The sequence below is a fragment of the Cyprinus carpio genome, chromosome B6 (genome assembly GCF_018340385.1).
Source record: "Cyprinus carpio isolate SPL01 chromosome B6, ASM1834038v1, whole genome shotgun sequence".
In the NCBI taxonomy this organism is placed as follows: domain Eukaryota; kingdom Metazoa; phylum Chordata; class Actinopteri; order Cypriniformes; family Cyprinidae; genus Cyprinus; species Cyprinus carpio.
Genome location: NC_056602.1, coordinates 28,461,398 through 28,533,486, shown reverse-complemented (window position 1 = coordinate 28,533,486; position 72,089 = coordinate 28,461,398). Strand labels below are relative to the sequence as shown.

General features: G+C 35.3%; 3 protein-coding genes across 7 annotated transcripts; 1 reads left to right on the top strand and 2 right to left on the bottom strand.

Annotated features, from left to right (window-relative positions):
• Positions 1-17,882: 17,882 nt before the first annotated feature.
• Positions 17,883-27,527, bottom strand: LOC109092391 (transcription factor AP-2 gamma-like). Its single transcript, XM_019106171.2, is given in 8 exon segments — positions 17,883-19,362; positions 19,563-19,704; positions 20,794-20,912; positions 22,576-22,614; positions 22,616-22,796; positions 25,288-25,339; positions 25,423-25,881; positions 27,207-27,527. Coding segments are annotated over 8 exon segments (1,335 nt in total). The 5' UTR covers positions 27,255-27,527; the 3' UTR covers positions 17,883-19,067.
• Positions 27,528-31,164: 3,637 nt separating this feature from the next.
• Positions 31,165-61,265, bottom strand: rtf2 (replication termination factor 2). 4 transcript variants are annotated; one of them, XM_042726661.1, is made up of 9 exons: positions 61,087-61,264; positions 60,199-60,293; positions 59,522-59,615; positions 57,267-57,406; positions 55,840-55,918; positions 42,559-42,672; positions 42,267-42,354; positions 33,913-33,987; positions 31,165-31,849 (listed from the first exon to the last, which is right to left on the bottom strand). In XM_042726661.1, exons 1-9 carry the CDS (start codon positions 61,153-61,155, stop codon positions 31,650-31,652), a joined length of 954 nt encoding a protein of 317 aa, XP_042582595.1. In that variant the 5' UTR covers positions 61,156-61,264; the 3' UTR covers positions 31,165-31,649. The 4 variants fall into 4 exon arrangements, with proteins under 4 accessions (XP_042582595.1, XP_042582596.1, XP_042582597.1 ...); XM_042726662.1 differs by having other exon boundaries at positions 42,267-42,318; positions 61,087-61,262; XM_042726663.1 differs by lacking the exon at positions 33,913-33,987 and having other exon boundaries at positions 61,087-61,265.
• On the top strand, positions 45,362-52,782 carry gcnt7 (glucosaminyl (N-acetyl) transferase family member 7). 2 transcript variants are annotated; one of them, XM_019106177.2, is made up of 4 exons: positions 45,362-45,791; positions 50,292-51,272; positions 51,438-51,530; positions 52,282-52,782. In XM_019106177.2, exons 2-4 carry the CDS (start codon positions 50,327-50,329, stop codon positions 52,527-52,529), a joined length of 1,287 nt encoding a protein of 428 aa, XP_018961722.1. In that variant the 5' UTR covers positions 45,362-45,791; positions 50,292-50,326; the 3' UTR covers positions 52,530-52,782. The 2 variants fall into 2 exon arrangements, with proteins under 2 accessions (XP_018961722.1, XP_018961720.1); XM_019106175.2 differs by having other exon boundaries at positions 45,367-45,791; positions 51,435-51,530.
• Positions 61,266-72,089: the final 10,824 nt, after the last annotated feature.

The following is a 72,089-nucleotide window of genomic DNA, read 5'->3' as shown; positions in this document are numbered from 1 at the left end:
CGCCTCCTCTTGCCCTCTCAGATTGGTTTACAACCACAGACGTTTGCCAAAGGCGTCACTTTGTTTCAAAAAATTGTGTGGGAGAACGAGTGTAAATTAATATGCAACATAATAATTACAAAAGGTAATTTTTTAATTTAATTTTACTTTTACTTCTATTTTATGGCCTTTGCCACAATATCAGACATGCAGCTTAATGTGTGCACAATTATTTTACAATATTGTAATGTTATGTGATGAACTGATCCTGAAATGAATTTTTTGAAACAATTTAAATGCTTTAAAATTAGTTTAGATGACTGCAAAACATGGTAGTATAAAATATTTACATATACAATAATAAAAAATAAAAAACATAATTTAAATTGGATATTTGGAATATATACACTACCAAAAGTTTGGCGTCAGTAAGATCAGTTCAGTTCAGTTTCAGTTTATTGTCCCCTAAGGGAAACTTGTCAGAAGATTTTTTTTTTTTTTAAGATTTTTCTTTCTTTTTTTAAAGAAATGAACACTTATTATTAATTTTATTCATCACTGATAAAATAAATGCTGTTCTTCTGAAGTTCTATTTGTCTTAAATCCAGAAAAAGAAAAAAAAATGGTTTCTTTTTTTTCAAAAAAAAAAAAAAATGAAGCATCAAAACAGCTTTCTACAGTACATTGATAATAATCAGAAATGTTTCTTGAGCAGCAAATCAGCATATTAGAATGATTTCTGAAGATCATGTGACACTGAAGACTAGAGTAATGATGCTGAAAATTCAGCTTTGATCACAGCAATAAATAACATTTTACAATATATAATCAAATAGAGAACAGTTATTTGAATCCATAATGATATTTCATAATATTACTGTTTTTTCTGTATTTTTGATCAAAGTAATGCAGCCTTGGTGAGCACAAGAGACTTCTTTCAAAAACATTTAAAAATAATCTTCAAATTTTTAATGATTAAGTTTATTTTGAACCGGGTTATGTTTGAAACAAAAATATGCCAATGCCACAAGACAAAACACTTTTCCCCCCAAATGTTGTGGTGACAAAGTGGTGGAGACAAAATCGTCCATGTTCCCACTGTAAATGACGTCTCTGCCCTTTACTCATCACTGTACTCTCTTTCTGTCCGTCTCCTCTCCGCCCTTCGTCCCTCCAGATTTTCTGAGAAAATAGCTGAGGGCCAGATGAAGGCTTTGGCTGCCTCTCTGCGTTACCAGCTAAGACAAATATTTCCCAGGACGAGTCCCTGCTGCCCGCAGGATGTTTACACGCAGCTCCCCTCCCACCCTTGGCCTAGCTTTGCCTCTTTCATCCACTTCCTTTGCTTCAGCCCCCCAGACACACACAGACAAACACAAACAGCGAGTATCGGCAGATCACCTTCACACGCTTTCCGTTCAACTGCCTCTGACCTCCTTGTCTTGCCCCAGATTTGCGTGACCTCACCCTGTAGGCCAAGTACACAAAACAGGCTCTGTCAGTTAGCATAGCGTACGGTCTATCCTAACATAACACGCAAAAATCTTTGAGAAGAGCATTTGTGCCAAACCGAGAGCAAAAGACAAACACAAAGATACTGTAGACTGGAGAATGTCTAAAATAAACACCAGCAGAATGAAATGGAAATAAAAGTAGCAGGTATTTGATCAATTTTTAAGCTAATTTTTAATTTTTAAGCCAATCATCTGGAATGCATCTTTTTTTTTTTTTTGTGCAAACATAAACACTAAAAAAAAAAAAAATAGCTGAAAAAAAAACAAAACAAAAAAAACAAGTTTAATTTGATGTATTCTGTGGAAATAGCATTGTATTCCTAATTTTATAGCTGGCATTTTACGCATCCTAAATCCTCTCAGTTAAATACTATTTTTACACTTAAATGGCATCAGTTGACTGGAAATGATGCACAATAATGCAATTCTGTTCACCAGGGATATTTACTTTTTGTATTTGTCTTTTGTTTTCCTCCCACATCACATGTCTCATATTTCATCTCAAGCTCTTCGCTGGCACTGACGTCTCCTTGGTAAACAAGTACACTCACATAAACCATTACTTGGGGCACAATCGTTGGTTGTGGAGACAGTGACGCCACAACAGAGGGACAGGCTAAATGTGAATAGAAAATATTTATAGAAATCTTCAATTTAATGCAAGAAATATTGAAATAGTTTATGGTTACTTCACTCACATTTGGAAATAAATAAATAAATAAATAAATAGTCATTTATTATTTTAATAACACTTTTTAAATAACATTATCTAATATATTTTTGTGTGTATATATATATATATATATATATATATATATATATATATATATATATATATATATATATATATATATATATATATAATTATTATTAAATAAATTAAGATTGATTGGGAATCTGAGACAAATGCTCTTTGTGTATTTTGGTGTTATTATTATAGCTTTATTCTTGTTCGAGATCCACACCTTCAATTTTAAAATCTGTAAATCCACCACAAAATTATGAGTTATATTATTATATGATTAATATTGTTGTTGTTATTTGTCCCAGATCCACACTTTTAAACTTTCAAACCTGAAATTTTAATTCATTTTTTGAATAGTATTGCTTTTTATTAATAATTGTCTAAACAGGAGTGAAACATAAATTTTATTTCATTATTTTTTATTTGTAAAATTTATGATTTCACCAAATAGAAAAATAAATGATGAAAGGGTATTTTGAGATCTTAATCAAAAAGGAAAAAAAAACTAAAAGTTGAAATCCACTTTCATAAAATTCAACCTCTGAAACAGAAAAGTGTGCAAAGTTGTGAAGACATGGTTTTGTTGCATATCTTGACAGAGGGCCAACACTGAGAGGTCAGTGAGTGCACTTAGATTTATGAAGTGCACCTTTACTTACCAACTAACCATGAATAAATACAACAGACCATGACGGGATGAAAAAAAAAAGAGAAGGAAAGAAAGAACAAGGGGGAAAAACATAGAAGTGGCCGTTTTAATTTCAGAGGACAGAAAGCCTGTCCTTGATTAACATCTCACCTAACGTCACGTATTTAGGAAACATCCGGTAACATTTGTATTCTCTGGTTCTGTAAATCCTTTCGGTCGATTGAGAGGAATTAAGGGCTTTGCTTCTCTCATTCTGCCTGTAAAGGGTTACACATCTCACCTTATTAAACGTACTGTGCAAATTCAGCAAAACATGTCACAGCTTGACATGTTCAGACCTGAACTCTCTCACGGACCGCATACTTCTGCTGCTATTGAGGACGCTACGTGACACGCCGGCTGGGTTTAAATACTGAGTATAATCATGTGAGAACTAGATTATATTTTCTGATGAAAACGTGAGCGGTATTTGCAAACCACCCACCCACCAGTGCGGTGTTAGGGTGTTGTGGGCGGCTGCCAGGGCGTTGCAGTGCGGTTACCACCTGCTTTATCATCCACCAGAACAAAAAAAATCATCTGACTTCTTAGAAAAATGCACACATATTCATAAAAGTCATGAGATTTGAGGTCTCATTCATGTCTGAACCACAAATCATGCAGCTAACAAGCTACCAGTGTTATTTTAGGATCATATAGAGATATTATTGTAGTTTTTTTTTTTACTTTTTAAATATTTAATAAAAGTATTTTTATATATATTTCTCCTTAATTTTCATTTTAGTTAAATGTGTAGTTTTTTTTGTCATTTTTATTCGTTTTTTGTAATACGTGTCTACATATAGTTTTTATTTTAGTGATTTTAGAACATCAAGTTAAACAAAAAAAAATAAAATAAATTATTGAAATAATATAAAAATGAAATAAACTAATTTTAGGGTTTTTTATATATTTTAATTTATTTCACTTAAATAATATATAAGTATTCAATTGGAATATACATTTTTTTAATTATTTAAAAAGTTACAATTAAAATAATTGATTTCAGTTATTTTATTTCAAGTAACAAAAATGTTTAACTTATGTTTATAGTGAAGCTTGACTGTAATATTTTAAAAAAAAAAAAAAAAATATATATATATATATATATATATATATATATATATATATATATATATATATATATATATATATATATGCACCAAGTTTTTAACACTATGTATTTGTAATGTTTATAGTGAAGCTTGACTGTAATATTTTTAATATATTTTGGGTTAAACCATTTTTTCCCAATATATTTAAGTACTTAATGAATTATATTTCTAATAAATATATATTTATATTCAAAAATAAATTGCTTGCTTCTTACAATATCTTTAATATATATTTTCAAAATAAGCATTTTTTTTTTTTTTTAATTGCAACCTCATCACAATGCTTTACAAAATTGCCTTTTCCATAAATTGGCTTAACATTTTATGAAAACTGATTTCTTTTTTTTTTTTTTAGGAGGAATGATAATTAAGCTGTCCACATTTCTGGAACAGCCTCTGGAGGACACTTTAATTTAACATAAACCAAGACACAATGTCTTCTTGTTTTGCTTCACAGGTAGATATAATTTTTATTTAATCGTATTGGAAAACAAAGACAAAAATACTGAATAAGAAAATCATTTTTTGCAATGCAACTTGGAAGAAACTACAATTTCTCATAACTTATAGCGGAATCTCTGCAACTGTTCACTGGAAATCATAAACAATAATGTCTTTCCTCACAGTGTTTGTCAGCACCACCCAGAAATGCGATTTCCCAATAGCTGATCTGCAACTTGCTCTGAAACATCTGCCAAAAACCAGCACACCTTGTTCTTCTGTGTGCTTCCCTGCCCATGATGCCTCTGAATGAGTGAGTCATTGCATCTGAACAGTTGGATTTGTTTCTCACACCCAAGACAATGACAAACCAACACAACATGAAAGGAGTCAAGTTCTAAATTATCTGCGATAAAGAGAAAACACACACACACACACACACACATACCTGTGAAAGATGCATTTGGAGGGACTCCACACTTTTGCAAACCGGATTTTCTGGTCTTCTTGCCTCTCTTCACAGCAGTAGCTGTTATATTCATAGTAACTCTCTTAAAGATCAACTGAGCTGCTGTGACAGGGACACACAAAAGGAGAGAATGATTTGTCTGACAACTGATGTGTGCTTACATTGCTCAATGAAGAGAAGCAGAAATGTTTTCAACACATTTGCTTTGAAAGACGTGATAATTCGCTGAAAAAATGACAGTTTGGGCATCATTTACTCACCCCGTCGAGCCAGGCCTTCTTTTTCTGTGAAAGGAGAAATCTGAACATCTGAGCTTCTATTTATCATTCAACAAAAGTAGAATGTGATTTATACAGTCAAGCTCAGCATTCGGGAGACTTCCAGGAGATTTCGATTAATGTTTCATTGAAGGAGACCTACATACTTTGTCTCCGAATAGATGAGTCAGACCAGCCTGTTTTTAGAATTGTTGTCATACGCAAGCTACAAAGCAACAACTAAAACATGAACTAGGAATCATTACCTAAAGATATTTTTTTTTAAAAATGATTAAGCGTGATTAAAGCCACATATTTAGTTTTGCTGTAATAAAAGACATTTTAAAAATTCCAAAATATATTAATAAAAATAACAAAAATATGTAACTACCTGAACTAACTAGTGCACTTTTTATTTATTTATTTTATTTCTTCATTTATTACTATTATTAGTGATGTTTTCTTTGTTACTACTATTTATATTCAAGACGCATAACATTTTTTACTTAAAATATTTCAAAAAATATTATCAGAATCAGAAACAGCTTTATTGCCAAGTATGCTTGCGCATACAAGGAATTTGTTTTAGTGACATAAGCTTCCAGTACACAGAGACAACAACACACAGTCAAAAATAAAAATAAATAAATATTTAAAAACCTTTGCAAATAAATAAGTGTATAAACAATAGTGCTGTAAATGATAATGGAATAGGATTGAGTAAGATGCAGGGATCTACTAGGATGGAAGGGTAACAAATAAATATAAGGATATTGCACATTTTTATTGCATAAGTGGGGATTATTGATTATTATTTAGCAAGGTCAAGTCCAGTTTAACAGATTGTAAAACTTATGTGGCGAAAATATGACTAAAAAGACACCACTGAATTATTAAATCACATCTAATGAACTGTATTTGAGCAATTCTCTAATTTGTGAACTAAAAAAACAAAAACAAATTTGGCCCTGATACAGTAATAATGTGGATCGCAGCTCATATCATTTAATCTTGGGAGATTGGGAGGAATGTTTGAGTTTTGTATATTGTCTAATTTGAGAACAGTTGGAGACATTTCCAAGATAACTGATTTACTTGGTTTAGATTTTCTTTACAATCTGCTCATCTCTTTCTCACTTGTCTGTGTATCTGTTTTTTTCCATGTGTTTGTTTTGTTCGTCAGATACAGCCGTATCTATCTGCAGAAGTGTTTGTGTCAGCAGATGTTGTGTGCAACAGTCATGCTTGTTTAGCTGTGTGAAGTGAGATCGGACAGGTGCATGCTGGTTGAAGAACAAATAAGTGAGAAGAAACCTGCGTCCGGCGTGCCAGTTATCTCTACTGTAACATTCACTGTACAGCTACTCGATTTTGCTTTCTCTTCTCCCCGTTACATTCCAGCATATTTTATAGGGAGTTGAATTTCAAAACATTGAAAATGTCAGTGAACCACAAATATTGGCTTCCCAGATGTTTAGTCTATTCACTCAGGCTATTTGTTTTAAAGTACTAGTTCACCCAAGAATGAAAATTCAGTCATCATTTACTCACCCTCATGTCATCGCTTTGTATTTTTCTTTTTAATGAGAAAAAAAGGTGGAATATTATACGATGCTAATGACTTGGAATATAGTGCACAAACTACATGGACTATTATATATATTATTATTATTATTATTTTTATTATTATTATTATTTTGTTGTATAGAAAATGGCCTTTTAGAGATTCTTCAAAATATGTTTCTTTGTGTTTTATGCTAAAAACCATGCATTTGAATTTATTTATTTATTTATTCATTCATTCATTCATTCATCATTATTACTAACTCTTACTTTCTAGAAAACAGGAGTTTACAGATCCTTCAAAATATCTTAATTTGTGTTTCATGCTACAAAGAAAGTCATGCGGGTTTGGAATGACGTGATGATGACAGGATTTTCATTCTGGGTGAAATATTCCTTTAAAAATGAAACCGCAGTCTCGCCCTCATCCACACACACAGGACGGAGTATCATTCTGATAGATCTGATAAAGGATGTGCTCTTTCCCTTCATTCTCATTGTTATTTAAAGACGGGAACTTTCTGACAAGGTGGCACAGACAGATTTCAACAGCATGCAGCACCTTCTGCCAGAAATCTTTACCCTGGAATGTGGCCTGATACAATGTCAAACAGCTCCTAAACAAAGACAAACAAAGCCAGAGTAAACACGGTACATCTATGGTATAGTTCATCTCCAGCAAACACATTTATAGGCATCATCTTGTCATGCCGAATGTATTTATGGGTTATTTTCCACCGCCTATAAATATACTTTGCATTTACTTGTTTTACATTGTGGTTTGAAAAAGATGGGCTTGGTACTCCACAAGACTGGCGCTGTCTATCTTCACTACCATTGACCTACGGGGACTGTTCAGCATGTAATCAAGCTCTGAATCGGAACGAAAATGTCAATTACATTTCTGAAAATCATTCTAGCCTATCCTGCTTGGCGGTGGATCACATTTGTATTACAGTTCGCCCAAAAACAAAACTGTCACTTTGTAATCAAATGAGATACTTTTGTGATACATTTGATGATTTTTGGAACATTACAGCCCATAAAACATGAACATTCCGCTAAACACTAAACACATGATGTAACTGATCACGGAATTTCCATTTTGGTGTTGGTTTCGATTTAAATTTTCAAATCGAACATTCTCTTAAAAAAAAAACAAAAAAAAAATGTGATACTGCAGCTATAGTCATCCTCCCTCTTTCCATCCAGTTTTGCGCTAAAAACAAGCCCGGACAGCTAACACACCCCCCACATAAACACATACAGGAAATGAGTGTGGTTGAGCCATGATTCACCCTAGACTGGAAACACTTAATGTCTGTGAGATTCATTCCAGGTTTTAGACAAAGTGTGGCATGTTTACTGCACCAGATGACATTTTTTAGTGGTTATTTGTTGTTTTTGTTTATTGTGAGAGCTTGAAGGAAAGAGACCTACTTTTAAGTCACTGCTAATTTTGGTATTCACATGAGTGCATTTAAACTGTGTGGTTCTTGGAGGAAACTTCAACACTTCCCATTAGAAAGTGGAGAAATGAATGGATTTTACTTAATAGAAGTTCTGCTCTGAAGTCAATGAATGAGAATTGTGGGAAAATTGGAGACACAACACAGAATGACAAAATAATCTCAACTGCATCTAGACACAAACTAAGACTTCATAATCCTGTGTTTCAGACAAGAAAATTTTCAGAAAAATTCAGAAATCAAATAAAAATTAATTATAAAAAATTAAATTTAAAATTAAAAAACAAAAAAAAAAACTGAAAATATAAAAAAAAATAAAACACAAACTTTTTATCCATACTTTACTACTAAAAAACAATAACATTTTACAGTTTGTAAAAATTTTTTTACAGTGGGATAGACATACTTTTTATCCATACTTTACTACTAAAAAACAATAACAACAACAAAAAGAAAAAAGAAAGAAATAGCAAGTAACACATTGAATAAAAAAAAAAGAAAGAAATAGCAAGTAACAAAATTAATAAAAAAAAAAAAAAAAAGTAAAAAAAATGGACAGCATTTTTTTACAGCGGAGAAACATCTCATTTATACAAAACAATACCTAAAAAAAAAAAAAAAAAAAAAAACAGTGAGCTATGACATAAAAACAATAAAAGCTATAAAATCTTCATCTGGAAACCTTTATCAGTAAACCTGAATTCGTTCACATCAAGGCGTTTAGATCTATCTGTAAGCAATTCCTCACATGCTAATTTAAGTCTATTCTGCTTTGCATCACTGTCTTTTTTCACCTAACTAGTTCTAAATTTGCATGTTATCAGTATGAAGGCGGAAGGCCTTGAGACCTTTTTTTAGCCAAGTTAGACAGATGGTTGAAGATGGCAGAACGAGTAATGAGTTTTACCTTTCGCTGAACCATAAAAACTGGTCTACGCCTTTAGGCGCTGTGCCTCCTTCTTTTTGTCTTTCTTAATCTCTCTCTTTCTCTCTCTCATAGTTTCCAATACAGCCTTCCACACGGTGCTTACCGCAGGATCTCGTTCCTTGTACCTGGCTTAGTGAGTTAGCTCAGTAATCTCCAGGTCAACTTGACATACATCTGGATTTTCAACTGTTTCATGAAAGCTAAATGTCTGGTTTATACATCTATAACTCACAACGCCAGACCTGCTCATCATCAGACATTTCAAAAGCTGCTTCTTAATGTTTAAACATAAATCTTAAAATTACAGATACAATCATCTAAAGGAATAGCTCAATCGAAAATGAAAACGTCCTTGCCCTCAGGCCATCAAAGATATAGATGAGTTTGTTTCTTCATCAGATTTGGAGAAATGTAGCATTCCATCACTTGTTCACCAACGGATCCTCTGCAGTGAATGGGTGTCGTCAGAATGAGAGTCCAAACAGCTGATAAAAACATCACAATCTTCCACAAGTAATCCACACCACTCCAGTCCATCAGTTAACGTTTTTATGTAACCAAAAGAGACACTGTAAGAAATAAATGGATTAAGAGACATTTTTATCTACAAACTGTTGCTTTCAGCTAAAATATGAGTCCATAATCCATAATGCTTCCTCCAATGAAAAACTCATCTGGTCTGAATCAGGAGAGAAATCTGTACAGATCAAGCACCATTTACAAGCCAAATCAGTTCAAAACAATTCTAAACAAATATGTGGGTGGATTTTGATGTGAGAGACAACAGGAGATGGTCTTTTTCACTGGAGGAATTATTATTATGGATTATGGACTCTTACTTTAGCCAAAAGCAATGGTTCGACATTAGAATGTCTTAGTTTCTTACAAACACGCAGCTTTTGTCTTCTCAAGACATTAATAGCTGGACTGGAGTGGATTACTTTGGATGTTTTTAATCAGCTGTTAGGACTCTCATTCTGACGGCACCCATTCACTGTAGAGGATCCATTGCTGAGCAAGTGATGTAATGCTAAATTTTTCCAAATCTGTTCTGATGAAGAAACAAACTCATCTTTGAATGGCCTGAGGGTGAGTACATTATCATTAATTTTTCATTTTAGGATGAACCATTCCTTTAATGGTTATAATCAATTAACTGAAGATCTGATGCATATTGCACACTGAGAATAATTTCCTTAACTTTAGAGTTTAATCAGCATAAAAATGCATGGCACACAAAAATACTGGCTGATTAATTGTAACTTTTGAGTTACAAAAACTTGAGAAAAGAAAACTTTTTAAAAAAAAAATATGTCAATGTTTCTTCATCTTGCACGAATTGGATTTTAGAAGACAGCAAAATGTTGCTGCCTACATTTTGAACCATCTTTCATCTTGGATACAGTACATGCCAGTAAGAGTCATTGTGTTTCAGTTAATAATCTTCAAAGTATAAATAAAAGCCAAACGTTGCAGATGTCACCGTTTTGCATGAAAACAGAGCTTTGCCAGTTTTAATCCAAGCCAAGTAACTCCCTTAAATATGGGAATTTCCATGTTAGGGCACATTTAGCCAGGATTATTCATTAGCGTTTCATTATTCATAACGATCAAAATGAAGACACTTTTAGCAGTTACTGTTATTGTAAATAAACCACAAAGTGTTTTTCCAGCACAACCTGAACCACCTTACACCTGTATCTCGACTGGGAGCTTTGCCATGTGTTTGCTGCCAAGACGGAGAGTTCTGGTGAAATGCAAAGCAAGATTTAACCGAACTAGACACATGAAGATGGACTCATTTTACATTTGTTGCAAGAGTTTTAGAGTCAAATGTTCATGTATCTTATTAACAGTTTGACTTTGGTTTCTGCTTTTAGAAAGTGTGCGATCAAAATGACCCACAGAAAGGGTTTTAATTTCTCAATCAGATGTAATATTGACTCAATAACATCTAAACTGAGCCTCATAATGTCTTCTGAGCTTTAAAAGAGCAACCTGAGAAATCCAATCTGAATCAGTCCTCCATGAATACATGGCACAAAGACTCATCTAACAACGCCAAAGTTTTCTAGCATGTGCAACTCTGATTGATGATGCTGGAAAATAATGTTGATAGTGGTGTAATTATGGTCTTTAACTACCCGTTTTGTTTGGTTCCTCGAAGCTTCTTCAAACTCGTGTGGAAAATGAGATTGGTTTTAGAGATGGTGAGATAATGAGAGGTGTCATGTTATCTGAGTCACAGCGGGTCAAATCAAGAAGGAGAAATACTGCGGCCCATGCTGGGATGAGCAGGGTGTGTTCGGGAGGGTTTGGGAGGCTCTGGACGTCCTATTTAAAACCTGATTCCACCCACAGGAAGTCAAAACAAAAGCTTTGAGGGAGGGGCTTAAAACACATATGTGGCCCTGGAGCACAAAAGCAGTCTTAAGTCGCTGGGGTATATTTGTAGCAATAGCCAAAAATACACTGTATGGGTCAAAATTTCTTTTATGCTTTTTAATGCCAAAAAATCATTAGGATATTAAGTAAAGATCATGTTCCATGAAGATATTTTGTAAATTTCATATGGTAAAAAAAAAAAAAAAATTAAAAAAAAAACTGTATATATATATATATATATATATATATATATATATATATATATATATATATATATATATATATATATATATATATATATATATATATATATATAATTTTAGATTAGTAATATGCATTGTTAAGCAGTCATTTGGACAACTTTAAAGGTGATTTTAATAGTTGCATCTCAGCCAAATATTGTCCTATTATAACAAACCAAACATTAATTCAGCTTTCAGATTATGTATAAATCACAATTTCCAAAAATTGACCCTTATGACTGGTTTTGTGGTCCAAGGTCACATATATAATGAACAGTTATAATTGCACACATTAGATATGGAACATTGTAATAGCATTTTTAAACAACATTCCAGTAAAGAAAGCAGTTGGAGAACAAATCAGAGAACTCTTTGTTACTTGTCACAACATAGACAATCCTGATGTGTTTGCTGGAAGAGGAAACCAAATTATCAGCTACAGACACTTCCTTTTGGATCACTTATGTAAAAAAGTGGGAGGGGATATATATATATATATATATATATATATATATATATATATATATAATTTAATTTTAAATATAAATTATATTATATATATATATAAATAATTTTTAAATAAATATGTGTGTAATATGGTTTAAAAAATATATTTAAAAATAAAAGAATAATATGAAGTAAAATTATGCGATATTCATAGATTTGCTGGAAGGCATATGCAAATAGCTGCTAACTGTAGACCTGTTTTGCATAAAGCTATATATATATATATATATATATATATATATATATATATATATATAGATTGCAAAAGACTATAATAATATAATATAATATAATATAATATAATATAATATAATATAATATAATACAATATAAACATATTGTGTATACTACTGTAATAAATGTTTGGGGTTAGCAGGAGTAGTAATCTCATGCTCACCAAGACTACATTTACTTGCCTGAAAATACAATAAAAACAGAAATATTGTGAAATATTTTTACAATTTAAAATAACTGCTTTCTTTTTGAATATATTTTAAAATAAAATTTATTCCAATGACGCAAAGCTAAATTTTCGGCATCATTACTCCAGTCTTCAGGGTCACATGATCCTTCAGAAATCATTCTAATATGCTGAAAACATGAAAACAGTTCACAGCTTCACATTTTTGTGGAAACCATGATACATTTTAATTTTGGGGATTCTTTGATGAATAGAAAGTTCAAAATAACAGCACTTATTTGAAACAGAAATCGTAAATATCTTTACTCCCACTTTTGATCAACTTAACATGTCCTTGCTGAAAAAAGAATAATAATTTCTTTAAAAAAATCTTTTGAACTGTAAAATAAATGTAAATAACTGAACACAATGAATCATTATTCATAAAGGACATGTACATTTTCTAAAAGGGAGTCAAAGTGATCATCAAAATAAAGGATCAACATGCGTCATCAATGACAGGTGGTTTACTAACAGTCATTCACATCGTCCTGTCCAATACATCATAAGCATCCCGGCTTAAATAAGCATCCTGGGACCATGAGAATCAACCATATGGTGGAGCTAACAATGCTGGATTAACATCAACCGTCCAATCAATACAATCTGACTGCTTTGCAGCAAGACTTGATGTGAATAGTTCAATAAAACATAGCTTGTAAAAACTAGACTGTATATACTATTGAACAGGCTTACTGTACATGCACCCTAATGGCCTTGTTTTTGTGCATCAAATTTAAAACAATTAGAGACAATTCCTTACAACAAGAGAGGGTTTTTGTAGGAAAGAATGAACAAAGTACTCTTAGAAAACAGAAATCCCTTGCATCTGATAATGGCTTCAAGGCTGGCCAGGGAATTCAGCCAGGTTGTTTTGATTAGCACTGTTTAGTGCATTATAGGAGAATAAACAGGACTAGCTGTGTATTGTTAGGCAGGACAGATGCTTTTAATTAAGCTGGATATGTCTTGTGAGCCGTGGAGTAATTTCTTGCGCAGGAAAGTAGGTAATGGCCGTTTCTGAGAAAGCGAGAGCCATCTTGCCGTCTCCGTTGGTGTGACGGAGCGGACGCTTCCCGCAGAAACACGGACATCTGCTGTCTGCCGTGGAGGGGTGAGGAGGCCGCGGCTTCGTTAGCGATAGCGCAGGCTAATTGGCGGTACGTGTTGTGATGGAGGGAGGGGATGTCGCAGGCAGACCATCGCATTCCCACAGAACGGACGAAGAAAGAAGGAGAAGGAGGGTCAGTTCATGATTGCTTACACGATCCATAATTCCCCCATAATACCCAGCATGGGTCATTGTGCAGTATTTTTCACCTTTATTACTTACACATGAAAAAAAAAATGTAAAATTCCAAAAAGATTATTAATTAAAAAAAAAATGGTTTAAAAAATATTTCAATTTATTAAATTATGCTTCATGCAAAAAAAAAAATGGTTTAAAAAATATTTCAATTTATTAAATTAAATTGTATTAAATTTAAAATGCTTCATGCATTAACATTATCTAATTTTCTATTTTTGTTTTGTCTTTAAATAAACACACACTACACAAGTAAAACCACCATAAACTACACCATTATCATCAACAAATAACAAAAACCAATAAAAACAACAACAAAAATCTTTGCACCCCCCCCCCCACAACCCCACAACCCAAGATTAACAACAAAAATCTTTGCATTCCCCCCTGGATTATATATTTAAAACAATGAATTAATTAATTACTTGCGTATTGCATATATATATATATATATATATATATTTCCATTTTAAAAATGTAAAATTACAAAAATAAATTATTTAAAAAATAAATATTTTCATTAAAAATATATATATTTTCAACCCTTCGTGAATTTCCACACACACTAAAAGAGTGACGGTACCAGAATTGATTTATTTACTAGGAAACAATAAAGCATTGTGTATGGTACAGCTATGATTTATTACCAAATAACTTTGGGGGGGGGGGGGGGGGTATTTTTATAACATTTTAAAATACTTAAAAATGTTATTTTAAAAGTCTTTATTTTAATGAACAATTCTAAATAATTTTCTGTTTGATCATTATGTTTGTTATTTTTTGTTTGTTTTTTTCCGAAAATAAATAAATAAATAAACATTTATCAAATGACACTATCATAAAGAATTTTCTCCGTTATCTGTTCAAGTTTTGCTTTAGCATTCAACCTAGGGGTTAATAATGATAAAGAGTTATCCGTAGTTCCCGTTAGTCTTCCATTGGTCACCAAACAGAGATTCCCTTCCAAAACACAAATACAAAAGTTTAAAGAAAGTAAAATCTGGCGTGACTGGGACTGTTCTTTGAGAGCGACCCCCATCAGTGTCTGTATTTCCTCCCTAGAAGCTCCTGCTTCACCCAAACATGCAGAAGAATTCCTCCTCGTCTGTAATTTAAATTTATTCCCAGCATTTTCTGCAGGAATTCTTTGTTGTTCCTGCCCCCCGTTAAACGCACACACATCCCTCCCTCCTACGACTTTTATGTTCCCATTATTTGGCTTCCTCATACCAGCAAGAAACCACTTGGCTTGGCTCTCGCAAACCATCTGTACGACGACATCCAAGTCAAGCATGTGCTGCTAATGTTCTGAACACAAGAGCTTATTCGGAAACATTTTTCTGAATGAGCACGCAAAAACATCCAGGCGCTGGAAATACAAACCCCATTTAAAGTGAGCATCTTAAAGAGCGGTTGCAAAGGTTTGGCATTTCTATTTCCATCAGTGTCACTGCTAATGGCTGCTAACGCAAAGCAGACTGAGACACGTCTTAAGATGCATGTCTTTTTGCATAAATGCAAAAACGGAAATGTGTTACAAAACTAAGTAGGTTACTATTAGAAGAGATTCTCCAAAATATATTAATAGCCTCAGGATTCAAGAAATAAAAGCATGACAGCAAACAGCAGTGCCAATTTAAACATAAAAATACAATGCTATGAGCTTATTCATGCACAGACAACAAATGTAGCATTAGCAAGTCAACATTTATGTGTTTGAGCTTTAGTTTAAGAAAAGATTTGTTTTCTTTATATGCAAAAAGAAAGAAAGAAAGAAAAAACAACTCTGCTGTCATCTGTTAGCATAGGTCATCTAATCAAGGGTTACAAGAAACCTAGATTTGGCCTTAAACAAATAAGCTTTGCACATCTTAAGGATATTTGCATATATTAAGAGTAATTTATGCAAAACCAGAGCACAAGAGATGTTGCTAATGTTAGCTTAGCATAGCAACAGGGCTTCTTAGAGAGTTCCAATGCCTTTGGCTATTTGGCTAATTAAATTTCATGCATATACGCTGCTTTATTCAGGTATCGATTTGATAAACAATATGAAATAGTAGGGTTAAGGGATTATTAGTAACTAAATCCACTGAAGTAAATTCTGGAAATTGTAATCTTTTACTCACCCTCATGTTGTTCCAAAAATGACAAAAATGATCTTCTTCCAAACACTAAACAAGAAAGAAGAAAATTAACTCCTACGTTTCAAACGTTCTACAAAATATCTTCTTTTGAGATCAACAGCTGATAGAAATGAATACAGGTTTGGAACATCTTGAGGTGAACTGTTCCTTTAAGAGTAAGGACTGATTTAATTGTTTATATGTTTATGTAAATTTTACATTAAAACAAAACCCTGAAATTTTGAAGAATATTTTAACTGTTTTTGTTCATGCACTGAAAGTCATTGGAACAAAACAACATTGGACCCCAATGACGTTCAATGTATGGGGGGGGGGGTCTGATGCATTTTTAAACAAGAAATTCAAAGAAGTTTGGAACAACACAAAGGTAAGTCAATTATGAAAAACTTAGTGGTTAGTGCTTTGAACAAATCCTTAACCTGAAGTAATGAACTTATGAAAGGGTTTTTGACTTGTCCCAGTAAGCAATGGTTTAGAGCAAGCATTGTTGCGCCAAATTTTGCATTGGACAAAATGTAACAATCTGTTAAGGGTTTAATATGAAGACAAATAATGTAATTATTAAACAGAGCTGTATCAGAGTCTGGGACTCATGTTTGTCTCCGTATGTTTTTCATTATATCAGTTGCCATTTTAAGAGTTGGCTTGCAGCCAGTGTAAACAAGCACGATGCATCCTCATGACAAAGTGTCTTAAAGAGATGCAATATTTTTCCAGCACTTCCGTGTAGGCATCTCTTCACAGGATGTTCGAAGTTTGTGTTGATGTGGGTGTGTGTCTTTCTGCGTCCGCATTTCACAACAATCAACACCTTTCAGGTACAAGAGGAAGTTCTGCCACCAACACCTACAGCCAATCATCAAAGCAGGTCCATCAAAGTTGCCGTGTCTCAACTTACAGCCTTGTGCAGGAAAAGAATCTGAGTAAGTGGAGGCGGTTACAGCCAACTGTGGGCGCACGGCAAAGCCACACATCTGGTCCAACGGGTTCTGAGGGAGAAGCTCACACTTGCTCTACTGTCAGTTCAGTTGCATGAGTCAGTCACTCAACGGAGGCAAACACGCACACTTGCTCACACACACCTGCGATTTCATTGCATATGAGAAATTGGGAGCGTTTACTGTGAGAACGAGACAAGATAGGGGATAGTTTTGATAAGGAGATCCGATAGTTGCATCAGTGTAGTGGCGTATCAGCCATTTGAATCTTGAGGTTTAAACAAAGTGAGATATACATGCTAACTTTACAAACAAAAGGCTATGAATAAACCGTTTCGCAACCGACCACATGGTGCATTAATAATAAAGCAGCACGGTAAATAAAACAGAAAAGCATCAGGTCAATATTCTCTCATGGCTTTGTTTATCTCTTCTCAACAGTTCTATCACTTCATTTGAAACCGCACTGTGAGTTTCACAGTAGAGCATTTAAATATGAAAAGAGCCATGCGGAAACTTCACACACATTACTGTTGTCCTGTCACGCCAATTTGCCAGATAAGCATGGTAATGAAAAGAGGGGAACTATTTGTTTAGAGCAAATGAGTTACTCAACCATTCAAAGAGTAATCCAGGTATAAGACAGGTGTTCAGTAGGGTGAAACCCCACTCTTCTTTTCCGAGGAAAGCCTTTGTTTGACCTGTTTTGAGCAATGATGACCACTACTCTTTTTTCTTTTTTCTGACATTTATTTTAAAAAGGAATCTTTATACACATGAATTGGCCATGTTCAACATGCCTCACTGGCAGGGCACGCGTGTATTGAAGTGTACAACTCAACGTCATAAACGGGGAGTCTTGGCAGACGCAAATCAAGAGTGTTGAGTTTATTCCTACAGCTTTAAACCAATATTACACATTTCTATAAAGAATATCGATCCCGTAGCCTAACCACTATATGATAAAATAACAAACCCCTTTATAAAAGCTTAACACATCTTTTTTTAAAAAGTGGAACCAAACACCATAATTGTACCAATATTTACAAATCCCATTAAATTACAACATAAATTAGAAAATATTTACATTTGGGGAAAGACAAATGGATCATTTCACTTCTAGTCTGATGTAAAGGCATCAAAAAGATGAACAACAAGGTTGTACGCTCAAACGAAACCGAACATGCACACACACCCGCCCGCATGTTATTTGATTTGATCATGGTAACTTAATCAAAGGTCTCTTTAATTGTTCTCAGTGAAAAATTAAGCCAAATACATCTTGAGCATTTCTCGTATAGAAGAATCCACTGATCAGTGGATAAAGGGTTGTTTGGAAATCATGTACACCCATGCACACAAAACAGTCACTCATGCCAACAACACTCCCACAAAGAGAAGAATAATAACACTGCGTCCAATGAAGTCAAGCATAGAACAAGTTATAATGTCTGAAACATAATCACATCCTTGGTCCATTGGGAGGTCAGCACCAAGGAGGAGGACACGGAGAAACCAAACTTCCTCCTCCCAGATTGGTAGCGAAAGAAAACAGTTAAAATCCACGTCAACTCTTGAAATGGTATCTTTGGGAAACTCAACAACTTCCTCTTTGCAGTTCCCCTCTGAGAGACAACTTCCTGATGACTGGCTGAGTCGTCGCTTGATAAAAAAAACTGTCTCGACTAAGGCTAAACTTTGAAATGTGTTTGTGGAGGAGAAAGTGCTGGAAAACCAAGATGTGAACCAAGAGGGCTTCGAGTTTAAGCTTACTCTTCATGTGAGAAAACAAAGCAGAACGGAAACAGAATCGACAACTACGACGACGATGACGAAGAGTCAGGTCTGGAAAAGTCATTCCGCTACAAAAATGGTTGTTGCGTTCAAATGGTCCGATCGTGTTTAACCTCAGCCTCACTTTCTGTGTTTGTCCATCTTGTCTACTTTGTTGGAGCCGTCGGAAGAGACCTGCGAGGAGTCTCCGGTCGAACTCACGTACATTTTGTCCACCTGCTTGAGCGCCTCGTTGAGGTAGTTTTGCAGCGAGGTCATGGCCGCACAGATGGCCGGAGAGCCGAAGCCGTGGGTGATGAGGCTGAAGTGAGTCAGGCAGCTTTGAATCCCTGGCTCGAGAATGGGAGCCGGCCTAGAGTTTCCCAGAGGAGATCTGTCTTGAGTCAGCAAGTCGGTGAACTCCTTACAGATTTGCCTGAAAGATTAGATGACCGGTTAAAGTATTAAACCATAAAGCAGAGATTTCAGAAGCTTGTTCGGCTAAGGTGGAGACACCCTCAGAAGCAGGGGGACTCGTTTCCAGCCTGATGACTGCTTAATGGCTCCATCAAAATGGGCTTGCCCTCCCTAACCTTAATGGGATTGGGATTTATGTGAAATGGGATGGTTACTCACTTGGCTGCCAAGAGCATGGTTTTGCGAGAGTTGATCTCATTGCGTTCCACATGCGGTCGGCCGAGGTACTCTGCGATGGCCTTGGCGGGAAACTCTGTCTCACAGACGTACCCAAAATCTCTCGCCAGGTGTACGGCCTCACCTGCAGACAGGATCAGATGAGAATCAGGTGACTCACGCAGCATATGACGGCACTGCAAAGATGAGTCACCGTCGGATCCATCGGCTTGGAAATGACTCAAAATGGCATCACGAAAAGAACTGTTTCTTCTCTAAGCTGAGATGAGTTCAGATGAATAGACTCTCTCTTTTGCGGAACGGCGGTGGTCACACTGCATGTCTTTAATGAGCCTTTGTAGCCGAAGGCGTCTTAACGGTCCCCTAGACCCAACAGGCTCTTATTGATAGACTAGCACATTATTCACAGTCGTCATCTTTAAGGTCAGTCTCTCCTCTTGGCTAGCGAACATGTGATAACAAGCCCTAATTCAGCTTTGAAGGTCTGTAAATAACTACGCCTTCTAGTCATGTTCCTGCTTCAGACCCATGCTCCCATTAATGGTGAGAATGGTGACATTAAAAGAGGAAGCTAAAAGTATTCTGCATCGCTCCTGGTGCTAGTTAACTCGTGATCTTTGTGCTAATGTCTCTGTGACTCATTGGTTAGCTTTACTCATGCGAAAAGGTGGACATGAAATGTCAAGAAATTACAGATTGCGAGTAGAGCTAACATAGACGACCTTTGCGTGTGATCGCAAAGTCTTTTGGCTTTGTATTAAACTATCACTAGTAGACGCTAGTCTTTGGACTTGGCCTGGTAATAAGTTCACTATGTTCAAACCTCAAAAAAAGTCAAATAAAATAAATCAAGCCAAAGCATTTATTTAGCATTTAGCACATTCCGTGTTGTTGCGGTTCATTTAAACCAATTTAGACAGATTTAATGCAACATGACTTTTAAAATCAAAACAGATTTCGTCTTACACTAAGTGATTTTCTGTCAATTCCGAATGATTTTCAGCATCTACCATTGACTTGTTCAGACTGTAAATCGGGGCATATTTCGTGTTGTGTATTCCAGTCTTTAACATCCACTCAGTCTAGAACTTCACGAAATCCTCCACAGATTTTGTTGTTGCAATGACTGAAATATGCTAATGTCCTTAGTATTTATGAGAAAACTACTTTTACAGTAACAGTAGTGGAAAAGTGACTGACATAAAGTGCTTACCTTCCACCAGAGCAGTTAGTAAGGTGACGTTGGCGGCCTTTCTGCGACCCGCCGGCAAGTTCAGTCCAATTTTATCCAGTTTTTCCCTCAAGGATCGGCCTCCGTTCTTTGACTTTGCCCTTTAAAATAAACAGTGAGTGTCATTAGTGACCTTTTGCTAAACCTGCCAATGCTAGTTTAGAAATGGTTGCAATCAGTCATATTATCAGACAAGCTTTTTTCACATGTTTCCTAGAAAACCCAAATGGACATGCACAGTGTTTTTTCCCACTTTTCCAAACCTTTAAACATTTAGCATGAGCACATTTTCAGAAAATTGCACTTTTTACTAAAATCTCCATTCTCCAGTTAATTCCAACAACATGTTCTGATCAATCAGCAGTAACCAGGAGAGCAGAGCTTAGCGAAGGCTTAATTATTGCAGGTGAAACACATGGATTTTATTTGTTTTGTTTGTGTTATACGACTTAGAGGCCAATATGGAAAGGAAATTTTGGGCCCAGATTCACATGGATAAACAGGCTCATGAAAAAAATGATGTCACAGCTCAAGTGTTTAAAATGCATCGCAACAAAAACGCATACAAGTGCAGACAAAATCCCCACTTGCTGTTTGGGGCTCTGTGAAATGCATGACTGGAGTTGTGGCCTGGCATCACCCTTCACATGTGGGGTAAGGGATTGTTAGCAGGAGGCATGAGTAAGTGCCCCCTTTTTCCATCCGACACCTCCCCCTCCCAGCGCTTGTGCTATATGACCTACTTAACGAATATCAGTGTGTTTGCGTCAGCACATGGGAACAGAAAAATATTCCCAGTAATAAGGGCAATGAGATTAAACTGTGTGTTTGATGACAACCCCCCCCCAACACTGCACATGTTGGCATATGGGTCAAATTAATATCAACATCATCTCATCAATACGCACACAAATGGAGCTTGATGGAACCAAACGTGAACCTGCATAGACTGATAGACACACATATTTAACTCTTTGTTTCCATTGATTGGTAAATGCATGAGGAGAAATCTCACAAAAACATTCCAGTTTCATTTCAACCCAAAGTCAAGAGACAAAACATAAAAAATAACATTTTGCTGAAATAAAAAGAAGCTTTTTAAAGATTTTTTTTTTTTTTAAAGATGGCAATTAAGCACATTTTCCCATCAATGTATACTATTCTCAAACGTGATTCTTATAAGGTTTGTTCACTTGCACAGACAATTTCTTCAGTGTACTACAGTAAAATGACTAATATTTTTTTTATTATTAAAATCAGCATAACTTAAAAGTAACTCTTAGACTATCATATATAGATATTTTATGATTTTCTTGAATACATTTTTTTTTGTACATTATGGTAATGTAAATTTGTGGTGAAAATGTGTATAACTTATGAAAATTATGCCACATTAGTGTTTTTCAATGATATTTAAAATAGGCTTCACATTTGGGGTGAAATATGACCTGGGCTTGTTGTTGAGTTTCATGATATTCATTGACCAACCTTTTTTTAAGTCTTACATGTAAATATAATACACTGTTAAAAAAAAAAAAAAAAAATTTGCAGTTGCAAATAGATTAAAGATTATTGGAGTATGTTTTACAAGAAAACATTATTTCAGTTATTCTACTTTGTGAAGTAGAAAAGTTATTCTGTTTGTGAAATTTACTAGCAACTTCTGAGTAAACATTTTTTGTACAGTACATTTTTTTTTTTTCCAGTGCATTTTTATTGCCATTTTAACATATTTCCAAATATGAATGTGCAATAGCTGCTCACCTGCGTAATACTCCTCCAAGCAGGGAAGCGTTTAGACACTGGTGGGGACAAGCGTCTCTGAACTTCTGCAACAGTTACTTTGTACTTGGAAGTGGAGCTAAGAAGAGAGAGTCGACCAGGTACTGAACAGAAGACCTCAGTGGGATTTGATACCATTCCCAGCAGAGACTCTTTCTGAAAGGGAATCCCAAATGGGCTTCCCTTCGCCAGGGACATCGGACCTGGAGATGAGATATATATCGGTCAATCAAACAGCTCCAGAAATACAGGAGAGAAAGAAACAAACTTTGTCTTTAGGATATATAAAAATAGAGATAAATGACATTCATTATCACTACAGAGCTATAAAAATATAACAGCTCAGATCAATTGATCTCGGGAGAATTTGCTGATTAATGATTGAGCTAAGAAAGCTCCGATTTTAATTGCACACTATTTTTTTAACAAGGAAGTTGAACTGACTGTAATTAGAAAGAACAAGGTTTACCTTCACCATTTTGTTTAGAAAAAGAGTGAATATTTTCAGATGCACTTGCAAAGTAGAAGCTGAAGCTGGTATAGATGAAGATGGAATAAATTCAAGCCAAACATGTGACATAAATTTTGAAATGAACCAGAATTAGACAGAGCAGTCAACCATGCTATAATCATGTCGACTAAAATATTGGCATAGACATTAATTCAGGAAGTCACTTCGGTGACTCGAAAGAAAATCTAAATTACTGACTGACTAAAATAAATGCCAGAATCTGTCAGTCAACTCCTGACCGCAACATAATACAGACGCTGCAGGATTATACAGGAGGTGGTAAAGACCACCAAACAATCTCAATTTTTTGCTGTGAATACTTCAGTGATCTTTAGTGCATCTTCAACTCTCTTACATAACTATATTCATTTTTTAAGCAAAAAAAAAAGAATAAAACTAAAGGTAATTAATAAGTGGTTCTCAACTGATGGGTTCTGATATATGCTTATTACAAAATGCATCTAAATATATCACATATTTAGATGCATTTTATAAGCATATATCAGAACCCATCATCTGCATAGTTATCACAGCAAAATAAATAGAAATATCAACATTTGAAAGGTTGGATAAATGCTTTTTTTTTTGTTGTTGTTGTTTTTTTATGGAAAGGTTAACTCAATTAAACTCATGCATTTGTAACTTGGCAAAAGCTATCAAATTAAACAGATATCAAAATGCATGCATTCAACCATAAAACCATGAAAAAAAAAAAAAAGAAGGTTACTAAATAACAAACACTGTAATGCTTATCCGCTGCCAATGTAAAGACATTCTCATTTACTTTTGCATGCTACACAGTTTTAGTGTTGTATTGGGTTGATGTAACTAAAGTGTCCTAAAGCAAAACCTGTTGAGAACCACTGATACAAACCACTCATTCAGCAGCTAGTGATCACACAAAACAAACAGATGTTCAAAACTGTCTTTCGGTTTTGCTTATTTAAGACGATTTCGTGTCACAGCATAGGACTGAACAAAATACCCATGCATGTTTAAAAGCAGCCACACCCCAACTACAGTTGATTCTTGTCTCCTTGAACGTGTTTGTGTGTGTGTGTGTAGCGGGGCAGAATTGCGTTCTGAAAGTCCTGTTTCAAAAGACTAAAAAACAGGCCTAGGCCTCCTCTCTCTGAGCAAACACACCATTTTAAGGATTGCCCAACATCTACAACTTTGGCTAGTCTGCCATTTTGAGAGGAATCCTTTCTTTGGCTTTCCATTCATGCTGAAAGAGTGACAGAATGCTCCGCGGATCAATGCCAGATTAGTTAAATGGACCACATGACCAAAAGGATTAGCGATATATGCATGAACCAGCACCACCTCAACTCCTCCCACCTGAACCGTTGGCTCGGACAAGCCGAAATCTGGAGCCTGACTTTATTTTTTCCACATAAACAGCAAAGGTGCAAGATTTTAGTCTTTAACATGGATTAAACAGATCAAGTCCTTCTAAAGATCTGGATAGCATTATAAAATTATTAACACGAGTTGCATAAGTTTAAAGCGAAATTATTCAGCTTGAAAGAATCATGATACATTATAGTTCAAGAACACGATCTTATTTTATTCAAAACATGCTTCACAAAATAATAGAAGGTTAATTAAATTGAAAAGTCCTGAAATGCTAAATTTCACATAAAATTGTTTTAAATAGGCCTAACATTTTGTGATCCTTACACTTCATAATTATTATGCATAATGAGCTCATATTATCTGAGAGACTACATGGCATTTTTCTACCTTCATTTGTCACGCAACAGGAACATTTGATGTAAAAGGTGATTAACAAAAAAGTATCTAAATTAGGCAGTTGAATTATTATTATTATTATTATTATTATTTACAAATAAACAGCTAAAATCATAGTTTGAACAGTTTTACAAAAAAAAAAGCTCTTTCTACTCAAGTTTTTACAGTCAACTTTCCCCACTGTTTTTGACCAATTTAATACTACAAAATACTATTATGTTTTCATTGTGGTTATTATTAAATAAATTACACAAAATAAATATATATTTAATAATGTTATTGTACTGTAAAATTAAAATAATAATAAAAAAAATTTTTTTATTTTAAAGCAAAATTACAAGACTAATATTCACATCTTTCCCATTTTAATGTGAACCTAAAAACTAACTGAAAATAAATTTATGTTAGAAAATAGAAATGCAACCAACCTTTTTTGATGACTGTATGATCAGGAATTACAATACTGTGATCACCTTCTTGCTGCAAGAAAGAACCAGCAAATGCATCACTATCCACGTAATCCCAAATAAATAATTATGAAATCATTTATCACATCAACTCACCTGAACATCATCCAATCCGTGGCCTATATCATGCAAACTGATGTTATCACCTATGGAATCGATTCCATGCATGTGTGGAGGCAGCAGCTCCGGTCTCCTAAAACCATCCCGCCGCATCCCGGACGAGCCCCCTTCCAGGCCCAGAATGGGGCTGGCGAGTCCGCTGCGGCCGTGAGACCCGATGGCCTCTTGACCTTGCCGTCCGGGCCATGACTGTTGCTGATTAGGTGCTGTAGACTGGTGTATTGAGTTGATACTAAACGGGTCGCCCAGGTGAGAGTACGGGTCGTTAGGTTGGGTGTACGGCAGATGCTGGTAAGGGGGAGGGAAGTACGGCGGCTGGAAGTCCGAGCTGGCGGTGTGCGAGAGGGACGGTGGTGGGCTGTAGAGGTGCTGGCTCACCGTGGGAATGTGAGGTAAACGGGGGTTTCCGTTGCTGCTAACATCATGTCTTTCCTGCTGAAATAGAGAGTGCATCACATTGAAACCATGCACACAACAACGAGTTCAGCTGATTTTTGCTACATTCTGATCACTTGAATACCTCTGGAGAACATACATCTGAAAAATGAACTAGTATAATGCTTAAATTCGGAGAACAAGCAATTCATATTTGAGTTAAATAAAAAAATAAACATTTTTCAAATCTAAATGCAAAAAGACTACTTTTTTCCTGAACATGGCACAATTCTCAAGGATAGTTAACAAATCATAAACATTTTCATGCAAATTCAAAACTCCAATTTGCATGTTCTTTAGTTTATCATGCAAAATTTAATGTAAGCTCAAAACCCTTAGAATAAAATAAAAAATAAAAAAATAAACTTTAACTTGTTGACTTAAAGATATGTTTCTACCCGATTAAACGCATTTTTGTTCATTTAACTATTTATTCAGTCACATCGAACGCATTTGGCCTGTTAATTTAGATGTTATCACATGCAACACATATGGAAGGTTATCAAACCAAACATTTCTACAAAGTTATTTGCTCTCATTCTAACTGAGCATCAGCTGTTCGTCTGCTGAGTCGGTATTCAGCTCGAGTGGACTGTATAGTGTGCATTCATGACTTCTATTGTCTGGCGAAGTTGCCTGGATAGTTACTGTCACCAGAGACACATGAATGACAATGAGCGACGGGCCATTTCTAGACAGCTTAATTGAGACCACATGAATTACACTTGAGAGTTTTCTCTCATATTTATATTGAAACCCGATATTTGAAACAATCGTGCTCGCGACAAATGCACTTTTTTCGGAATCACGTTGTAAAGATCCACTCTGCGTTAAAATGAAAACTCTGAATTAAATTGCGTCTTGAATTAAATTGCATTAATTATTTTATTACTATTGTCATTACTATTATGATTTTGTTAAAGGTCTACTTAGCTACTTATTACCGGCTGAACTAATTTGTAACAATAAATATTATTACAGCCTACATATAATTTTAGTAAATTCTTATGAAAATATTTTTTCAATATAAATATTTTCAATGAAAATATTATTCAATTTGGTACAGTTCTGTGTATTTGCGCAAGATCAAATTTAAAATATTTCACTAAAAAAGAAAATGGCTTATAGGTAGGCTATATTTCTTGGGCTACAATAAGAATGAAACATTTTAGTACCTAGTTACTTTGCATATTTTTTTGGGAAATAACAATGCCAAATTTCCATATTTTAAATTATAAACAGACAATGCATGTTTTAATTCTTCAATAAAATCTGCCCCTCAACCTGCACATGAAAACGCGCGTGGGTTCGCTTCTTCCTCTTACCTCGCAGTCATCTTCATACTTCACGTTATCTGCTAATTTCCACAACATTTTGTCTTTGCCGCGCGTGATCTCAGACGTGTTTATCTGTGCTGATGTTTGTTTGCGGTCTCGAATATAATCCAGAGAGTCCGGCGCGCGCCGCGCAGAAGTGAAGCATCAACTCAGTGTTGAAGGAGGATGAAGGAACAGAAACTCAGGCAGCTCGCGACACAAACTTGAGGGTTCCGGTCCAAACAGACGCGCTAGACAGAAGCACTCGACTCCCTCTGACGGACAACAGAGCGGCTCAGGCTCGACTCACTGACTCGCTTTGGACTCTCACTGCTATATTTGCAAGAGTCAGCGGTGGGCGGTGACCTACTGCGCGCTGACTACGTCAGAGCGAAGAACCTGCTGCTGATTGGCTACTGTCAGAGAGACGGACCAATCGCGGAACTGTCCGTCTGTTCAGAGGACAAATTAATCCTGAACGAAAAATTGCGACGATTTGCCATTTACTGAAGCAAACTCTACAAACGAGGAATGGTAACATGTTTTAATTAAAATTAAAGGTCATTTACGCAATTATAATTAGTCAGAACGATGGATAGATGGAACGTTAGAACGATTGATAGATAGATAGATAGATAGATAGATAGATAGATAGATAGATAGATAGATGTTAACTGGAGTGCAAAAATTGGACAAGCAAAAAGATATTTGACATTTCTTCCCTAAATTTTTATGCTTATTAGATACTTTGCAATGAAAACAAACGCAGTAAATTAGAGTGAAAAAAGCAAAGTAATAATAATAATAATAATAATAATAATAATAATAATAAATAAAAACGTTTTCACTAATGATTTATGCTTTACAGATCAACTGTATGTTTTAATTAAAATGGAATATATTAAGTGTGTGTGTGTGTGTGTGTGTGTGTTTGCTTAACTACCTAAAAATAAATTGATTAAAATGGAATATATTAAAATACTACTAGTACTAGCCTACTACTACTAATAATAATAATAATGAATGCAAAGTAGCCTATTTTAGAGTGGAAAATGTCTGCATTAGAGATTTGAAAATTCGTAAACAAAAAGACAGCAAGAGAGGGAAAAAAGACGAAAGAAAGTCTTAATCCGGGTTTAGTCTGTTAATGCAGGTGAATTAAATGTATCTGTGGGTCAAAGCGCCTGCGGCTCGAGCTGGACTGAGAGAAATGAAGCGCACGGGCGAGTTTGATTCCTTTGTAATCTGAATGAAGTTACTGTCAGATACTTCCACACACGCAGACTCTACTGTAACCCCGAGGGAGAAACATCTGTTTATGTAACCTGCTGAAATAGCAAGCAAAACGTCCACTCAGGCAATAATAAAATGCATGAATGCCAAATGTCGTAAGACAATAATTATTATTTACCTATGCCTAACCTGAAGACTCGGTATTCTCGTTTTGCTTCGTTTGTGCAAAACGGAATCAGAATGATTTAATAACTGACTGATGAATCATCAGTGTGAGATAGCTATTAATTTAAAACAGAAAATGTCATTCACCGTAAGCGTTTTATTTCGGCTCAAAACACATCGTCTGAAATAGTGAACGGAATCCGCAAATAAGCATATAGCATAGCCTAGTAGGATGTAATCATTTATTGGATTTGTCTCAGAAATAATAAACAAATTACTAAAATCGTAATAATTATACGGATTGGGCTATTTGATTTCGTTGAAAATAAATTACTGAGGCGCATTTCAATTTAACAATCCGTGATCATGCAGGCCCATGATGTGCTAACATGAAGGCCTACAAAGTACTGGATAATACAGTTGAAAATATAATATGCATGCTGTTTCATTATTTATTTAATAACACACAGGCCAAAAATGTGTGTTCTGTGTGTTTTATTAGCGTTACTGAAGACCGGAAATTGTTGTAACTGTGAAGTCTGTGCTGTGAAGTCTGTAGCTCAGTGTTTTTTCCGTCATACCTTTATATATATTTTCACATTTATCTGATACAAATGGAAGTAATTTTGAAATATACAACTTATTCTAAAACTGTATAAATGAATGCCAAAAAGCGCTGTTGTTACAACCTAACAGTAACAGAATGCAGGTTGTAACATTTAGAGAAAAAGAGGAATGAAAGAAAAAAAAAAGAATTCAAATCAGTTTAAATTTTGTACATGAATTATTGTATTAAACTGTCCTCAGAATTATTGTATGCCCACCTTAACACCGACCTTTTAAATTTAATTTTAAGCAATGCAATTAATAAAAACGCACAGAAAAAAAAAAAGATCAAACAGTTGCATAAAACAGTAACAGGCTAACAATTAAAAATGTATGCATCTAAACAAATGTGTAGCCAATACGAAACACTGGAACCATCATCGTCGGATCAAACATTACATTTTTAGCTTTTTTTCTTTTAAGTGGAAGTTGAATAAATCAAATTTAAGAAGAGAATCAGCTGAATCAGATGCACGGATTGATGCACAAATCAGATAATAACCAATGAGTTAAATGATGTTGTTGCTTTAAAAAATAAATAAATAAATAATAAAAAACTATTTATTTATTTAGTCTGTAAAAGCTATGTGATTTTTTTACAGAGACGTATGACCTCACGTGGTGCTCACGTATGATTTCAGTAGCTCTTTCTAATTGGTTAAATTGCTGGGTGTTAAAATACTCCCAACAGTTCTCTGCTCGTGCTGTACATTTTAACAGTGATCAAGCGCGCGTTTTTCCTTCAAAAAGGCGTCTGCTAAATTCATAAAATCGAATAAAACTGCTAAGTCCTGCTGTTAAATGTTCAGACAGGTGTTAAGCTTCACAGCCGAAGAAATAAAGGCACCGCAATTTGCCAATTATTTGTTATTGTTTTATTATTACTATTATTGTTAATAGCTGTTGTTGTTGTTATTACCCTGCTTCCTTTAGGCTGTACATTCTGCAAACGCATGCAAAAATTCAGGCTCCAGTTTACACGAATTTAAACCCTTTACTAGGCCTATACAAACAAATATAAAACATCATCAATTGACAAATGTCGAATTTTCCCCCCACCAATAAATAAATAAATAAATAAATGTATTCCTCTTGGCATTAATAGCAATAAGACTGTAATGGAAACGTACCCGCCAGTCCAGCCTCTCCAGCAGCGACATCTGCTTCAGCTGTTCGGTCCCGCTGTGAAGCAGCGAATGCTCTCATCAACCGCGCTCGCGCCACTCATACACCTGGATGCGCAGAGCACGCAGCGCGCATGCGCACACTCTCAGAACACCTGAACGGGGGCCGCAGCATTCCGATCGATGAGGATGATTAGTCATCACTCCAGTTCTGTGGAGCAGCACACTACTGCACAACGACGCTTTAATTAAATAAACATCCACAGTAGGCTAAAAATAAATCATCGCAAGTCAAGACGATCTAAAGAATTCACACAATTACCTGATATTTACATGACATTTTCGATTACGGAGGGGACCTTGAATATATTAAGTGATAGTCCTACATGAAAACCTTTAAAGAAAATGTTGGAGATTTAATTTCGTTTGCAATACATTCTTATATCATTTTAAAGTTTTAGGTAAAAGAATTACGCTTAACAAGTAACAGCTTTCTTAGCTGGCATTTCATGTTCCACAGAACATGTTGCATAAGATTCTGCTACCTTGAGTAATACAATTCATTAAATTTGACATTCCAAGCATGCAATATTTCAAGCTTTCTCACGCACTCAGGAATTAAGACACTTACCTGAAAATGTAGAGTTTTTATTTAAGCACCTGTCACATGAACATAAACGATTACATTATGGGGAACTGCAAAAAGCCAAGAAACAGACAACTACATCAGGTCTCATGCTGTTCGACTGCGGGAGCGCTTATTCTTAGACATCTACTGCCACCTTGTGGTCAAAAGCAGTATTGAGAGACATTACTGACAAATTGACAGCAACAACGCATGATTTCTCCCAGATCGGACCTTTATTGTGTTCACAAATAATGCAGGTTTAAAAGTACAATACATAACTACAGTAACTAGTTGGTTATTTCTGTGATAGCGTAACAAGAAATGCTCAAGCACTTGAGGAACACGTGTTTATACTCCTGAGGAAAACAAAATTATCTGCCTTTAAGTTTATTTTTACTGCAATACATTTCATGTTTAATCCTGAATAAAGCAGTTTAAAACAAGATGCTGCTGCAAAGCACAATCCAGACAAAAAAAAAATGTTAATGGAAAAGACATTTAACACTCAAGCCAACATGGGTTTACTGAAAATAAACACTTAAGCATGCAACTAAATGAAGATGATCTTATAAATGTAAATAAAATGCAATGGTGAAAAAAGAAATCTGCTAAAAACAAAGCATCAATCTGTCAGTGAAAATGTTGCTCCTACAAAGACTGACCACTAGAGAGCGAGCTTCACTAAGAAGAACACACTCAAAAGTGGTAAGGCGTGTGTGTGACCCAGTTGGATATCTGGTCTTTGGTACGTTTGGCAGAGCTGTGGGAGGTGAAGAGTGACTTGTAGGTTTCAGATTTGTCCTTCATGTCCTGGATCGATCTCTTACTGCCAGCGATGGGTCCCGCGGGGGCCTTTAACATCTTAGAGCACTCGCCGGATGTGGACGGTCCCGGAGCTGAGTGGGAAAAAGACGAGCACAGCTTGAGTGATTGAACCAACAAATGCATGACTGATCGCTAACATCCATTCTTAAAGGAATAGTTCAACCAAAAATGTCAATTTGATGAAAATGGTTGTTTCTTTATTGGAACAAATTTGGAGAAATGTAGCATTCCATCACTTGCTCAGCAATGGACGCTCTGCATTGAATGTGTGCCGTCAGAATGAGAGTCCATACAGCTGATAAAATAATCACAATAATCCACAGCACTCCAGTCCATCAGTTAATGTCTTGAGAAGTGAAAAGCTGCATGTTTATAAGAAACAAATCCATCATTAAGACATTTTAAACTTTGGACCATTGCTTCCAGCCATAATACTCCATCCATAATGTTGCTTTTTCTGAAAAAAATTAAAAATAAAAACATTTGCTGAAAGAATTCTCTGGTCTGAATCAGGAGAGAAATCTGCACAGAACAAGCACTGTTTACAAGACAAAACAGTCTGAAACCAATATGTTGATGGATTTTGAAGTGAAAGGATAACAGGAGATGGACTTTGTCACTGGAGGAAGCATCATTATGGATTATGGACTCATTTTCACCAGAAACAAACACACATCCCAGTGAATGGGTGCTGTTTGGACTCTCATTCTGACGGCACCCATTCACTGCAGAGGATCCAGCTGTTTGGACTCTCATTCTGACGGCACCCATTCACTGCAGAGGATCCGTTGTTGAGCAAGTGATGATGTAATGCTACATTTCTCCAAATCTGTTCTGACGAAGAAACAAACTCCTGAGGGTGGATGGCCTGAGGGTGAGCACATTTTCAGCAAACTTACGTTACATGTGACCCTTATTCATAATTCTGCTAAACCTTCTTAAAACACACATCATATTCTTATTTTAAAGTCTTTCTAGATTATAGTCTCTAAACCTTCTGTGCACATACAGGCTGACAGATATAACAGCTGTCTCTTTTTAAGGACAAGACAACAGAGAAGCCTGACATGCATGTCCCTAAATGACACGATGACCACTTTATTTGTATAGTAGGGATAATTCAAATATCTGCTAATATCCCGCACAGATTCAACAAATACACCAAACACACAAAAAATTAAGAAAATTATATCAATAAAGATTATTATTATAGGCTATTTTTCATGCTGATATTAGTATTGAATTTGAGAGGGTCATTGAGGACATATACTTTCATATTTGTATGATGTGTACTTAAATGCCTATTATTACATTTAAATGTACTACCATTCAAAAGTTTAGGGTGATTATTTTTTTCCAGCAAGGATGCATTATATTGATCAAAAGAGACAGTAAAGACATTTATACTGTTACAATACATTTAAAATAAATTCTGTTCTTTAAAGAATCCTGAAAAAAAAAAAAAAAAAAAAAAAAAAAAAAAATATATATATATATATATAAATATATAAGAGCTTCCACAAAAACATGAAGCAGCGCAACTGTTTTCAACATTTATAATAAGCAGAAAAAAAAAGATTATTTTAAATTGTAATGATGTTTCACAATATTTACTGTTTTACTGTATTTTTGACCTTGGTAATCATAAGAGACTTCTTTTACAAACATGTTTAAAAAAAATCTTACTGAGCTCAGTTTTTGAATAGTAGCATACATAATTAATCCTTTCATTCACTGCTAACACTAAAGCCTGTGCTGGTGTTGTACGAAAAAACATAAGTTCTCTAACTCCACCATCTACTGTCAAGATGAATATAATGAATGCATACTAACATAAACTGCTTTCAGCATACTGCACAGCATGTATACTGCCTAGTATGGTAACCGGTATGGAGTAATAACTGTTTCATACAACGTGACCATGTTGCATAATATCAGGAATTAATGCAGCAACATATTTCTTTTAAAGTTGAAATTGCATCAGATTTCCAAGAGAAAAAGTGATGAAATACATATCTACAGACTCCACATTTGTGAAACCAACACTGATATGAATGTGCTCTCAAAAACATTTACACATATTTCCATTTAACATGTAAATCTAGCCCTTCTGTACTCTGGCATGCTGGGATACCTGAATCACCGCAGCTTCCACTGCTGCCTTCTCCATTCAGTGATGTAGATTTAATCTCTGAGGTGTCACAGCTCCCTGCCATTACAAGAGAAACGAAAAACAATATTAAGTAGTTGTACTAGTTTAATAAATTACTACAATAATTTTCCAAATCAAAATGAAGGTTTTCAAACCAGTGCGTTTTTTAGTATCACTGAGATATTTCAAACAGTGTTTTTTTCTTAATGTTAAATTACTTTTTATTTGTATTTTTTTTCCCCATCTAATTTTCAAGCTTTAAAATGTCTTGGTAGTTTGTATAAATTAATACATATACATATATACAGTCCAGACCAAAAGTTTGGAAACATTACTATTTTTAATGTTTTTTGAAAGAAGTCTCTTTTGCTCATCAAGCCTGCATTTATTTGATCAAAAATACAGAAAAAAAAAACAGTAATATTGTAAAATATTATTACCACTTAAAATAATAGTTTTTCTATTTGAATATACTTTAAAAAAAATAATTTATTCCTGTGATGCAAAGCTGAATTTTTCAGCATCATTACTCCAGTCTTCAGTGTCACATGTAACATCCAGTCTATCACATGATCATTTAGAAATCATTCTAATATTCTGATTTATTATGAGTGTTGGAAACCGTTCTGCTGTCTAATATATTTGATGAATAAAAAGGTTAAAAAGAACTGCATTTATTCAAAATAATAAAAAAAAACATTTCTAATAATATATATTCTAATAATATATTTTCTTTACTATCACTTTTTATCAATTTAACACATCCTTGATGAATAAAAGTATTGATTTTATTTAAAAAAATGAAAGAAAAAAAAATTACTGACCCCAAATTACTGACCAGTAGTGTATATTGTTATTACAAAATATTAATATTTTAAAAACATAGCTTCTTTTTTTTTTTTTACTTTTTATTCATCAAAGTATCCTAAAAAAGTATCACGTTCTGAAAAAAATATTAAGCAGCAGAACTGTTTACCAACTTTGATAATGAATCATCATATTAGAATGATTTCTAAAGGATCATGTGATAATGATCCTAAAAATTCAGCTTTGCATCACAGAAATAAATGATACATCTAAAGTATAATAAATTTAAAAACAATTATTTTAAATTGTAATAATATATCACAATATAATTTTTTTTTTTCTGTATTTTTGATCAAATAAATGCAGGCTTGATGAGCAGAAGAAACTTCTTTCAAAAACATTAAAAATAGTAATGTTTCCCAAACTTTTGGTCTGTACTGTATATACAGTGTTGTGAAAAAGTTTTGCAGGTTTTAAATGAAGGTTTTTATTATTAAGGGAAAACAAAATCCAAAACTACATGGCCCTGTGTGAAGAAGTGACTCCAGCGAACCACAGCGAGAGACATTATTCACAAATGACAAAACATGGAACAGTGGAGAACCTTCCCAGGAGTGTCCGGCTGACCAAAATTACCCCCAGAGCACAGCGACGACTCATCCAAGAGGTCACAAAAGACCCCACAACAACATCCAAAGAACTGCAGAACTCACTTGCCTCAGTTAAGGTCAGTGTTCATGATTCCAGCATAAGAAAGAAGACTGGGCAGAAATGGTCTGCATGGCAGAGTTCCAAGACGAAAGCCGCTGCTGAGCAAAAAGAACATAAAGGTTCGTCTTAGTTTTGCCAGAAAACATCTTTATGATCCCCAAGACTTTTGGGAAAATACTCTGTGGACTGACGAGACAAAAGTTGAACTTTTTGGAAGGTGTGTGTCCCATAACGTCTGGCGTAAAAGTAACACCGCATTTCAGAAAAAGAACATCATACCAACAGTTAAATATGGTGGTGGTAGTGTGATGGTCTGGGGCTGTTCTGCTGCTTCAGGACCTGAAGACTTGCTGTGATAAATGAAACCATGAATTCTGCTGTTTACCAAAAAATCCTGAAGGAGAATGTCCGGCCATCGGTTCGTGACCTCAAGCTGAAGTGAACTCGGGTTCTGCAGCAGGACAATGATCCAAAACACACCAGCAATCCAGCTCTGAATGGCTGAAGAAAAACAAAATGAAGACTTTGGAGTGGCCTAGTCAGAGTCCTGAGCTGAGTCCTATTGAGATGCTGTGGCATGACCTTAAAAAGGCAGTTCATGCTCGAAAACCCTCCAGTGTGGCTGAATTACAACAATTCTGCATAGATGAGTGGACCAAAATTCCTCCACAGCGCTGTAACAGACTCACTGCAAGTTATCACAAACGCTTGATTGTAGTTGTTGCTGCTGAGGGTGTCCCAACCAGTTATTAGGTTTAGGAGGCAAACACTTTTTCACACAGGGCCATGTAGTTTTGGATTTTGTTTTCCCTTAATAATAAAAACCTTCATTTAAAAACTGCATGTTGTGTTCACTTATGTTATCTCTTACTAATATTTAAATGTTTTTTAATGATCTGAAACTTTAAAGTGTGACAAACATGAAAAAAAAGATGAAATCAGGAAGGATTACAACACAATCTCATGCTTTTGTGTGTGTGTGTGTATATATATATATATAATTATAATTGTAATTATGTAACTATGTTTTCTGAGAATATGTGAGATTAGTGGTTAAGCTGATGCTTTTGGATGACTGACATTAAATACACCAAAAATAATATTTGAATAAATAAATATTTGTGAAGTCCCACTGTGACATGTTATGCTCAAACTAAAACCATCACACACAGCATTTGAATTAGCAGCTCACATTAAATGTAAAAAAAAAAAAAAAAAAGAAATTACAAAAGTTTATTGACAATCCAGATCTTATCGTGCAATGTTTACCAACATATTAGTTCATGTACAATCAAATAGCAAACATGAAACATGGCATGACACATTTATGAAGTTCAGTGAATGAAGCCAGTGTGGTTTTCCCATTTCAGCAGGGCAAACAAAAAGGTTCTGTTATCTGGCTCTTTTTAGAGGAACATGTTTAAAGGTTGTGTGCCACTTTAATTACAGAAAAAAATCCAGAATATGTTTTATTTTTCTTTAAATGTTGTATAGGCGACAACTGAAAAATGAATGACTGCTGCAGATACAAGAAATTTAAAGACCAAATCTATTCAAACATGACTAAAGGCAGGCAGTTTTCTGAATGTATCTATAAAAGATTATGGCTAATTACAGTTTCATTCCAATTTTATTTAAAATTTGTATTTGTATCAGTGTGTTTTGTCATAGTTTTGATGACCTCAGATGATTTGTGATTATCTCACGGATAATCATGTCCATTTTACTTTAGCCTGATCCATACTAAAGGATAAAATACTTCAGTGAATATTGACTTTTGTCCTACATTGATAACTCCTGTCAAAGTCATTTCTACACAAAGTTTAACCTTAATTCCTCACATACTTGGTAATAAAGATGAAAGGAATGTCATGGGTTCAATAAAAGTTCATATCCATCCACAGCACCTGTGATGTACTGCCAGTTACCACAGACCTCATTTAACTGGTCTTTCGGTTTCTGCACTTGCAATGAAGGTCTATGGGCATTTTTTTATTCTTTAAAATGCCCTGTTCTCGTGACTGACACAAAAGCAGACTTTCTTTACAAGCTTCAAATTTGTCCAGCATGCATTTGCCATTATCTTGAGTTTTAACTTTTGAGTTAATTATAATCTAACGCTGTTCGATATAAAACAAAAAAAATCAATGTCCTTGCAGTAAAAACACTGATAAAGGTCTACTGTGCCATTATAGGTGTTAACATGAGACTAGTGTGATTAAATGTCTTGCTGAGCAAGTTTTTTTAAAGTCACTCTTAAGGCCCCGATATACTTTAAATGAAGTTCATTTTCGTTCTTCGTTTGGGGGCAAAAAGAAGTTTGAAAAGAATGAGCGACGATATACTGTTTCTGAACTTTCCAACACCCCCGCGCTTCTGGAGGCGGGGTGTAGATTAATGTAAACATGTGTTGCTACGCTTGCGCCACATCCCCTAAACACGACAACGATGAAATGAAGAAGTGTAAGAAATCTAGGTGTGTGGCGGGCCCCAATGGCAAGTATCATGTTAGCAATACAAAAGTTTTCCCGTGGCTCAGTGGTAGAGCATTGTGTTAGCAGCGCAAAAGGTTGTGGGTTCGATTCCCAGGGAACACATTAGGTAAAAAATGTAAGCCTGAATGCACTGTAAGTCGCTTTGGATAAAAGCGGCTGCTAAATGCATACATGTAAATGTAAAAGAACCATTCCATTTCCATAATCAGTCCTTTATGGGAAGTGTGAATGTCTCAAAGTCTGAAAACTTTAGGGTATTGTGGAATTTTTTTTTTTTTGTGTGTTTGTCAGTTTGTTACTTTATTTTATTAGTGTTCATTTATTTTATTTAAATGGCTAAATTGTTACACCTTTTTATATTTTATGTGGGGTCATGATTTACTTTTGATAAAAACAAAGGTTTATTATTGTACATTTGGCATTTTATTTAGGCTATTGTATACCCTTTAAATTTGCTTATTGAAAAAACAACAACAGCAGCAGCAGCAGCAGCAGTAGTATGGCGTTACATTTATTTGAAACACGTGTATTTGGTACTTGCTACCTTATATCTTTACTCTTTCTTTTCATGGCTTTGGAAAACTTGTCTCGGATGTTTCTCTACATCGCTTTTTGTAGAACTCCGGGTCGTCGACACCAAGCTTCGATGCAAATTCTTTCTCGGAATTAAATGCTTTCTCTGAATCTTTAAAGTCCCTCTGCGGGTGATCATACAGGTGCGGATATAGTTGTGCCAGCTCAGCTATTCGACACTCGACACACCAGTGTGTTCATGTTGCTAGTGACTAGGAAATGTTGTTCTCTTGCCTTACCTCCGTGGAATGAGAAACAAACCAGGAAAAGGAAAAAAAAAAGAAAAAGAAAAAAAAGAAGAAGAAGAAAAAAAAAATAAATAAATAAAAATCGCACGTCAAAAAAGGTGGAGTTTCAGAACACACCCATTGATTGTGTAAACGGCATGGACCAATGGAAGCTCAAAGGCGTTTAGGAGCCAAAACGAAAGTTCACTTTGGGCAGCTGTTTCTAACTGCTGAAACGAACTCAAAACAAACTTCCTTTTGCCCTGATTTTGTTCAAAATTACGTCTTATCAGTTTGTTCTTCGATTTAGTTTGAAGTATATCGGGGCCTTGAATCTTTCAACAAAGCTGTCTCGATGGTGCAATGCCGGTAAAGCCAGAAAACCACATACAACTTTCACACAATATGCGCAAAAGGACAGGGGCTGTTCACAAACAAAAAAATCCACCCACAGGAATTACGGCTGTGAGGCAAAACTAAACATTCTTCTACCTATTAAAGTCTCCGAATCTCACTCCTTATCACAACTCAACAGCTCAAACAATGAACTTAGATTTAAAGCAGAACTGAAGTGGAAGGCGAACTGCTGTTTAACAGCTTTAAAATTAAACAAAAAAAAAAAAAAAAAAAAAAAAACAGCATCCCAAAAGTATCTCATATGACTTGTGCATCTGTTCTAAGTCTTACAAACCAAATAAATCATACATATATGTAATTATCAAAAAAGCTCAAAAATTACAAATCTTAAAACAGGGTTCCCACACCTTGGTTAACTTCAAATTCAAGGACCTTTCAAGGACTTTCCAGGTCCAATACCCTCAAATTCAAGGACTTCATTCAAGTGAGAGCAAGGTTACATTGTGTAGCCAGACCTTCAGACTGAAGGTCTGGAATTCATGGCAGCTTTCATTGGTCAAGGCCCGCCCATGAGGCCGTTTGACTGACATGTCAAACAACCAATCACAGTTCGTTTCGTTCAGCGTCACATTTCGGGGCATGGAAATGACGCCAAAATAACAGACCGACGTGTTAAACTCTCGGACATATTTTAAAGATTCTATTCCGTGAACTTTAAATATTTCACATACTTTTGAAAATCCAGCGTTTAGTTGATCCTAATAAGTGCTCGTCGTCACAGTTGTAAACCCGGAGGCTTTCTTCTTTCGTGAGGAACGATAAAGAACGCGACACACACGTCTCGCGGAAATCCTGCAGAATTCAACCAATCCGATGACGACTTCGACACTCCTGAAGTGTTTCCACTTTGTGTCTCATATGCATCAGACGTTTAGCCAACGGTCTGTGGGCATGACATCTGAGGCTGAGACTACCGCACGGGCGCTACGCTGATTTGGAGAGACACAGAGGAGAGGAATTGTTGAATAAAGTCATTATTTTTGTTTTCTTTGTGTACAAAAAGTATTCTCGTCGCTTCATAACGTTACGATTGAATCACTGATGGTAGATGGAGTATTCTGACGATGCTTTTCATACTTTCCTGGACCTTGACACTGTTATTTATTTGGCAGTCTATGGGACAGTCACAAGCCTCCCGGTTTTCATCCAAAATATCTTAAATTGTGTTCTGAAGATGAACGAAGCGTTTATGGGTTTGGAACGACATGAGGGTAAGTGATTAATAACAAAATTTTCATTTTGGGATGGAGTAACCCTTTAAAATATAAGAGTAAACCACCAGTAGGTGGCGTCAAGTGACTGTGTTAATTAGTGAACAAGTAAATCATTAGTTCAAGCGATTCATTCAGACAGCTAATTCATTTAACAATCAAGCAAATGCTGTCTTTAGAATGGATCACTGAATCATTCACTCAAATGATTGATTCAAACGCGCTGAATCATTCAGTAACAAAACACCACTGTGTGCTGCTCGGAGATTAGTGAATGATTATTACTCGTTCATTGAATGAATAAAATCAATGTCAAATATTCAGGAATCAGCACTCTCTTGGTCGTCTTATGTTGCTTAACTAGGCTACATCATGTGGTATAAATATAAAAACTCGATTTTTACCACAGCATGTTTGTTCTATGAGTTGTCTGTGCAGTTGCGCTCATTTGTTTTAATTTCTCCACAAGATTCTCTCTCTCTCTCTCTCACACACACCGGCTGTGCGAGCTTCAACATGTGCGACCTTGTAACGGTCAATACATTATTCATTATCAATCATCATTTACGCCAAATGTAATAAAATCAGGATCATTCTCGCCGAAATTGCTCAATTGAACTACACAATTTCTTACTGACTTTACAAAATTTACATTCTCTGCTCTTAGTTTTACTCCAGTCTGCCGCGGTTCAAACATCCGGCATTATGGCAATTTCTCACTGACCGGAGGCGACTGCCAAACTGTTCCAGGTGTGTATCACAACAATGTACATATTTTGCAACAACAAATGAAAAACTTATTCATTATGAAGGCGCTATATTCAAAATAAACTGGTAATACTTTTATTCAATACCATCTAAAAAAAAATTTAATGCCTTTAGAAATCAATTTAATGACTTTTAATGCTTTTTAATGCCCTGCGGAAACCCTGTAAAAGAGCTTATGTAACCAAAAGTTTTAAGATATATGAATATGCTTTTAAGTTTTTCTTGCCTCATGGGTTTGCATCTTAACAAGCAAAGCAATTCAACATTAATTTCACGGTGTGTCTGTGAAATGTTGAGGTACCATTGTAGTAGTTTCGTGCACACATGAACGTCATGGCAATGTACAACACAAAGTACCTCACACAGGAAACACTTAACGTAATGCGTAAATGCGCGTAACTAACGTAACTCAAGCAAGCTAGTATGCATAGGCCACGAAGTGTTGGCAAAATAACACAGTAGCGGACCGGAAGGAATAATATGGATTCTTTTCCAGAAAACTTCTTGCACAAAATAAATTCAAGCACTTTCAAGGACCTGTATATCTATGTATGTTTATTTTCAAAAACTTTCCAGGGCCTAGAATTTTTTTTTATTTTTTTCTCAGATTTACAAAATTTCACGGATTTCAAGGACCCGTGGGAACCCTATTAAAAATGTAAAAAGAAAATGTGATTTACAATATGAAAACAATCTATAATAGTGTATAAATAATAGGTAAAATATTAAATATAGCATTAATGATTAAATATCAGTTTTAACATTGCATGGCTCAATATTGCATTGCTGAATATTTTACATCAGAGACAGTGGCATCATTCTCACATGGCTGATTGTGATATGCTGCAAAAAAGTTTTGACAGCTCTGGTGAAGCGCTGATGGTTATCGGTGGACAATGAAAGGGTATTCACACTTTTACAAGAAACACAATCTCAAACTTGATCTAATCGCGTTTCACATGAAAAGAAAGAAATGAATAAGGGCTTAGAATCATAAGGGAGAGTAAATGACACTAAATTTTCATTTCTGCGTCAACTTCTCCTTTGCTGATCATTTGTACAAGAAATTCTACACACTGATCAGAAACTTTAATGTGATTTATAATGGAAACGGCATGTTACTGTACCTGTTGAATCCAGCGACTTGGAGACTTTAGTATCTTTGCTCTTCTTTGATTTCTGCATAGAAAAAAAAGCCTTACTTGAAAAGTGTTCCTAAAAAAAAGATTAACATGGAAGTGAAAATAAAGGAAGTGAAAGCGCTCATTCAGTTATGTTCAGGGTGCATTTTCATTTCCTCGTCTCTTACAGATTACATTACGATAATGAATTTGCTTTTACTGGCCATTTTAACCATAGCTTCCACCAAGAACATCCCAAAGACCTCTGCAATTCTATATTAGCAAAGCATCAATTTACTTTTGCAGTTTTAGCCTTTAATCGGCGCTCCTCCATGGCCTTCTGTAGCTTCTCCACCTCATCTTTAGACCCATTCAGCATCACAAGGTTGTCTTCTTGGAAAGGATCTCCACACTTAAAAAAAAAAAAGGCACAAATGGAAAAATTTAAATACTGTTAAATGACTAGTTTTGGCACAAAAAAATGAATACATAAAAAAAGTAAAAGTACAATTAAAAGAAAAGAAAAACACAAAAACACATAATAAAAAAACAAAATAAAATAAATTAAAATAATTCAAAATAAAATAAAATATAAAATGACAAATCAAAAACATGAATACACACACAAAAAAAAAAAAACTACAAAAAATGGCAAGTAACACATTGAATTGAATGTAAAGTATAAAAACTTAAAAAAAACATTTTCTTTTAAAACATTATCAAAAACCATTATAAAAAAATGATAATACACTTTTTAGTGTAGTAAAGTCTATGATAAGACAATGATAATACACAGTTACCTAAAAACTAGTGGTCGACCGATATATTGCCATGGCCGATATATCGGCCAATATTTGGCATTTTTCAAATATCGGCATCGGCCGATAAGCTTTTTCTGTTTGGCTGATGTGTTAGAGGTGGGAGACTTTTATTTTGACAGCATGTCAGACTTTAAACTTTAAACTCGTAATTTCAAATTATGCTGTGCTTTATGCATTTGCCCACGGTCATACTCATGTCATTTTCTCTGTGTGCTGTATGTAAAATGAGTGTTACCCTGGCTTTATTTGAAAAATACGATTCCCAATGCACACAAACTTCCCAGAATACTGAGTGCCCTGTTGGTTACAGTGTTTACTTCCTAAGTATTTATTCATTTTATAAAATATTTATTTGTGAAAAATACATTGTCATCTATCCATTGTTTAGTAATCCATTGTTGGTAATATGTCACTAAACAGGACACAAACAAAATGAACTGGTAATATGTCACTAAACAGGTCATAAAGCAGGTATGAAAAATGCAGAAAAATGTTGCACTGATGACTAAGTTACTCAAAAGCCAAACTCAGACACAATGACACAGGCATTCAGCAGCAGCTATTGTCTTGCACACGAGCAGCACTGAACACACTAGAGCGCTAATCTCTCTCACTCATCAGCAAACGCACAGGCCGCCAGCCCTCGAGCTCACTACAGGTCAGTTGCTTTCTGTCTCAGCGCTCAGGTCGGGAAAAAACAAGGAGCTAATGCATCTGGAATCGTATTTATCTGCGAAGCAAGCATCTGAAGAAAAGAACAGGAGGTGGAGAGAGCAAACAGAGATGAAGATTATGAAGGTAAAGCTGGAGAGTGAAGCAAATCTGCAGCATCTACTAAACAAACAAAACTAAATCTGGTTGATGCTTTAAAGTCAACATTAAAATGGACAACATTTACTTCCTCAATACACAATCCTGCTCTTACTGTGGACATTTTCCTCAATGCACGTTATTGCAGAGTAAACAAATAACATTTTTGCAATTCAAATGTAACATGTTGGTCTTGTTTCTAAAAAGCTACTTTACATAGACTGCCAAAGTAGCTATTTCTGAAGCTTGACACTCTGTTTACATTCAAAATGCAAATGGATAAACAACTAAATAATCACAGAATTTAAATTTTAAGCATTCATTTAAGAATAAAATTAACAAACTAACTCTCCACTGTGCCTTATATGTATGAAAGCCATTCTTTAAGACTATTATAACTGCTTTAGTCAACTGTAATCCTGAAACCATATAAAATCACTAATCGACAGCTCATTTAAAATACAAATGATCAAAATAAATGTCTAAATGATTACAGAATTTTATTTGTATGCATGATAGTAATTGAAATAGACTCAAAAAAAAAAAAATGACAATTTACTTTCTTAATGCACATTCATGATCTTATTGTGCACAATTTCCTCAATGCAAATTATTCCAGATTTCCTTGTTCCCAGTCAAGATGCAAATAATAAAAAATAAAATGACTAAATGATGACAAAATTTACATTTTTATGAAAGATAGCAACTATTTGTACTTAAGTAATTATGAACTTTCAGTTTACTTTCTGATCTTATTGTGCACAATTTCTTCAATGCATATTATTCCAAATTTGTGACTATGGACCACAAAACCAGTCTGAAGTGTCATTTTTTTCGAAATTGAGATTTATACATCTGAAAGCTGAATAAGAAGCTTTCCATTGATGTATGGTTTGTTAGGATCGGACAATATTTACAACTATTTGAAAATCTGTAATCTGAGGGTGCAAAAAATAAAATCCAAATATTGAGAAAAATCATCTTTAAAGTTGTCCAAATGAAGTTCTTAGCAATGCATATTACTAATCAAAAATTAAGTTTTGATATATTTACAGTAGGAATTGACAAAATATCTTAATGGATCTTTACTTAATATCCTAATGACTTTTGATATAAAAAAATTAAAAATCAATCATTTTGACCCATACAATGTATTGTTGGCTATTGCTACAAATATACCCCAGCGACTTAAGACTGCTTGTGTGCTCCAGGTTCACATTTAAAAAGCATTTCTGCAAAAACAAATGTAAAACTCTAGCCTGTTATTTACTTTTTTGCTGTTATTTTTGAAGCTTGACCTTATTCACAATCAAAATGCAAACAGTACAATAACTAACCTAATTATGACAGAATTAGCAAGTTTTCATTTGCAAATATCAACCAACTAACCACCCACTCCATCAAAGAAATTCATTAACAACAAAAAAAACCAATTTAGACGACAAAAAACCTGAAACCATATAAAACATGGAACCAGTTCTGCTGAATACAACAGGTTGCAGAACTGGTTAGACGTTGAAATGAAAAATGAAAAATGAAAAGCCATGCTTGATGACAATACGATTAGCAAAAGAGGTGCAAATTACAGCAATGGCTGGGTCAACCATTTTTCACCTCTTCACGCTCCTCCTCCTCTCCTCTCATGGGGAGTGTAACTGAGCAGCCAAAACCACAGTCGCAGGAGGACCACGCACACACAGCGTCATCATAACAACAACGACTGGCTGACACCCACAGCAGTTTCTCTCGCAGAAAGACAGACTGCACTGATATCAACTGCTCAACAGCGATCTCTGCTCACGGAGAAGCCTTTTAGACAGAGGTCATGCGGATTTTAGCGCACTTGTGAATGTTTAATCCCATTTCCTATTTAAGGAGTGGAAACGGCTTGAGCTTAAAGGTAAGCACACTTTGACTCATGGATTATTGGCCTGTGTCTAATGCACTTGATGTTTATGCTTCAGAAAACCAAAACATGTGTAGGGGAGAGCCTGTAAAGAGGTTTCATTTTGGTTTTTAAACCCCCCAAAAAATCTAATGTATAATGTATAAGGGCTGGTTATACTGTATATATATTTTTTCCATCAGCACATTTTTAGCGATACCAATCTGTTACTCTTGAAGCCTGAGGTTTTATTGTACACTCGTTCTCTTAGCAGGTGCTTTAGTTCATTTGCTATCTAACAACTACTGAGACATTTAGAAAATGAATCATCTTTTCGTACAAAACCATGTACCGGCACTGAGATTGTTTGAAAGCATGTGTATTAAAAGTTCAGGAAGTGACTGATATATAGGTTTGTGTTTAATACCTAACGCCACTGTAGACCTGAAATTAGTTTAAAATTCATGTGCTTTTTAAACACTTCCTTGATCAATCAATAGTCAAGACTTTCTAGACTTCAAAACTCCATACATTTGTGTTACACTTGATTTCAATTTACTGTTCAATTCACTCTTGATGTAAAAGTTTCCACTGAAGTAGAAGTTGCGCAAGTTTCTTTAGTAAATGGTTTGTTTGCCGAGTTACCCGAGCAAAGGCCAGACTACTGTTCTTACAATTTGGCCAAATTCTTTCTTTTATCACTATGTACACAAAAACAACAACATAGTATAATACAGCCATCAGTAACAGTCACTGGTTACCATTAATTATGTTACCCAAAGAACAAACATGCATCAACATCCCTTTGCTAAAATTTGGAGAGAAGAGAAATTTAGTGGACTTTAATAATTCAAAATGTTTTTATAACTCATGGTGTTCTCATTTTAACAATCAGATTTCTTAAATAGGATGCTGATGCATTTCAACAAGAATATATTTGCTTTCTACCTATAAGCACTACACAAAACCATAGCATCCTGCCACATTGATCTATTTTTGGCAAAACATGCACAGCTCACACCTCATATAACCAAAGAACTGATGAAGAAACAAAAATCAAATGCCAAAAACACACACTAAAATAAATAAATTAAAAAAATACATGAAAAAAGAAAATATAAAAAATGTAAATATAAAAAACGTATTATAATATATAATATTATATTATTAATATATTATAATAATAAGTTAAATAATACTGGGGTGATGCACTATAATGCTCTTAAAAGCATACACATACTTAGCAAAATAAATTGTTAAATCATTTTAAACTGTTTATCAATACATTTCACTAATAAATTAAATATACTCAAAAATCATTTCATACCCCAATTTTTTTTTTTTTTTTGCAAAACACAGTACTTTAAGCCAACCACATTACATCACACTAAATGGCACACTAAATATTTAGTTAAACTCAGTCACACCTTCTAAGGAACCATTATTTCAGTGCTGTCATCCATTAAGTAGTACTTAAAATCTCATCCCACCATTTTTTTACAATCTTCTGGATGCCTTTAAACTAGAATTGATTTGATAGCGATATCTTAAACTCGAGTTAAAGTGTAATAGGTCACACACTGTACACACTACATGATGCTGATAGAACGCTGTGTGCTTTTCATTCTTTAAGGTGACAATGGACAATGTCAGCATGTTTTATAAACCCCTGAGGGTTCATTAAACGACTTAACAAAACTGATATCCAAAACTCATGTGTGACCAGCAACTGGGACCTCCAGCAGTGAACGCAGCTCTCTGGGGTGCTATTAAAAGGAAACCCAAGGGTTGCTGCGCTTAGAAAAGAGTGACACAACAGAGTTACATCCAGGTGGGAAAAGACTTTTGTACCCTCATAGAGATGTACAAAATTGGCGCTACTGTCAAAGGGTGTGATAGGGGACCGCACAATTATGCGTCATTATAAAAGTCAACAAATGCTCTTGAGTAATGGAGACGCCTGTTAAAAAATAAGTTGTAATGATGTAAGGATATGACCAATGCTGTCCATGACTTCACAACACAGCTGAGACGGAGCCACCCAAAACATGTGCTCTAAAACTCCTCTGAGTTTCATGTAGTGACATGATTCACCTTGATGTCATTGATCAAAAAATAAATAATAAATAAATCATTTTTAAATTATTATAAGTATTTCAAAAATCTAGACGTGTAGATGCTTATTTAAAAAATGAGTTTAGCTAACATAAAATAATAAAAAATACTTTTATGGCACTCACTTCTGGTTAATGTTAATTTCTACATATAAAAGTAACATGTCAAGCTGTAAATAAACATAATACAATGTATTTTGAATTAACATGATGCAATAATGAATTAATATTAATTAACAAACCTAGATTAATAAATGCTTTAAAAAAAACTGTTGTATATTACTAGTCAATATGTAATGCATTAACTAATGTTAAAGGTTTTTGTGAAGTGTTACACGTAACGCCTAATTAATGATTCTGTGATACTGATTACCACAAAAATTATTTTGACTTGGGTAAACGTGGGAAAGTCAAGCATATATTTGTTTCAAGTACAACAAATATTTAGTAAAATGTGTATAATTTAAGCTTAAAACTCAAACATTTTATTTTCTTTTTGAAAGAAATTAATACTTTGATTTAGCAAGGATGCATTCAATTCATCAAAAGAGCCAATAAAGACATTTATAATGTCAATAAAAAACATCAAAAAAAAAAAAATGCTGAAAAATAAAATTCTTATAATTATGAAGCAGCAAAACTGTCTTCATTGATAATAGTCAGAAATGTTTCTTGAGCAGCAAATCAGCATATTAGAATGATTTCTGAAGATCATGTGACGCTGATAATGATGCTGAAAATGCAGCTTTGATCACAGAAATAAATTACATTTAACACACATAGGAAACATTTCTTTCAAATTACAATATTTCATAATATTACTGTCATTGTCACTGTATTTGTAATCAAATAAATGCAGACTTGATTAACAGGAAAGACTTCACCAACCGGATTAACGCACTGTTATGCCAGACGTTTCTTGGTTCTGTGCTTATGTAATGATTAACAGAAAGGGGGATGTATTATTTGAGCACTTCCCCATATTGTGACAATTTCCTCTCTTATTAGATTCCTCTTCTGCTCTGTTTCAGGAGGTCTATAGCTGCTTTTCAGATGCTGGACTATTATGGTCCAGCTGAGAACACAAAGTGCAGTTTTCTCTTCTGCCTTGGAATCTGCATCCTAATATGTTCTGCCATCTACCTGAAAGCCAAGACACCTAACAGCCCCACTTCCTTCAACTGAATTGAGGCAGCCAAACCACGCCAGTCCCCAAAAGCTGTGACATTCTCCACCACCTGCAACTCCCGGGTTTACATTGCAGCGAAAAAAGACTGTAAGAAAATCAGCTATGAGACCAAACAGGACGCAAACTGCCTCTTTTGCAGTCAGATCTGCACTTTATTACGGGTGCCGCTGAGCAAGGAAGAAGACGACTTCCCTTTGGCTTTCATAATCACCATCCACAAAGAGCTGGAAACCTTTGTGCGGCTACTGAGAGCCTTTATGCGCCACAGAATTGGTTACTGCATTCACATAGATGCTAAAGCACCGGAAGAATACAGACGAGCGTCCGAAACCTAGCTCGATGTTTCCCCGAAATTCTTTGTGGCGTCCAACCGTAACGAAAAAGTGACTTACGCTGGGCTTTTCCCGTCTGCAGGCTGACATCAAAACTGCATGAAGGACCCTGGTGACGTCTCCTATAAAATGGAAAAAGAGTTTATAAATCTGCTGTGCGGCCAGGACTTCCCAATCCAGACCAACCTGGAGCTGGTCCGGTACATGCAAGGACCCGAATGGAAAGACAGGAACATGACGCCGGGAATCAAGCAGCCACCCATATGAAGCACAGGACTGAGTTTCAGTACGAGGAGGTAAAGGGTACCCATGTGGCACCAAAAGGCAAGGGTCAAAAGAAGGGACCACCTCCTCACAACCTGATAATCTACTTCGGGACTGCCTATTACTCCTTGACGAGACCGTTTGTGGAGTTCGTCCTCAACCGACAAGGTGGCCAAAGATTTGCTGGAGTGGTCTAGAGATACCTTCAGCCCAGATGAGCATTACTGGGTGACGCTGAACCACATGAAGGGTAAGTCAGAACGCAATAATCATGAGTGTGTTTTGCTTTAAAATGCATTGTTGACTCAGTTCCAGTCAGTGATTAAAGCAAGATAACCCGAAATATTGATGACAGATAAACTGCTCGGAAGCATGTGGTCTCCAAATAACCATGCAATCGGTCTTTCATTTTTACTCGAAGCACCTGGCAGTTATGTAGAACTTACTTGATTAACAGGAAAGACTTCACCAACCGGATTAACGCACTGTTATGCCAGACGTTTCTTGGTTCTGTGCTTATGTAATGATTAACAGAAAGGGGGATGTATTATTTGAGCACTTCCCCATATTGTGACAATTTCCTCTCTTATTAGATTCCTCTTCTGCTCTGTTTCAGGAGGTCTATAGCTGCTTTTCAGATGCTGGACTATTATGGTCCAGCTTGAGAACACAAAGTGCAGTTTTCTCTTCTGCCTTGGAATCTGCATCCTAATATGTTCTGCCATCTACCTGAAAGCCAAGACACCTAACAGCCCACTTCCTTCAACTGAATTGAGCAGCCAAACCACGCCAGTCCCCAAAAGCTGTGACATTCTTCCACCTGCAACTCCCGGGTTTACATTGCAGCGAAAAGACTGTAAGAAAATCAGCTATGAGACCAAACAGGACGCAAACTGCACTCTTTTGCAGTCAGATCTGCACTTTATTACGGTGCCGCTGAGCAAGGAAGAAGACGACTTCCCTTTGGCTTTCATAATCACCATCCACAAAGAGCTGGAAACCTTTGTGCGGCTACTGAGAGCCATTTATGCGCCACAGAATGTGTACTGCATTCACATAGATGCTAAAGCACCGGAAGAATACAAGACGAGCGTCCGAAACCTAGCTCGATGTTTCCCGAATGTCTTTGTGGCGTCCATTAACGAAAAAGTGACTTACGCTGGCTTTTCCCGTCTGCAGGCTGACATCAACTGCATGAAGGACCTGGTGACGTCTCCTATAAAATGGAAAAGAGTTATAAATCTGTGCGGCCAGGACTTCCCAATCCAGACCAACCTGGAGCTGGCAATGCAAGGACCCGAATGGAAAGACAGGAACATGACGCCGGGAATCAAGCAGCCACCCACTATGAAGCACAGGACTGAGTTTCAGTACGAGGAGGTAAAGGGTACCCATGTGGCACCAAAAGGCAAGGGTCAAAAGAAGGGACCACCTCCTCACAACCTGATAATCTACTTCGGGACTGCCTATTACTCCTTGACGAGACCGTTTGTGGAGTTCGTCCTCAACGACAAGGTGGCCAAAGATTTGCTGGAGTGGTCTAGAGATACCTTCAGCCCAGATGAGCATTACTGGGTGACGCTGAACCACATGAAGGGTAAGTCAGAACGCAATAATCATGAGTGTGTTTGCTTTAAAATGCATTGTTGACTCAGTTCCAGTCAGTGATTAAGCAAGATAACCGAAATATTGATGACAGATAACTGCTCGGAAGCATGTGGTCTTCCAATCATGAAATCGGTCTTGCATGTTTACTCAGAAGCACCTGGCAGTTATGTAGAAGGCGAATGGGAAGGTAACGTTCGTGCAATCAAATGGAGGGACCAAGAAGGAACAGCACACCAAGGGTGTAAAGGTAAGAGAATATCAAGAGAACACTTTTTACTCTGACACAGGATTTTGTTTTATCCAAAGAGATTTGTCACAGAATCAACAATATTTCTAGTTTACAATGCCACGTTTATCCATGGTTTCTGCAGGTTTTATGAAGGCAAATGTAAAATTTTTTAAAGCGTTTTAAGACCAAGTAAAGAAAATTGAACACAATACATCAATATGGTCTGCAAAAGTGAATGTCTTGAATTAGCAATGCATATTTTAGAAGAAATATCTGCTAATGGGCTGAGAAAAACCAACTTAATTTCATGAGAAAAAGTTTGCACACCCCACTGACCGCTCTGTGTGGGTGTTTTTTTTTTTTTTTTTTCTTCTTGTTTTAAGTATAAACTCACAATTTCTCAGAAAACAAGACTGAATGTGTTCAGTTTGCATCGGAAGTAAATATATCTTGATTTAAGGCTTAAGATATTTGTGTTTGAAAACAAAACAAAAATGCAGTGCATGAAACATTTCATGGAATGACTTTATGAATGAATGTTTTTTTTCTGCTCTGATGAATTACTTAACTTGCAGAAGGGGAGTTAGGACTTCTTCAAGTACCAATGAAACCCTGTTTTTATAAAGCTTGATATTGCATTTATTTAAGACCAAGCCAATTGAGCCTTTTGAACATTAGATCTTTCCAAAAACGTTCTGTATTTTCATGTAAACACAGGTCTGCAATCTTATGTCTATGGATACCAAAACCATTGTGTTCGTTTCTACAGGACAATACATCAGGGATATCTGCGTTTACGGGATTGGTGACTTACCGTGGCTTATCGAAAAAGAGAGCATGTTTGCGAATAAATTTGAGACTGCAAGGTTCCCAGAAGCCCTGGATTGTCTAGAACTGTGGCACCGACATAAAGTCCTCCAGCATGCTACGGTTCCCATACAACCATCATGGCATCTCACCACAGAGGTGGAAGTCATTAACGGCACACTCATTTTGAAACCAGGGGACTGTTTTTGAGCAAATGCCCACATAAACCTCACTGGAACATTTTCTGCTTTACAGTGCAAATTTGTTGCGTCAATATTAACGCCGCATGGCAATGTAGCTTGTGATGTATAAATGTTGAAAACATGTGAACACTGAATGTTATGTGAGTGATGAGTAATATAACTGTTATACTGTTAATCGTAATTTCTATTTTATTTATTAACTGCTGCATAATGCACTGTTTAAAGTGGATTAATAATAAAGAATAAAAGCATAAAACTCCTTGGCGAAATCCAAGATACAACAAATACTGCTATTACAATCAAAAGACACTATACTGTGATATACACAGTAACTGACCAAAAATTTAGAAAATATTGTCATTTTTGACAGAACCAATCGTTAGTTAAGAGTTTAGTGAGCATTATTATGGCATGCCACTGTAATACTTTCATAAAGTATGCCGCATATTTTCAATATGTAAATTTGTATGCAAATTATGTACACATGAACATCTGCTCAAGTCAATTTTGTTTTAAACACTGATTTCAGATTAACTCAGATTTCAAGATTCATTTTTAATGAGCCGAAAAGAATGCACATAACACCTCTGTTTATCAATTTGCACTGGGTACCAATAGCTGCTCGCATAAAATTCAAGGCATTGATGTTTGCCTACAAAACCACCACTGGCTCTGCACCTCTTTACCTAAATTCATTACTTCAGACTTATGTGCCTCTAGAAGCGTGTGTTCTGCAAGTGAACATCGCTTGATTGTTCATCCCAAAGAAACACAAACAAACTTCAAAAACAAATAAACCAAACTTTCCCAACTACCTGAACAACCCAAACAAATCAACTCAGACCATCCATAGCCATATTCAAGAATCGGCTAAAAACACATCTCTTCCATCTTTATTTGACCCTCTAACTTTAGCACTCACTATTCTAATTCTATTCTTAAAAAAATAAAAAATATATCTAACTAGCTTTCTAATCTTTTTGTATTAAATCTGTTTTAATTTATTATACAATTAACAAATGCAAAAAAAAAGAACTCTAACACTAGCTTGCTCTATTCTTTTTTATTCTATCTGTTTTCCTTTTATTTATTATATTTAAAAGCCCTTGCTACGTGTACTGTGTTAAGCTAACTGAGACTTGTTATAGCACTTATATATCATTGCTCTTTTGTTGATTTTGATTGTTCTCATTGTCCTCATTTGTAAGTCGTTTTGGATAAAAGCGTCTGCTAAATGACTAAATGTAAATGTAAATTTCAGCACTGTTCATATTGTTCGGTTTTTGTGCTCCGTTTTCAGTGCTGTCAGCTGTGTTGAACTGATAAAAACCCCAGCCCAACCCATCAAGCACTTTCATTTCGATTGTGGTCTTAATAAATGTGCCTCCTTAGCAACTTGGATGGGAAAAAAAAAATTCTCTACTAACAACAATGTTTTTTTTGTGTGTGTGTTTGTTTTGACGCTGACTTATTAGAACTTATTATAGCCATAAACATTTACATCATGACCACTAATAGACATTTAGTCAAATATATCACCACAGAGTTGTACGACAGCTGATTGTATATACTGCCATGTGTCATCCATTTCCAATACAGACATAAATGATTTCTCAGTTCGTGTTTTTTGAGGAGAGATGTGCTGATACTTTATTAAACATTCTGACTTCATGATAATTTTCAATGCCACCGAAGCATAACTTTTATGTCTAAAGAAATTCATATTTTTAGATTTAAAAATAAAAAACATAGTTTTTGTTTTAATGTTAAAAATTCAATAAATATATTTTAATACTTTTTTCAACCCACAGCCCTCAATCAAGTTCTGCTGTATGTGATACTACAAAAAAATAAAAAGGTTGAAGCCTCCAGTCTGGTCAGCTTTCCCTGGGGTTAAAGACTGAATGAAAAATGCTTATTCAAAACCTAGACACATGTAACACAATACATAACCACAGGTTATGATTAACAGCACCAAGAATAGTTAAAAATTTGCTTGGAAATGGATAACCCTCAGTTGTTTATAATCTATATTCAAATACAGCTGAATGTTTGTCGACACACAGCACGCCATGCACCGATCTGACCTGTTTATGTCAGTTTGGAGAAGAGATGGACAGCAGGATGCAGTTTCCCTATTTCCGCCTTAATGCTTGGATTAATTGAGACAAATGCCACAGAGAAACGGCAGCTAGCTGAGCCTGAAACCAATTAGACCGAGGCAAGGGACTGGGAGGTTAATGATTCACTACTGAGAGTGAAAGACAAGTCGCACTCATTAGCCACGGTCCAACTCCATCCAGTCACAAGCGTAAACACAGCAGAAAGAGCACGCATTACGGGAAAGGTGACAAAGAAAAACACAGCCAGAGCTGCTGACTGCTTAACTCAGAGCTTATCTTCACTTATGATAACATCTCATTATCCACTTCTGCATTTAAAACTGTCAAACTAGATATATGTGAGAAACTAGAGGGGGAAATTGTGGCTCACACTTAGAAAACCTACATTTCTCCAATAAAGCACCTAAAAGTGGTTAACAGTATATTGTCAATACTTTTTTTTAATGTTTAATATTTTTTTTTTTATGTTTTTGATTGTTATTTAATCATAAATACAGTATAAAAATATCTGTTTTCTATTGTAAATTATTTTAAAATACAATTTATTTCTGTGGTGCAAATTAGGAATAAAATTAGCTAATATATATATATATATATATATATATTTTTTTTTTTTTTACAAAATATTTTCTATATTTCTATTGTAAAATTATTTTAAAATATGATTTATTTATGTGGTGCAAATTAGGAATAAATAAATAAATATATATATTTTTTTTTTATTTATTTTTTTATTAAAAATAGCTTTTTTCTATTGTAAATTATTTTAAAATATAATTTATTTCAGTGCTGCAAAATGGGCAATATTCTTTAAGGCTTGTTCGGCAGTACATGTGCATTAACGTAAACATATTATAGACAAAAGCTCTATGAAAAACTCATACTGCAAAACAGGACAGCAGATAAACAAAACAGCCTTTATGAAAAACTGAACGTTAAATGAAAACACATTCAGATCGATTGAAAACCATTATATCTGACCTTTGATCAACATTTAACTAAGATAATGTATGTGGACAATTTTCATCAAGTAAACAATGAATTACATTATGCCTCTGGTCATTTATGGTCTAAGGTTTCAGGAACATTATAAACACACAGCTGCTGTAATAAAGCGCCTATGCAAAGACAAAAGGAAGAGATCGATAACAGGTCAAAGATTCAAAAGAATCAAGGATGCTGTTTTTCACCTACCTTGTGGCAGATTTCAGTCTTCACCTCTCTGAGCGCTCGTTCTGAGAAAACACACCCACAGGTCTGCAGGTATAAAAACCTCAAGACAGACAGAAAACATTTACACATTTAGCAGACGCTTGTATCCAAAGCAACTTACAGTGCATTCAAAACAATTTTATGCAATTACTATTATTTAATATAATATACTGATATAATATAGTGAGTTTGCAATTGTTAAATAATCAAAAAACAGCCACAGGAACAGCCAACATTTAACAATGTGGAAAAACCAACACATATTTTCCACGTGGTAACTTTAAACTTTGAGGGAGTATCTAGGTTTTTTTTTTTGGTATTTATCACATTGACATTTTCACTGTGCTGGACTATATATTAATAGAAAATCCATTTATATCAAAATACAGCCGCCACTTTAATCGCACTTTAAAATGTTATTAGATAAAATATTGAACAATGTGACTTCAATATAAAAAAAAAAAATATATATATATATATATATATATATATATATATATATATATATATATATATATATATATATATATATATATATATATAAATATCTTTTATTATAACTTGCTTGTTAACTTTTGATTTTAAAAAAGTGTTTGTAAATACTGAAATTAGCATCAATTAGTGTAGTTAACTACTATTAACAAACTAAAGCTTAGTGTAAAAATGTCATCAGGTTCAAAAGCACTAGCAGAACTGGTTTTAGATTACATCCTTTTGTTTATGATATTTTCATCATAATCTAAACTAACAACAAATAATATTTTTACTGCATTTATTAATATAGCAGTTTAATGTTCATTTCTACAATGAGACCAATACATGTATTATTTTAAGTAATAAATGCCGTGGAACACGTTCATTGTTATTTCATGATACCTAATGCAATTTACCATATTGTATACAAAACTATCTCTTTTTTGTCTATGCAGAAACATTAACAGTCCAAAAACTAATTGGAAGTCTACCAAGTAAACCGGCTTGATGATTTAAAAAGGTGAAAATTAAAAAAAAAAAAAAAAAAATAGTAAGAAGAAAAAGTAGTTTAAAAAGTAAGAAGTAAAAGATATATTTCATCCTGATCAGGTGATTTTTTTTTTTACATTACTGGAATTTATAGTGACAAAAAAAATACACCCAAACTACCACCAACCAATGTATTATATTACATTTTCAGTGTATAAAACTGTGAAGCATGACATATAGGCACCAATAGGTTTGCTGTGTTTTCTAAAAACGTTTCCTGAACACTGAATGTCTTTCAGAAGAATCCACACATCAATGATTAGCTTTCATAAAGTTGATTATTTAAATTACACTGAGATAGAGGAAGTATACTAACACCACACCGTTCTGTATGACTCATGTTCTGGTCAGAAGCGGTGCATCAGCTGAACAGGATGTGGCCTTACTTGTGTTTTCCGTTCATCTCCAGACCAACCACAGGACAGATGAACATGGCACAGTGCATGTCTTCATAACAGTCCCCTTTAATGTTGTGCCTCTCACCCTCCCACGCTGGGTTATCCGTCAGATTCAGCTCCTTCACATCCTGTCAAACACACCAGGCTTATTAGATTGAACTCAAATCATAAAAAAATTGTTATATAAAATAATATAAATGTTAACTAAAAACTTATTTTTCATCTAGTTGTCAAGGCAACATTTGAGGTGTTCTAAATTAGCTAAAACTGAAAGACAGTTGCATCAAAACCGTATTAAATGCAAGTAAATTTTGTACTTTAATGTTTCATCCTATAAGTGATCATACTACATTTTATTATATTTTAAATGACTTGTAGCTGACAAATGGGATCTGAATGATAGTGGCAAAGAGCTGTGATGATGTAACATTACAATTAATTAGCATTTAGGGCTGCACTGTGATCCTGAATAGAATATATTAAATATAAAATATAGTTACATTGAATGACATTTTAGTGGGTGCCTTTTGTAAATCACTGTAAATATATACAATAAAAAAAAAATTAAACACTGCATATTACAAACCCGATTCCAAAAAAGTTGGGACACTTTACAAATTGTGAATAAAAACAGAATGCAATGATGTGGAAGTTTCAAATTTCAATATTTTATTCAGAATACAACATAGATGACATAACAAATGTTTAAACTTAGAAAAAGTATAATTTTAAGGGAAAAATAAGTTGATTTTAAATTTCATGGCATCAACACATCTCAAAAAAGTTGGGACAAGGCCATGTTTACCACTGTGTGGCATCCCCTCTTCTTTTTATATTGATGCAGTATGTGGTCTGGCATTGTCATGTTGGAAAATGCAAGGTCTTCCCTGAAAGAGACGACGTCTGGATGGGAGCATATGTTGTTCTAGAACTTGGCTATACCTTTCAGCATTGATGGTGCCTTTCCAGATGTGTAAGCTGCCCATGCCACACACACTCATGCAACCCCGTACCATCAGAGATGCAGGCTTCTGAACTGAGCGCTGATAACAACTTGGGTTGACCTTGTTCTCTTTAGTCCGGATGACCTGGCGTCCCAGTTTTCCATAAAGAACTTCAAATTTTGATTCGTCTGACCACAGAACAGTTTTCCACTTTGCCACAGTCCATTTTAAATGAGCCTTGGCCCAGAGAAAACGCCTGCGCTTCTGGATCATGTTTAGATATGACTTCTTTTTTGACCTATAGAGTTTTAGCCGGCAACGGCGAATGGCACGGTGGATTGTGTTCACTGACAATGTTTTCTGGGAGTATTCCTGAGCCAATGTTGTGATTTCCATTACAGTAGCATTCCTGTATGTGATGCAGTGCCGTCTAAGTGCCTGAAGATCACGAGCATCCAGTATGGTTTTCCGGGCCTTGACCCTTACGCACAGAGATTGTTCCAGATTCTCTGAATCTATGGATAACATTACCAACTTTATATGAATATAAAGCTAAACTCTTTGCAATTTTTCTCCGAGAAATTCCTTTCTGATATTGCTCCACTATTTTTCGGCGCAGCATTGGGGGAATTGGTGATCCTCTGCCCATCTTAAGTTCTGAGAGACACTGCCACTCTGAGAGGCTCTTTTTATACCCAATCATGTTGCCAATTGACCTAATAAGTTGCAAATTGGTCCTCCAGCTGTTCCTTATATGTACATTTAACTTTTCCAGCCTCTTATTGCTACCTGTCCCAACTTTTTTGGAATGTGTAGCTCTCATGAAATCCAAAATGAGCCGATATTTGGCATGACATTTCAAAATGTCTCACTTTCAACATTAGATATGTTATCTATATTCTATTGTGAATAAAATATAAGTTTATGAGATTTGTAAATTATTCTATTCCTTTTTTACTCACAATTTGTACAGTGTCCCAACTTTTTTGAAATCGGGTTTGTAAAAAAAAAAAAAAAAAATCAAATCTAAAAGACATTAAAAAAATAAAATATAAAAAAAATAAAAATAAAAATGCAAAGCATTAATAAAAACTATGACAGTATCTCAGTGACTACATTTACATGTGCACCGATAAAGTGATTATTTCAAATAATCAGAAGACTTAATTGCAGTTAGATATTTACATGACATAAGTAAACATTTCACTCCCGTTTACATGAAGTAATTTTTTTTTTTTTTCACTCAGCACAAGCCACATATTTTAATGTGATTATGATCACTTGTCGGTGTTTACTAACCTTGATGCTACGGATGTGTGCAACAACCTCGGAATTCGGCCTCTCCGCTGATTTATCCAACAAGTACTCAATGATCGCATCTTTATTATACACTCTGGTAGTAGAAAAAATATTTTTAACCAGATACTGCAAAATGCACCATGGCTTCACTATATAACAACACTAAATAATACAGGGACTATGGGAATAATAATTTTTAATACAGATTAAATAGTTTTCCTAATTTTAAAACCATAATTTTTCACAATGATTCATGCATCATTGAGTAAAAGTCAGCAGAATGGATTTAAATATGGTAAAAAATGCCCAGCCAGAGCTGCCTATTCAACACACTTATCGGTCGCTGAAAGACGCTTATTCAAAAAAATTCAAATTCTATTGAAAACTGTGGAGCTTTTTCGTGAGGATCCATTCATGGTGGTTAGTCTGATCTTACTGCAGATGCCACAGTTTAACAATGCTCGGCTGTTATGCAATGATAATGGTAACTCTTCAGAACAGAGGTTATGTAAGGCAGAAAGTCATTATCGGTCAAAATAAACATAATTCCAGCCTAATTATGTTGCACTGATCCTGCTTATCATATGGTCACTTACTAAATAGATAAATAACAACTGCTTTAGCTAGCTGTATATTACCTTTATAAGCAAAAACATGAACATAATTGAGTAACATACCTGCCCAGCTCACAGGCGACTATGGGCCGCTTCAGCTTCTCCTGACTCAACGCACAGTACTTCCATTTGGCAGCAAGTTCTGCGTTTTTATCAACCTGTAGGACAAAAACGTTCAGATTTATTAACCACAACAATAAATGTCTGGTTTATGAGGGTCCTACAAAAAAAAAAAAAATATATATATATATATAAAATTATATATATATATATATATTTATATGAATGCATCACATTTTTGTATAAACAGCAATAACTGAAAGCGCTATATATATATAGAGAGAGAGAGAGAGAGAGATTATTATATATTTATTATATATTATATAATATATATAATATATTATATTATTTATATATTTAACATGAAATACATTTTAGTTGTGTGCGTTTATTTTTTTTTGTGTAACATTTATTTGCATATTCGTAAACCCTCACAAAGGGTATGAGAGGGTTTATGAATATGCAAATAAATGAAATCAAAATAGTTCAATATTTAGGAGGGCGCTGATGTCGCTCACACACCGTGACACTGTAATACATTCAAAAGAATGGTAAAGATGGTAATACTGTGATATTTTGAAATATGCCATGGTACTGAAATTCATGAACAATGATATAAACACCATTTAGCATAGTGTACTATGTAAACACCATGGTTTATGAATTTCAGTAGCGTTACCAAACGTGTATTTCCAAGTACTGCAGTATTTTTATGTCTAGAAAATAAAGGTTTATTTAAGACACATTGAACCATACTTAGTTTATTGAAATTCTACAGCGGCTGAAGAAAAAACTAATGTTAAACTCACGAGCTAATGACATGCTAAGACGCTACATGCTAATTTCATAAGGTTTATGACGCTAATCGAGCGTTTAGCGCGACGTCTTTACCTTTTCAACCTTTTTCGGTCCTTTAACCAGTTCGTGTCTTTTAGGAATGGTTCCACCGTCGCATCCCATGCTGGAAATACGATTTAAACGGTTCGAGAACTTAAGCTGAAGCTAAAGGGCAGAACTGTAAACAACCAAGGAACTTCGGCGAAGAGCGTCAGCGGTGAGTTTGCGGTTCTTTTTCAGATGCCGCCGCCTAGAGGGCGGTTTAAACATTACATCTCAGTTCGATGCTGTTTTAGCGCGAGCCACTAGATGGCGATCCATACTGCGTTTTAACCATAGACTGTATAAAAACAGGTTTTAAGGTTTTAACGCTGCAAGATGACTGAAGTGATGGATGGTTGAATTCACAAACATTTAAATGACTACATTTTGGAGCCAAAAATGATACATTTTCAGAAATATTGTTCTTTAGTTATTCATCCTGACACAAAACTCATTTCATTCCGAACGCCAGTAACGTAAACAGAACGTGCATTTACTTTAATAATAACCTCAAAACGTTATTACACAAACTAGGCTATATATTGTTTATGGAACGTTTTTCTGAGACATTTTAGTAAGACATTCCTCAAATATGTTTTAGAGAACATTCAAAAGCAATTCCCATAATGTTTGAAAAACCAAATGGAATGTTCCCCTTAATGTTGTCTTTAAGCATTATTTAAACATTTATAAATGCATAGAGAGCATTCCGAAATAACGTAGCAGAACATTCTTTGCTGAAAAGGTAGGCTTCATGTCTAAAAACATGGTATATATCTGAATCTTCTTTGTTATTTAGATGCCCTTACAAAGTATTGTGGTGGTTATTTACTGTACACACACACACACACACACACACACACACACACACACACACACACACACACACACACACAGACACACAAAAGAACAAAAGGCAGCATGGTATTACTTTTTCTGTATTTTGTACCTGTGTACCATGGTAATACCATGTTTTATGAGCATGTACTCTGCTAAAATGAGTATGGTATTCATTCAGTAGCAAACTTTTTTCATCTAATATTACTGTAAAAAAAAAAAAAAGTAATACCATGCTGCCTTTTGTTCTTTTGTGTGTCTGTGTGTGTGTGTGTGTGTGTGTGTGTGTGTGTGTGTGTGTGTGTGTACAGTAAATAACCACCACAGTACCTTTTGTAAGAGAAATTTGTGCAACAACAAGCTTGAAAAATGCTATTAATGCATGGTAAAGGGGTCATCGGATGCGATATTCACTTTTACATGTTGTTTGGACATAAATGTGTGTGTGTGTGTGTGTGTGTGTGTGTGTGTGTGTGTGTACACAACCACTAAAGGCTCTTCACCCCACAGAAGAGAGGGGCGGGGTGAGCAGAGCTCATTAGCATTTAAAGGAACATGCAACAGAACAGAGCTGATTTGGACAAGATAAAAAGGGTGTTTTTAGGCTACCATTAAGAAATTTTAACAAAAAGCATGTTATAGACTTTTCATTAAGACCCTAGAGAATCATATCAACTTGTGGAAATTGGGCATACGATGACCCCTTTAAGTTGCCTATTTCGTCCCTTTTAACTAAGGGATGTGTTTTAGGAATGGCTTGACCGTCTCCTTATGAGTGTATGGCCAGACGCAGTTGGACATCCAGCATTTTCATGGCAATTCTGATGCTGCGGACAATGAATATGAATTGAAATGGTCAGTGACAGGCCACTTAGTCTAATTGTGTGGATGAGAGCTAAAAGTTGTCTTAGGAGAGGAGGTGAGTGCTAATAAAGTCTATTTCCTGTGCCTTCAGGAACGACTGATTGGTTTAACATTGACGTGCACATCAGAGTGACCATTAGTTTGTGCAGCGGTATGTAAAGTACGACTGTGGCTGTGTAATTTATTACAGTGCATGGTGTAAAACAATGGACATGGTTAAGTCAGTGTTAATGACAGTGTGTGTTTACATTTCTAATATGAGGTGTAATAATAATGAATATGAGAATATGCATGGGTGAATTTTTCATTATATTTGACATTATCAAGTAAGGCCCATATAGTTCATCTCCATTATCTATTTGCTCTACCAGTAATTCAGAAATTGTGTTAAGTGTCTTATTAGATTATGTATGCCTCTCTCATGGCTAAATGTTTTGCAATATGGATTTTCATTAGATCAAGGAGTGCTCTAATCTGTTAGTACACTCTTTCAAATACTTTAAAGTGTCTTTCAACACAGTGGTGCGGATCCATATGCGTTTTCCTTGCGCTCTCAAGCTGTAATAAACAATTTCACTCTCTTAGACTCACGTCTGAGCGCGCTCGGAAAAGTACAGCCATTTATCTCAATTTAATTGCCACTACATTTACCCTTCAAATTGAGTTTAGCTCGAAGTCAACATGAAATGAAAACTGACCTCATGCACTTTCTTAGGCATGTTCCTTGTTTTGCTGTGCATGTTATTCCAAAGATTAAAAAAAAAAAAAATGTTTGAGTAATCTTTTATCAAGGCATAATAATTTCACTTTTCAGATGATGCTATGGATCCAAGGAATTCTAATATACCTGGAAATGAATCCCAATTAATCTCAATGGCAGATTCTTTTGAGCCAATCACCTGAACTGTAATGCATCATGTGACTGATCACTCCATATTAGAACTTTTTGCAGTCTATTTCAAGCAACTGGTCAGTAGTGAAACATAAAGATGTTTATGTCAAATAGGCCTTTACACTAAAATGTTTGTGGTTAGTAAGTCTTTTTGTTTGTTTGTTTGTTTGTCAGTCTCTCAAAAGTAGCAAAAAGAGTGTGAATGTTGTTTAAGTTACTGTTTATAAAGTTTGAGAAGGAGGTCTGTCTAGCTGTGACTAGTTCCACATTGAAAGCATGAAGGCTGTCTTTATAGATGCTATAGTAAATTTATAGGTTCGACTTCAGCCACATCCGCTCAGATTTTCTGCATTTTCTTTTCATACTCTGAACTGCTATTGATTTTCTCCAAGGTGACTTTTGTCTGCCAATCTTCTTACTGACTTTTACAGGAGCAATATAGTCAATAACATTCTTAACTTTTGAGTTAAATGAATCAAGGAGAAGATCAACTGCAGAAATGCTTGGTGTTAAAGATATAGCCTTAATAAATAGCACACTAGTGTTCTCGTTAATGCATCTCTTTCTGACAGAGATAGAACTAGATTCATTGGTAGCAGAGATCAATATATCAAAGAAAATACAGAAGTGATCAGATAGTGCTATTCTTAATAACAATGGATGAAATGTATAGACCCCGACTGATGAGTAAATCTAGAGTGTGTCCACGATTGTGTGTGGCTCCATGCACATGCTGAATCAGGTCAAAAGTGTTTAAAACTGTTATGATTTCTTTTGTAGTTTTGATTTCTAAATTATCTATGTGAATATTAAAATCCCCTTCAATAGCAAAACAGTCAAACTCTGAAGAAATCATTGTTATCAGTTCTGTGAACTCTTCAACAAAGGCTGGAGAGTAAAAATGGTCAGTGGTGAAACATCTACTGTAATATAATGACAATGTGAATTACATGTTGCATGCAAAACCAAAAATATGAGTATTTATACAGGGCTACATGTGAATGGCTTTCAACAGAGAAATTCTTTTTAGTGCAAAATAATTTCATTTATCAGCAGTGGTAAAAAAAGCTAAAAGTTAAGCAGATAAAATCGACTTCAGGCTACTTTTTGTCTCAATGAATATCCTGTTTAACTCTTAGATATGTCCAATTATACAAGTAAAAATCAGAACTCTTTTATATTACAAGAAAACCTAATTTGAGTGAGCCTAAAGCTCCATATTATCAAGCAAAGTTACTTTCAAGAGAATCGAGAAACTCCATTCGTGCCACTGAAGCGTTCAGCTTAATCAGGTTGAACGGGCGCATTGAGATGAGGCGTGTTTAATTGAACACATCAGGGTTCACAGGGCACTGAATCAAATGCATTTAGCATGTCTAATTGGCCAGGCATCGCTGTGTTTGTACTGGCTGGATCCCATCCTGACTCCACGAGTCTTCTGCTGCTTCGAGCAGCCCAAAATCGGGAACCCAGAGGAATGTTGATTTTTTTATTTTTTTTTTACGCATAAGCAGGGCGCTAAGAAATCTTGGCCGGTAGATACGGTATAGAAATCATACAGCGCATTTAGGGTTAAAATAATAAGCCTCATAGTGCGCTCAGGGAGGGGAAAGCATATCTTGATTAGGTTTCAAGAAGTAGTCCTTTAAAATATGGAGGGCCATGTGCATTTCACAGCAGACACTTTGAAAACGAGAGACTTTCTGCGCCTTATTTCTTCTGAATGCACCTGGATAATAAAAGTACAGAGCAAATTTGTCTGTTATTATGGTAAATTATAACATATTTGTGGACTTTTGAGGAGGTCATTAAACTGCAGTCACTGTAATTTGCTCCAGAATGTGCTCATTACTACATGACTCAATTTCCTGTGAATCATTTACAATTAATATTAGTGATTACTAATGTGTATGACATAAATCTCCAACAGACTTCATTTAATTTAAAAAGCCTGTGCCATATCTAAAGACCAAAATATCACTGGTTTATATAAAATATCAGTAAATTACATCATTTAATGTATATTGAAAATATATAGAATAATATATTGTTTTAATGTATTACAATAAATTGAATAATACTGTACATAAGGAATTGCCACTTTTCATATATTGAAAAATATGTAACAACATATTTACTTTTATATCACAATGCCTTTTATGTTATATCCACTTCACAATATACTGTACATGTGATAAAATATGGTCCTCTGTGTGTATAAAATTATTTAAAATATATAAGCTCTAGTTTCCCATATAAGGAAATGTATTCTTTAATTTAGTGCATTATATTTTCCAGTATATTCCTTCATATGTTTGTTTCCCAAAAGTATGCAAATGAGCCATTACATAATTCAATATGCATACATTTGCATACATTTCCAGAACAGAAATCTGTACATTGAATAAAGTTCTTGTTTCATTTTGTTCGTTTTGTTGAGATATTTATTTTTTTCCCTCTAAATTTAACTTTTTTAACTTGCAAACAAGCAATTGCGAGAAAAATGTCAGAATTTCAAGATATAAACACGCAGTTGCAAGAAAAATGTCAAAATTACGAAATGCAAACTTACAAATGAGAGAAAATAAGTCACAATCGTGAGATAAAAAGTCGAAACGGGCTTCCATAGCATGTAGAGTATTGCCTTAAGAAATCAATAAGAACAATAAAGAGACATTGTCACACATTTCTCCAAGTTTCCAAGGTTTGGGGGGAAAAAGAGACGTCAAACATCATTCCACCCTCATAGCTCACTTTTGCAAAGTTCATATTTTCTCTAGATCCTAAAAATGTGCACCATCTCAATTAGAAATTCATGCTTGCAAAGCATGCACCATCCACTGGATCTTGGTGCATTGTGGGTAACGTAGTCAAGTCGTTTAAGTTTTCCAGATAATTTTGTATCACCAAAATGGGAACACCAACAACAGACATTTCCAGGAAATATGATACCCCTACGGATGATGCACGCCCACACCAATTTTCCCTCATCAAGACAAAAACGTAATTCATCTGTCTTTGCAAAAGCGCTCTTTCCATTGCAGTGGTGTATCCGTAATTGGCTAATAAAGGGCGCCTGAAGCCTGAAATACAGAGGGAAACCCATTCAACCCCCCACTCCTCACCGGCCGCTCAGGCCTTTTCCACTCTAGTTAGGCTGATGGGAGAGAGGAGGGCTTCTGACAGCTCTTTGGCCAGGCAGGGTTACCCACCAGGCCGGGGACATACCTGTGGCTGGGGTGGGTGAGTGTGTGTTTGTGAGTGTGGTGGACATGCGCAGAGCCGCTGGTGTGTGGAAGCCTGTGCCAGACCTCCTCTCCACGTGCCCCAATAATAACAGCACTCCCTGTCTGAGCCGCATGCTTCTGCATATCAATGAGCTTTTCCACATTCAGCTCTCAGACTGAGAGGGAAATTCTCTATTCTGGGAGTTTTCGGGTGTGCGTTTGCCAGATGGATGAACATGGACGGCATTATATGCGAAGTGTTGGGAAAGACACTTGTTTGAGACGTGCATGTGGTTTAGATGTTGTGTATCACACTCACACTTACTGTGGTGTCTTGAACAAATGAAACCATCATTTTGTTCCACAACTCAGTAAGCTGCCTTGCTGCCTTAAGAGGGTGCTGGCATAAATGTTCATTTTTTCATCTGAGCAAGTTTTTAATTGTAGGTTGGCCTGCACATCCATCAAATCCTAATTTTTGGTGAGTGTGTCACATCTTGTGCCATGAGCTCTGCATTTTCACTGAAATAATAATAATAATAATACATTTGTGATAGTGTTAATCACAATTTAAAATAATAAAACAACATTGTTGAAAAATTTTACATTTATTTTAACTCTTTAAAATATTAAATTAATAAAATATAAAAAGATAAAATTAAAATGCAAAACCAAAATTCATTTTCAGATAAATTTAACAGATAAATTTAACAAACTTTATGCAAGTGGGTAAGAAAAATTTGAATGCAAAACAAATTTATATGCTCATAAAAATGCTGATTGATATTTAAAAATAATATTTGTTTGTTTGTTTTGCAGTGTTTAAGAAAGACGTCACAAAAGACCTAATTTTTCTTGTCATGTTTTTTTTTTTTTTTTCTTATAAGGCACCATCTGTGTAGCTGCCTAGTTAGACAGTTCTCTATAGGTTTTGAAGCACAGCCTCATGTCTTTCTTTCTTTCCATGTGTTTCTCATAACGTTGAGCGTCTAGTCTTGCAGAAACGTTTCGGTGCGTTCCTCTCAGGACCAGCTCTGTCTTTACGGCACAGACTAATCAGCTGTAAATGTTTCCTTTAAAAGGAGAAGGAGGCAGGAGTTAAACTGCCATTACACAACAGCTCTCTCACAGGACAGGACAGAGGAGAGGAGAGGAGAGGAGAGGAGAAGAGAAGAAAAGAAAGGCACAAAAAAGAAAAGACAAAGGAGAGGAGAGGAGAGGAGAGGACAGGACAGGACAGGACAGGACAGGAGAGGAGAGGAGAGGAGAGGAGAGGAGAGGAAAGGACAGGACAGGACAGGACAGGACAGGACAGGAGAAGAGAGAGGAGAGGAGAGGAGAGGAGAGGAGAGGAGAGGAGAGGAGAGGAGAGGAGAGGAGAGGAGAGGAGAGGAGAGGAGAGGAGAAGAAAGGACAGGAGAGGAGAGGAGAGGACAGGACAGGACAGGAGAGGAGAGGAGAGGAGAAGAAAGGACAGGACAGGAGAGGAGAGGAGAGGAGAGGAGAGGAGAGGAGAGGATGGGAGAGGAGAGGAGAGGAGATGAGATGACAGGACAGGACAGGACAGGAGAGGAGAGGAGAGGAGAGGAGAGGAGAGGAGAGGAGAGGAAAGGACAGGACAGGACAGGACAGGACAGAAAGGAGAGGAGAGGAGAGGAGAGGAAATGAGAGGAGAGGAGAGGAGCGGAGAGGAAGGACAGGAGAAGAGAGAGAAGAGAAGAGAAGAGAAGAGAAGAGAAGAGAAGAGAAGAGAGGACAGGACAGGACAGGACAGGACAGGACAGGACAGGACAGGAGAGGAGAAGACAGGAAAGGACAGGACAGGAGAGGACAGGAGAGGACAGGACAGGACAGGACAGGAGAAGAGAAAAGAAGAGAAGAGAAGAGAAGAGAAGAGAAGAGAAGAGAAGAGAAGAGAAGAGAAGAGAAGACAGGAACAGGTACAGGACAGGACAGGACCCGGACCGGACCGGACAGGACAGGACAGGACAGGACAGGACAGGACAGGACAGGACAGGAGAGGACAGGAGAGGACAGGAGAGGATAGGAGAGGAGAGGAGAGGAGAGGACAAGAGAGGACAGGAGAGGAGAGGAGAGGAGAGGACAGGATAGGACAGGAGAGGACAGGACAGGACAGGACAGGAGAAGAGAGGAGGAGGGACAGGACAGGACAGGACAGGAGAGGAGAGGAGAGGAGAGGAGAGGACAGGACAGGACAGGACAGGACAGGAGAAGAGAAGAGAAGAGAAGAGAAGAGAAGAGAAGAGAAGAGAAGACAGGACAGGACAGGAGAGAAGAGGAGCAGGAAGGAGGAGCCAGAAAAAAAGAGAAGACAAGTAAAGAGCTCTGGGTTTTGACAAATGATCTAATAAAGGGGCAGGAGTATTATGGGCCAGGCGCCCACTGGGAAGAGGAAGTGTATGGGTAAATATTTTTAAAGGCTGTCAATAAATTAGCAGAGTAGAGAGTAGCTCACACGAGAAAGATCATCATCAGTAGCAGCCAGTCTAGAACTGAGAGAGAGAAACAAGTACAATACCATGATGCATATGTATACATATACTGTCAACAGTCTTTTTATAAAATGCTGAATGCATTTTCAGGGGAAAATACAAGATTAGTCTTTGTCTTATGCCCTTTATGTCCAACCATAATGTGTTATGATAGTTTCCTCATTAAAACAGGCTATTCCAACATAGTTAGTTGGTTGGTAAAGAAAGAAAGTTGGCAAACACTTTTCTCCCCCAAAAGACACTAACGGGATCAACACACTAATCCAATAAAACTTGGTGTTTGTTGGCTTTTATTGTGTCAAATCAATTTATTTATTTAGCACTTCGCTTAGAAAATAGCTTAGAAAAATAGAATAGAAAATGGAAAAATAAAGAAGACTGAAAGAAATGTAAATAAAAAGAAGACAGTGTTTTACAGTCTTATAGCTAATGAAAAAGCCAAAGCCAAAAGCAACAGTGACAAGGAACTAGACTTTATTGTCCTTATCAGTATTTAATTAATTTTATATTTATATTTGCAGATTTAAGTGCTATAGAAGCTCATTTCCACCATGGGATAAGCTGCAAGTTCTAAGGTCTTTTTTTTTATTTTTATAATTTTGACTTTTTTTCTCTGAATTCTCAGCTTATTTCTCGCATTTCTGTTTTTTTTTTTTTTTTTTTTTTTTTCTGATATGGAATGAATGAATGAATAAATAAAGTAAAAAATTAAAAAAAGACAGAATTGTTAGATACAAATTTTAAATTAAAATTAAAAATGGTAATTGCAATTTATATCTTTTATATACAAGCAATCCTGCGTTTATATCTTGCCATTCTGACTTTTTTCTCTTTAAACTGTATCACATGATGGAAACAAGCTTCTATAAATATATAGAATATAATAAAAAAACAAATTTTTCCAAAAATAAAATATCACAATAAACAACATTATGCTTTTATTTACAGTGCATGTATGTGTGTCAATTTTCAACTTTCAACTTTCGAAATGAACTTTCACATTTCTCATTAAATTCTTCTCTCATTAAGATCAAATGATCTGAGCTTCTCAATTTTCTTACTGTATGACAACTATTGACTCGTTTGTATCAGTTTATATTTGTACAAAGAATTTGCATGACTTTAGTTTTATAACTTTTCAGACAAAGTTAAATTAAGCCATTAAGAAAAGAGCAACCTGTAAGCAATCTTTTGAAAACGGCCACAAGGTGGACATCAGTTCAGATTCACAGTACACTTCACATTTTACTGCTCCCACATTCACAATCCGCTCAGGTTTTTCATATTTCCCCTCCTCCTCTTTCTGTTTTCTTTCTGGAGCGCTCGGGCCTTTGAGCCTATAAATGTCACGTCCTCTCACTTTCCCACACCATTCATCTTGGCTGGTTAGTCATCAGTCTGTAAAAGCTGATTTAAGCAGTTCACCTGTGCTGGCCAGGGGCGGCTGTTGCTCCAGATGAGTGAGATCTTGATGAGGTGAGGAGGGATCGCTGGAGGTCAGGCCTGTGCTCGCTTGCCCCGCGGACGGCTTCATTACAACAGATAAGAAGAGCTGCTGGAGAGGAGAGAGAAGATATTGGAGCAGCTGACAGATAAAACAGACATTACTTTTTTAAAAATGTATTGTTTGTTTGTTTGTTTGTACTCAGGAACAGTATCACATTCAAACTGAGGTTTAAAAAAACAACTAATGATAAAATAAATAACAATACAATAATACAAATACTTTTTTTCTTGTTGCATTTATTTAAATAGAAATTATTTATTGATTGACTGATTGTAGCCTTGTTATCCAGTAACAACATCAAATTCAATCCAGTAAGATTTAAAATAAAATAAAAAAGCTAAGAAGTTTAAAGAAATAAAAATAACATTTTTTTTTAACTTAGCCCTGCTTTGTTATGCAGGATCTAATGTAATGTTATACAGGATCTAATTCAAACTAAGGGTTTTGGAGAAAAAAAAAAAAAACATTACTGCACTGGGTGTTAACGCTGACACATTTCAGAGAACAAAAATAAGGAAAAACATAGACGGCAGCAAATTCAATTTCAGGACCTCCCAGGATTCACTCTCAAACAACAAAATATTACCTACCAAAATATGAATTCATCACAGAAAGTCAGCCTAAAGTATGGCATTACAATAAAATAAAATAAAACTATATTAAATCAAATAAACTAATGAAGTTTGGAATAAAAGTAAATATATTACTGCATTGGGTGTTAACCCTGACACATTTAAGGGAAAATAATAATAAAAATGGCAGCAAATTCATTTTCAGGACCTCCCTGAATTCACTTGTTAAGAAAATATCAGTAAAAAAATAAAATAAATTAACAAAAGAATAATAAAATAAACAACAGAACAATAAACAAACAAACAAACAAACTCAAGCAGTGACTACTGGGTTGTCAGAAAGTGATATAAGTTGTCTGTGGGCTGCTACGAGATCAACAGCGCTTAGTCCTGCCAGTCAAACGCAGCTATAGCAGTCCAACATACTGAGCTTTTTCAGAGCTTTAATGGTCCGTAAGTGTGAAGTGATTTGCAAATCATGAATGTCATGTTACCACACACGTCATTATTCACTCAGGGGTTTTGAACACACACACACACACACACACACACACACACACACACACACACATGCACACACCTTTCCTTCTCCCTTCTGAAGAA

What these genes read in the sequence shown, in the direction of transcription:
- gcnt7 (XM_019106175.2), top strand. Translation starts at nt 50,327, where the DNA reads ATGGTCCAGCTTGAGAACACAAAGTGCAGTTTTCTCTTCTGCCTTGGA. An exon ending in GACGCTGAACCACATGAAGG is followed by an intron (nt 51,273 to 51,434) that starts GTAAGTCAGAAC and finishes ATGTTTACTCAG; the next exon opens with AAGCACCTGGCAGTTATGTA. An exon ending in AGCACACCAAGGGTGTAAAG is followed by an intron (nt 51,531 to 52,281) that starts GTAAGAGAATAT and finishes TCGTTTCTACAG; the next exon opens with GACAATACATCAGGGATATC.
- rtf2 (XM_042726661.1), bottom strand. Translation starts at nt 61,155, where the DNA reads ATGGGATGCGACGGTGGAACCATTCCTAAAAGACACGAACTGGTTAAA. An exon ending in GACCGAAAAAGGTTGAAAAG is followed by an intron (nt 60,294 to 61,086) that starts GTAAAGACGTCG and finishes TTTGTCCTACAG; the next exon opens with GTTGATAAAAACGCAGAACT. An exon ending in CACACATCCGTAGCATCAAG is followed by an intron (nt 57,407 to 59,521) that starts GTTAGTAAACAC and finishes TGTGTTTGACAG; the next exon opens with GATGTGAAGGAGCTGAATCT.